General features: G+C 34.2%; 2 protein-coding genes across 2 annotated transcripts; both read right to left on the reverse strand.

Annotated features, from left to right (window-relative positions):
• Nucleotides 1-18,510: 18,510 nt before the first annotated feature.
• On the reverse strand, nt 18,511-34,619 carry LOC131950132 (uncharacterized). The gene is made up of 9 exons (XM_059312175.1): nt 34,502-34,619; nt 31,920-32,104; nt 30,618-30,822; nt 29,071-29,370; nt 28,576-28,689; nt 25,942-26,008; nt 23,022-23,303; nt 22,559-22,673; nt 18,511-21,284 (listed from the first exon to the last, which is right to left on the reverse strand). Exons 1-9 carry the CDS (start codon nt 34,557-34,559, stop codon nt 21,279-21,281), a joined length of 1,332 nt encoding a protein of 443 aa, XP_059168158.1. The 5' UTR covers nt 34,560-34,619; the 3' UTR covers nt 18,511-21,278.
• Nucleotides 34,620-52,530: 17,911 nt separating this feature from the next.
• On the reverse strand, nt 52,531-58,469 carry LOC131950133 (uncharacterized). Its single transcript, XM_059312176.1, has 7 exons — nt 58,289-58,469; nt 57,619-57,687; nt 56,057-56,161; nt 55,895-55,937; nt 55,235-55,263; nt 53,728-53,758; nt 52,531-53,425 (listed from the first exon to the last, which is right to left on the reverse strand). The coding sequence occupies exons 1-7, from the start codon at nt 58,365-58,367 to the stop codon at nt 53,398-53,400; spliced, it is 384 nt and encodes a 127-aa protein (XP_059168159.1). The 5' UTR covers nt 58,368-58,469; the 3' UTR covers nt 52,531-53,397.
• Between the last annotated feature and the right edge of the window lie 13,620 nt (nt 58,470-72,089).

The raw sequence follows: 72,089 nt of genomic DNA on the forward strand, positions 1-72,089 counted from the left end.
AGTAGTAAAAAGTAGTAAAATGTAATTTGTAAAGTTCTTGAGCCTTAGCCTTAAAGTTACCATATCTTAAATGATATATTATCTTAGAACAAAAATCCACCGTAACTGTTAAAGCTCAAGTCAAAATGTAGCTTTATATTGTTATATTTTATATAATAAGAAGCGAGTTTAACAATTCTCTATTAATTGTTTATATATTTCTCTTTGTATGATACAAAAATTAATAATAGCTGTTACAAAATATTTCAACTTCCTGTAAGATTGTGAGAATCTGTGAAAGTTGCAAATTTTAAACAAAGCAACTTACGTTATTGTAATACATCTGTAATTGACACACGCCCCCAGGATAAATTCCAACAGCTTCACAGGTAATGAACACATTTTCATCGTTTACATCGTATGAACAACTTACATTGTCTGACCTTTCTGTAAACAGATCGTGGTGTTTGATAACAGAAAGAATGTGTTGTTTTAATACATTGTATGCAGAAAAATATTATCTTATTCACTTACTGTACTTGAGAAGTTCACAATCATCCAACATTATAATATCACCGCATTTAATTCCAAATGTATCACAATTTTTACGTTCCAGTGGGATGTTCACTAGGATCCCGTCATCTGTTTTGTTACATCTTGATCCTTCAAAGCCTTGCCCTTTATAACAGTACGAAATGTCATTGCACAGAACATTTAATTCAGACAGGTCAACACACTTGGAAACGTTTACATGAAAGTAGTTGACTGTGTTAACTTCTATAGGACACTTTTCAAGCTGATCTGAAAAAAAATATGTTATTTACTTAGTTGCACAATTTTAGTTCAAAAGTAAGAATATTTACTCTCTTGTGAACTGTTACTAAAACAATTTTATTTGAAGAATTATGAATTAACTTTTACGAACGTGATTAAGAGTTAATTTCAAAGGGCGTTGTCGGATGATAGAACTGAAGATTTTTAGATATATAGTCGAATCTCCACTTCGAGACCAGCTTTGGTGTATAACATGCTCAATTTATACGAACCTAAAGCCCAAATGCACTATAATGACCACAATTTACTGGGGTCATTAAGACAGATAAAAATACTTCATACACACACACACACACACATATATATATATATATATATATATATATATATATATATATATATATATATATATATATGAGAGTAAACGATTATTTTAATAAATGTCCCAAACATTGCAATATTGTTTGATGTATCTAATTCACTAGTGATGGTCGTCGTTTGAAACTGGGAAGTATTCACACTCAGGCAGATTTAGTTCTGAGAAAAGAAAAAAAACAGTTAAAGAGACAAAAAGACGACAATCGTGATTAAAAGCCTGTTTGTTGTTTCTTCAATATTAATTTTGATATGAGTCAGAAATAAATTGCCTATACAGTATAGCGTTGGTTATTATTTCATTAATCTCGTATACATGTGTAAATAAAATAGTAAATTTCGTTTCAAGAGTGTCAAGTAATATGTTTTATTTTTCTATACATCAACATTTAGCGTTATAGAATGCCTGTAATCGCTGGTGAAAATTCGTCTTCTATGTCAACACTAGGTGAGCTAAAAATAGCAGTAACTCCAACCTTACGCCTGCTGTTGAGAGGCCAAGTTTCCTGTACTTGGTAGGTTACCTGGCTGAAGGTACACTGCCTTAGTTACCGTCTTAGTAAGGGTGAAGTTGTTCAATGAGCTTACGATCTAATATAATTGTTTATATAATTTAATATAGATATTTATATAACCAACATCTGCAACTTGAAGCAACAAACTATTAGAAACCATTACAATACTTTACACTCTTTTCAAAATATACAATACTTAGTCAGCATAATATATACATATATATATATATAACACTCACACACACATATATATGTATAGGCCAATATTATATATATATATATATATATATATATATATATATATATATATATATATATATATATATATATATATATATATACATATATAAACACGCTTACGCCCACACACACATTCTTATAAATAAAAGCCAATGTGCGAACTTCTCTCTCTTTCTCTCTCTCTCTCTCTGTCCGCAAGTTTTTTTTTGTGATCAGTATGTTCAGCGATAAAACTATGGAAAGAACACAAAACTAATGGCGTTATCTTATAATTTTAGAATATGAAAAAAGAGCTATTTCGTGTACCGAAGGCTTATATATATATATATATATATATATATATATATATATATATATATATATATATATATATATATATATATATATATATATATATATATATATATATATATATATATATATATATATATATATATATATATATATATGCGCCATAGTGCTCACGAGAAAGCCGGGTGTGGGGCAATTCGCCGAGACGTCAAAACTTAAATTTCCCAGTATTCTCAACAACTTCGTTAAGTTTCATGGTGATCTAATGAAGTATTGCACAGGTGACAGGAAGAGCCACATACTTTTCTTTATATGTAGGCCTATATAGATTCATTTTAGCTATATATTTCCTGTTTAAATATTAAATTAAACCAAGGGAGTAGGCCTATAGTTCAGTTTTAAGAAATAATTTAATGCTTGTTTTGTAATTACATAATTTTTGCTTAAAGAAACAAAATGTAGCTCCAATTTATAAGCACACACATAATTATATAGCATCTACAAAATTCAAAATAACATCAAGTATTGAGAAAAAATTTAATGCGATTAACTTACATTTGTATGCATATCTTTATGTGTTGGTACACATAATAAAAAGATACCGACACCCTAAGCTTTTGTTTAAGTTGATAAAAAACGTGTGTCTGTTCTAATCTTAAGTAACAACAACTAACAATGAAGTTAAACAAAGTGTATTTTCTTGTTGTTTAAAATATATAGCTGACATCGTCACAAGTACTATAGGAAACAGGATTTTCCTATACATTAAACATGTCTGTTTAATGAAAGATAGCACAATCAATCATCACGGACTGACAACTTCAAAATTATAAATCACAAATTTTTATACATTTTTAAAGCAATAAAATAACATGCTAAACTGATTGCTGTTTAAGGTATCAGAGTACTAATTTATAGGTTTCAACTCAATTGTTGTGCAATCATTATGTACCTAGTTAATAATATGGAGTCTCTCTTAAGATTGTAAAATGAGTAAAACAGTGTTTATATCGACATTTTTTATGATGGTGAAGTAAGGCGAGTTTACGGTAACGAAATAAAATAAATTGCGCTACTAAATCCTAGATGTCTTTTTTTCAGATTACTGGAATTGTTGCTAATAACGTGCATTTTCTTCAAATCGTAAAGCCAGTATACTTTTAAAAAAAAACATCTAAGTTTGATAATATTTGTTATAATAGTGACTACTCAACATGAAAAGTTAACGACAACTAACTTTTAGTTATACTTAACATAACAATATCGACATGATTGACGAAAAAATTACAAATAAGAATAGTTCTCTGTCAGAAATGTATTAGTCAAAATAATAATCAAATCGTTCTTAGAATAAGAGTAACAATGTGAAACGACACACATGTGAAACTAATTAATGACTATTGTCATTAAGGTGATTTATATTACATCGCATGTATTTGTCTTTAAAATCTTTTATAAAAATAAAACACGCAATATACTTTTGTATCGGTACATGTACTATAGCTTAAACATGAAGTAACTTTAAAAATGTTATTTTATTCTATAAAATCCTCCCGGCATAGACCCTTTCCTCGTTTCCTTCATATTTGACCACATCATAATGTCCTTCGGTCACGGGGAGTGTCTCCAGTATTTCAAGATAAGGAGCTTCATTTTCGTGAAGTGACTCGGGAACAATTTCTCCTGGTGCGTGAGATTGTTGAATGCCAATAGCCTGAATTGCTTCTACAATTTGAAACATATCTTTTGTTTTTCAAAAAAATAATTTTAAAATTACATTATTTGAACGCATTAAAAAAAAGTATTATTTTTACAACGTGTGCATGTGTATAAAACACCCTTTCGAATATTACGATCCATTGGGCAGGTGAAGTATAGTTGATCTGTTTCAGTCACCTCGGCAAAAAATATATAGTGCGGTCAGCATTATTCCCATGCGCCTTTACTTTCCCTAACGCGATTCAGGTATCCACCAGAGCTGGATGGACTCAGAGCAGTAGCGTACGCAGGGGGGGGGGGGGGGAGCAGGGGGAGCGGCCGCTCCCCCTCGGCCATTTTCAGCAAAGTGGCGCCTTTTTGGAAACTTTTTAAACTCACAGTTTTAAACAATGATATTTGTTAAAAAAATATTTTTGGTCGGCACATCTATGTAAATCACAAGATTTCTTTTCATGCAACAATTAAGCATTATTGTACTAGTCTAGTAGTGTCTAGGTTTACAACACGTATTAACAGCTGCATCAGTTTGCCATTCTAAAAAGAACCATTACGATGCATTGCAATGTTTAAAAAACCTCTACGGGTAGTATCACTTGGCAAGAGGGGTGTTAAGTTTAAGGCAACTGTATAATGTATTTGCTTACGAATAATTGAATTAGAAAATGTTATACATAAAACCACACATAATTACTTTATATATACAGTTTGAATCGTGTGATTAATTTTTTTAAAAATTACAATACAGAAACAAATACAACTGATGTGACACCTCTATTTAAATTTACTTATGAGCAAACTGCGTAGTGGTGGGGACATTTTGACAAGATCAACAACGTCATCACGATGAAGTAGTAGTATTCTTACAGTTTGGGCGATAGTGATTACGATTACAAATTATATGAAACAGTTACAACCCCCCTCCCCCATGGACGCCACTGTAAAAAAATATTTAAATCTATTTCTGTTAAATATATTTGTGTAATATATATGTATGTTTAGAACAGTCATCTAAAAACTGATGCTATGTCCACTCTAAGTTGGTTAACTCCCCCCCCCACCCCCCACACCTCACCACCACAATTGTGTAGAGCGACATTAATGTCACACCTAGGTATACACTGGGTTGGATAATTGACCTAAAGTGACCGGACACTGGTGAATGAAGTTGAACCCACCCCCCCCCCAACCCACCCCGAACTGATCTGTTAAGTACATGTAGAAAAATGCGTAATGATGTACCAAAGTACGATGCCGCCAGAAAATTAGCTTTCTAAACGTAAAACTCTGTGAATATTGTTTTTGCAATTACCAGTAAAAAGGCGTGTGATCAATACAGTGATCGAACCCATAGCTATCACTATGTTAAAAAATGATCTTTAAAGAACACAAAGAAGCAGTAGTTAATTAAAAATACATGATCTAATCTAAAAGCCCGACGTTTAGTTAAATGTGGGCTGTTATTCCTGTTTTTCTATTATATCGAAGAGCGTGGTTTTATACCAACTCTGATTTTAAAAACTTTTATTATGCTGTAATACTTTAGCATTCATGATGACGATATATTAAATTCTGATTATAAACAAAAACATTTTGTAAAAACGAATAGTGTTAAACAATTTGATTGCATTCTAAAGTAATTAATTATTTATTTTGACATTTATAATTAAATGTGCAGATATATACATTTTTATATTAAGAGAGTGATTATTTCCCCAATTTCACTTGTCTTAAATAATTTCCCAGGAATTATTATGTAAGAAATTTGTTTACAAGAATTACAAAACAGATTGTATTACGTTCATTGTTTTTGGTTGTAGTGTGTGTAGATTTTGTGTGTGTTTAGATTGATACGATTTTTATTTTGTCGGCCTACATTGTGTGTTTTTTCTTATTTCTTCAGAGTGCTACTTTCAATTTATTTTACATCATAGCGAAGTAATGACAAACAGCTAGTAATTATATATATATATATATATATATATATATATATATATATATATATATATATATATATATATATATATATAATACACATAGATAGAACGGTTTAAAAATTCGGCGCCTTTTTTTGCTCTTTTCGCTCCCCCTACAACGAAAACCTGGATACGCCTCTGACTCAGAGACATCCTATAAACTTGAGTCCAAGATTCAAACTTTAGAATTCTGCATCAGCAGTCGAACGCGCTTCCATAGGACCATGTCACTAATTGTTTGAAAAAGTTAACAGTTTAATGTGCTGATCGAAAATACACCTGAATGATGTTTTGTTTTCAATTTTTTAAGTTGTTTCTACTATGGATATACACGTCAACATTTTATATTTAAAAAAAAATTAAATGTACAATCATTGACTAGAACTAGATTAATTTTTTCTCCTAAGATGCATTACAACTATATGTAATGTGTTGCCCTCCCCATCCCCGGTAATGTTGACTTCAGGCAAATAAAGTATATAACTTTGATAAGCTATTCAGCTAACTGAAAATAGAAGACTTTCCGATTATAATGTTTTACCTTTTGTTCTGGTCACGCCCCTAGCATAGTGCCAACCGCCAATCCCCCCTCCCCTCTCACACCGTTGAGACGCCACTGACTATAGTAAAATATTTTATACAGCAGACAACAATATTGAACCTTCGTTCACGTAGAAAGTTTCATTCCAGTTGAAATAAAAAATGTTGGCTATAGAACATAATGAAGAGGAATGTTTTAACTAAGCTTATTGAAATCTGTCTGTAAGAATATATACACCTGAAGTAATCTATGCATATGTTTTCAGTAGGTACTTTTTATTTTTCAGGAGAAAAAGTAAAAATCTTATGATATGTTAAGTCAATGTTTTTAAACCTTTATTTATTTAGACGAATTTCTGTAATTAATACTATATTAATCAAAGCTTGAGCTAAAGAGTTTTTAGAAATTACGAGTTAAATATGTTTAACTTTTAGCTTTTGTAAAATATTCATTTAATGAAAAATGCTCATTATCAAACAAGAGCATTAAAGTATAGTATGTTTACTGTGCTCTTCAGCTGTCCAGAGATACTTAGTGATTGCCATAATATCAGCTATGAACAAGGAAGTACATTTTTAGCGCAATTTCCATACTGGCAATTGCGTTTAATAACGCGTCATTTCTGGATGGATGGATGGATGTGTGGATGTGTGTCCGCAGCCTTTAAGTCGTATCTCCTCCTCAACGAAGCAATATCGAGGACTAGTTCCGAAAGCAAATATGTTAAGCAAGTTCCAATGATGAACATAGGCCAAAAAAATTCCCGGAGTTTCTTCCTGGATGTCCCGGAAAAGCCAAAAAACCTCGAACAAGTGCAGTTTTTGCTCCATATCTCGACAACCAGACCACTTAGCGACTTGAAACATTTACCAATCGATTCCTGCCATAATTTAGACCAATATTGCCAAAGAAAGTCTGTGAATTCTAAAAAATTAATTAAGGAAATTGCGCTTAAATTGTCACTAGACGTTTTATTAATTTATTTTGTTTGATCGTGCAATAGTGAGTGAAGTGGCTGAATATTCAGTTTTCAAAGTTTTAATATGTTTAAAAGTAAAGACGGAGTGACCTATTTACGAAACATTAAAAAAATATGACGACTCTTGTAACGTGACGAGATTAACGTTAGGTTAAAAAAAATGAAAAATATTTTCAGATTTAGAAAGCATAATATGCTCTCAGGCGTCTGTAATGACTGCACATATTTTACACAAATTATACCGCATACATGCGCGCACATACATACACACACACTTAGTCACACGCAGGGTAATCTCTACACTTAATCAATTCAAGTTTAAAATTCCTCTTTCTACATTGTGCTATTATTTAAGACATCGATGATTAAGAAATGAAATTTAAAAACTTGTTTGACATGAGGTCAAAGAATCCAATTAAAAAGCACTATCAGGTTTAAACATTTTGTTTCATTTTTATCAAAAATTTACAAACTTCCGTAACATTTAAATTTTCATTCGCAGTTTTTAATTTTTAAAAGATTAACATGACTCACTAATTGTTTCTGAGTTTCTTTCATTCATCTATGTATAAGCTATTCTGTTGAGAATAGAAGGTGCTAATGAAAAATAAGTACATTTAAAAATCAATAAAAACGTTCTTATTATTTTATTTGTAAAGTTATAAATGCATTTAAATCGTTATTTCATTATGTTCTACATAAACTAAGACGACTAAAGCATATTAATTCTATTTCACCAGCCCCAAGAACAGTATGAATCAAAAGTGTTCTTTCATTTTTGTTTTAGCCACTGATAACAGGGAATATATAATAAACGATAACACAAAATGTGATGGCATACCGTGGTGAAATATAGCAGTTATAACGGTGCTTTTATTTTCAAGATGAAGTTGATTGAGAATAAACGTAATAAAATATTCATCCCCAGCTTTGCACCAGTTGTAAAGACGTCGTCAATTCTCACATAGGGATCGTAAGTGCTAAAGAAATATTAAAAAATAACAACCAAAATATTTTAAAATGTCGACAGAACATTTAGCTTTTTCGTGTATTGTAGTTGCACAAAATTTGAAATCGACATTTTAACAAATCTCAACAGAAGAGCTTAGTTTTGCAATTTTGTTTCTGTATTTCTGTCGGGTGTCTGCTTGCCTGTGAGTTCGATACTGTTTCAATTATTATTTATGTTGATTCAATTTCACATACGAGAATTATATCCAATTTGTAGCTTTGTATCAACTTTTGAGCGCTTTCTGATAGCCGGAGGGGGTTCTTACTCCATTTCTAAAAATGAATCATTTTTTTTTTCATAAAGCACTAGTTTTTCTTTTTATAATAAACACATTGTTTTTGGTCATTAGGGTCATCCATAAATGACGTCACGCTTTTTTGGACGATTGTTACCTCCCCCCTCCCCTCAGTCACACGTCGGCACAAAAAAACAGACCCCCCCCCTAAAATGACGTTACACCTCAGCCTACAACCTCCCTCAAAAATGCAGTTGAATGTTTTTTTAAACATCGATATGTTTCTAAAATCTTGTCTGAACTCTGTCAAAATTGAGTATTTTAATTAATTCCTATTACAATTTATTAAAACAGTTTTCTAAAACGCGAAATAACGTCTAAAATTCGTTTTCTAACATTGCTTTTTTATAATGCAAAAGTGTGACGTCGCACCATCTGAAACCCCCACCCCCCTCATCACAGACCGTCACAAAATTACGCCCCCCCCCCTCCCCCCTACGAGTGTGACCTCATTTATGGACGACCCCATTTGGATCGCAGTTCTTATTTTTATGTGATTCTATTCTATTTTTAGAAAATGCATTAAAAAGGTTTTAATGACAAGTTTTTATGTAATGCACTCAAAGGGAGAAAATAAATCATTAGTAAAGTTACCTATTAGATAATAAAGAGGCCTTCGCTTTTGTTTATAGTTATTTAAATTGTAGGAGAAGGTGGGACTAAAAGTTACACGAACAAGTAGACACAAGTGGCCTGCGCCAATATTTTGATCACTTAACTAAAATTCAAAACTATTTTTAAGACCCTTAAATGAAAGCAAACATTTAATGGTAAAATGAAGCGACTCGTACATTTTATTCTTCATCAACTTCAAATTCGAATTTTCAAAGTGGGTTTTATAATAGATTGACGATAGAAGCATGTGGTTGTATATAAAACGTTTATTGGGTCTAACTACATGATGGTACCACACGGAGAGAGGAAGGAAGTACAATGCACAAGGGACATCACTCAAGATAACAATATAAATATAATACTAATACAGAAGAGTGAGTTCCCTTGACCTCACAATTATCTCAATCTATTACATCCCTTTACCCTTAGAACACAATAACACATCTTTCAATAGAACAATTGATAGTATCCTAAAATCACCAACTATATTGTAACATGAACATTATGGTAGATTACATCCTTACAAACAATGCACAATATGTTACAACATAATTAAAATACAAAACAATAATGTCAAAGTCCTCTTGACCTTTAAAATCATAGGTCTAACTTATTTGGGACTTTGATTGTCCTGCTTGACCTTCTCAGTGGCTTTTGATTTGGTGACTCAAGATTCTGACCATCTGGATTCTCTATCTCAGGAGGTCTAGGATTTAAATCATTAACTCCAGAATTTACATTTTCTGACTCCAGACAACTTGGTTCACTCATATCAACAGAACTTGGTTGTGGAACAAACTGAGTTGGTGTGAACTGTTCAGATTTGGTGGGATTGACAGATTCACACTTATTATCTGCACAACTTATTTTTAACTGGTCTGCATGTCTACGGACAATAAGTCCATCATTTGTTTTTACTTTATAAGATACAGGTCCTGTACATTGAACAATTTGACCTGGTATCCATTTTTCCTTTCTCCCATAATTTCTTAGATACACATTATCATTAACTGCAAATTCTCTTTCAATGGATGATTTGTCATGATTTACTTTTTGTGTATGTTGATGTTGGGAAACAGACCTTTGAACAGTTGGATGTAGTAGGTCAAGATGAGTTTTAATTTTCCTACCACATAGCAATTCACATGGTGCAACATCTGTTGTTATATGAGGCGTTGTGCGGTACTTGTCTAATAACCTGTTTACTCTTTCATTGTCACATTTAGCTTCTTCTGTTTGATGTTACCCTTTTAGTTTCTGTAAGTGCTAATGATGTTAGCAAAGTTGTTTGATGATCACATTCCTTCTTACTAATGTATTCTCTTTAAAACATTTGAAATTGCCATATCACCATAATCATTTATTAAGTTACAAATACTTTGTTTAGGCAACTCTGACTTATAATGGACTGCATCTTCTCCATCTTTTATATTATCTTCACAAAGGGTTTTAATTTCTTATTTTATATGGCCTTAAGTCATCATTCACAGACTCTTCAGGCCAACTATTCTTACAGTACTCATATACTTTTATTAAGCACTCATCTTTTTGTGTTTCTCTTTTAATATCATTCACATTTATATTGGAGTTATCCATGATAGTGAAGAGAACAAATACATCTTCTGGTACATAGCTCAGGCTCTGGTTTTTTAAAGGTAATCTACTAAGACTATCTGCACTATTCTCAGATCCAGGTTTGTATTTCAATTCATAATTGTATGCAGTTAGTGTGATAGCCCATCTTTGAATTCTTGGAGAGGCATACTCAGGTAGGGTTTTGTTTTCTCCAAATAAACCTAGCAATGGTTTATGATCTGTAAAGATGGTGAACTTCCTACCAAACAGAAACTTATGAAATTTCTTAACACCAAAAATGATGCCTAAGCCTTCCCTATCTAACTGAGAATAATTTTTCTCAGCCTGGTTCAAAGATCTACTGGCAAAAGCAATGGGTCTGTCACCCTTCTCATCCATGTGGGACAAGACTGCTCCTACACCATCTGGTGAAGCATCACATGTTAATATAAGTCTTTTCCCTGGGTCATAGTGAGTTAGTAAGGTGTCAGAAGACAAAGCCTCTTTTGCTGTATTAAAAGCAGTATCTTGTTGTTTACCCCAGTGCCAAGTTGCATTTTTCTGTAGCAGCTTGTACAGTGGTGATAGTTTACCAGACAGATTTCCTATGAACTTTGCATAGTAATTTATTAAGCCCAAAAAAGCTCTTAGTTGTTGGGTATTTTCAGGTTTGGGTGCTTCTTTAATGGCTTTTGTTTTCTCAGGTTGAGGTCTGATGCCTTGCTTGCTTAATATATAACCAAGAAAACTAATTTCTGTCGACATGAATTGACATTTATCTTTGTTTATCTTTAAACCTTTTTCACCAACAATTTTCAATACTTTATCAAGTGTTTTAAGATGTTCAGTGTCATTCTTACCAGTTATGTACACATTGTCAAAGTACACACAAACATTTGGAATGTCCTTAAAAATACTGTCCATGACAGCTTGGAAAATTCCAGGGCTAGATGATATGCCAAAACATAGTCTTTCATATTGGTAGAGTCCTTTATGTGTGTTTATTGTCGTATAGACTTTTGAATCTGGATGCAGTTCTAGTTGAGTGTAAGCATGACTAAAGTCTAATTCAGTGAATTTGTCTCCTCCTGCCAAATTCAAAGAAATTTCCTCAATGTTAGGTATAGGGTACCTATTTAGCTCTATTTGCTTATTCAGTGTAGTTTTATAATCTCCACAAATTCTTATAGAACCATCCTTCTTTAACACTGGCACAATGGGCGACGCCCAATCGGAATAGTCTACCTTCTTTATGATGCCATTAGATTCCAATCTACTTAGCTCATTTTCAATTTTATTCCTCATTGCATAAGGTGGAACTCTAGCTTTGCAGTATCTTGGATTTGTGTCTTTAATGCTTAACTTCACTGTTCTATCATTTAGTAATCCAGAGTTACCAAAAACACATTTATTTTCAGATATAACTCTATCTAGTGAAGTAAGACTAGATTCTTTTACATTCTTCAATGAACAAATACTCTCCCAATTTAACTTAAGATCACTTAACCAGTTCCTACCTAGTAATGGTGGTCCATTTCCTTCAACCACAAGAAGAGGAAGTTTAACACTTTGACCATTATAACTTACATGAACCATACACTCTCCTATTACCGGAACATTGTCACCAGTGTATGTTGTTAGACACTTGTGACATGGCTGTAGATACACTGATCCTCCTGTGACAGCGTCAAAATCTTTCTTTGTTATGACTGTTAGAGATGCTCCAGAGTCAAGTTGGAAGCTGATGCTCTTACCGTTGATATAAACTGGTACATTGATGGGAGCATGACTTATTGATTTCACAGAGAATAGGTTGAAATCCGGCTGCGAATCAGTTTGAGCATTTTCACAGGTAGAGTGGTTCATTGGTTGGGTTAGGTAGTCTTGGTGAGAGTTAACATAGTGATGCCTTTGGTTGCGGTACTGTCTTGACTGGCTAGATTTAGCAACAGACGAAGACTTTGCAAAGCAGGCCTTGGCAATGTGACCTTGCTTACTGCACTTATAACAAGTTGCAGACTTGAACTTGCACCGATGAGATGCATGGGGACCTTTGCATCGATGACATTTTTGATAATTATTACTAGATTTAGATCTAGGATTTGAACGAGCAGGCTGTTTAGCATAAGTTGGAATGCTCTGATGGGGTTGATGTTTATTGACTAACCTGCTGTTTACTGCATGGATCTCTGAAGGTGCTAAAGATCTCGCTGCATCAGATGACTGCTGGAATGAAATTGCAAGTTGTATTGCTTTTTCTAATGTTAGATCTGACTCGAGCAGCAACTTTCTTTGAATATCAGGGCTGTTTACACCTGTCACAAACTTTTCACATAATCTGTCAGACAGCGTGTCTCCAAATTCACAAAATTCACTTAAATGACGTAAAGCAGCAACATATTCTGATATTGACTCGTTTGGTTGACGAGTCCTACTGTCAAATCTAGCTCGACATAGAAACTTTGATGGTACAGGCGCATGGTGGTCTGTTAGAAATTTGCTCAGCTCGTTAAAGCTCTTGGTAGTTAGACTAGCTGGTGCGCATAAGTCTTTTAGTAGCCTAAATTGTTGAGGCCCTATGACTGTTAACAAAATAGCTCTCTTTTTGGCTTCTATCGTCACGTTGTTTGCTTCAAGGTAAAAGCTTAACCTATCTAGGTAATCCTGAATGATTTCATCATTCGAATCAAATTGTTTTATTTGGCCATACAGCGCCATTATTCTAGAAATAATTAGCCAATAAGCTCTAGCAAACCTCTTTTTTGCGTAAGTAGGTGCTCTTTCTAGTAGATTTTCATCCTCGTCGCTAGATATAATAGATTGACGATAGAAGCATGTGGTTGTATATAAAACGTTTATTGGGTCTAACTACATGATGGTACCACACGGAGAGAGGAAGGAAGTACAATGCACAAGGGACATCACTCAAGATAACAATATAAATATAATACTAATACAGAAGAGTGAGTTCCCTTGACCTCACAATTATCTCAATCTATTACAGGTTTTGAATTTTTAAAATTTTGATTAGAAAGCATATATTTTATGAAAATATTTTTTATAATGTTGTCCTGTATGCAGCCTTACCGATTGGTTACATACCAGCAACATTCTTTTTCTTAAGTCACCTTTTAATTAAATTTATGAAAAAGAATCAGTCAAAAGTTGCTATGGGACAAGTTCATACACTGAATGAGGTAAGAAGTCACATTGTGATGCTAGGCAACATGTTTTTTTTTTAATCCGTCCAGTAGCTTGTGATCTCTAAAACTAGGTAATCTACCCCTAATTAGTTCGTGAAGTGAAAATAGTTTATCCTCAACGGCCCCCTAATCAAGCGATCGCTTGAATTTTTTAATGTTGTTATCTCCACTTTAATCAAATAGTATAGTACTTTTTTAATATTAAATTTTAAAGAATAATTAGCAATGTGATAGGATTAAATTTCGATATTATTGCAATGCCATCGAAGAACTACCGCTATGCTAAATTTCAGCTCAATCGGACAATAAGAAGTGGGTTAATTTAATATTTTCAGAATTAGCAGAGCTACACAAAGTTCTTACGCATACTGAGCGAACTAAATAAAACCCTTCAAAAAAGAATAATAGAAATCGATTGCATGTTTAGGAATATCATTGGTGATAAAATTATTAAAACAAACAAACCTTTTATCATTAGCACAATAAAGACCAAAGTTTTAGAGTTAGAGATAAGTGCAGTGAGATAGATTAAGAATTACACAACGGAGACAGAAGCCCTTAACATGTAAACAGCTTTTATTGTTAACCGGCCAGACGGAAGTGACGAGAGACACAAGTAAGGGACATCACTCAAGATAACAATATAAATATAATACCAATACAATTATCTCAATCTATTACATCCCTTTACCCTTAGAACACAATAACACATCTCTCAATAGAACAATTGATAGTATCCTAAAATCACCAATTATATTGTAACATGAACACTATGGTAGATTACATCCTTACAAACAATGCACAATATGCTACAACATAATCAAAATACAAAACAATAATGTCAAAGTCCTTTTGACCTTTAGAATCATAGGTCTAACTTATTTGGGACTTTGATTGTCCTGTTTGACCTTCTCAGTGGCTTCTGATTTGGTGACTCAAGATTCTGACCATCTGGATTCTCTATCTCAGGAGGTCTAGGATTTAAATCATTAACTCCAGAATTTACATTTTCTGACTCCAGACAACTTGGTTCACTCATATCAACAGAACTTGGTTGTGAAACAACTGAGTTGGTGTGAACTGTTCAGATTTGGTGGGATTGACAGATTCACACTTATTATCTGCACAAGTTATTTTTAACTTTATAAGACACAGGTCCTGTACCTTGAACAATTTGACCTGGTATCCATTTTTCCTTTCTCCCATAGTTTCTTAGATACACATTATCATTAACTGCAAATTTTCTTTCAATGAATGTTTGTCATGATTTAATGGAACTATTTTTGAATTGGCATCTGAAAGTATTATGCTGTTATTCAGATCCTTGACTGACATAGATTTCTTTGATTGATCAATTTCCTCAGGTAATCTGATAGTGCTTTTTGGTAACCAAAAATACTGTTTATGAGTAATATTCTGGACCATATCACTTTGCAACTGTGATCCAGTATTTGAAGTGGGTGTATTAAATGGCAAAAATCTTTTTTTTTTTTTCTTTTGATGTTACCCTTTTATTTTCTTTTAGTTTCTGTAAGTGCTAATGATGTTAGCAAAGTTGTTTGATGATCACATTCCTTCTTACTAATGTATTTTCTTTAAAACATTTGAAATTGCCATATCACCATAATCATTTATGAAGTTACAAATACTTTGTTTAGGTAGCTCTGACTGATAATGGACTGTATCTTCTCCATCTTTTATATTATCTTCACAAAGGTTTTTATTTCTTATTTAATATGGCCTTAAGTCATCATTCACAGACTCTTCAGGCCAACCATTCTTACCAGTTATGTACACATTGTCAAAGTACACACAAACATTTGGAATATCCTTAAAAATACTGTCCATGACAGCTTGGAAAATTCCAGGGCTAGATGATATGCCAAAACATAGTCTTTCATATTGGTAGAGTCCTTTATGTGTGTTTATTGTCGTATAGACTTTTGAATCTGGATGCAGTTCTAGTTGAGTGTAAGCATGACTAAAGTCTAATTCAGTGAATTTGTCTCCTCCTGCCAAATTCAAAGAAATTTCCTCAATGTTAGGTATAGGGTACCTATTTAGCTCTATTTGCTTATTCAGTGTAGTTTTGTAGTCTCCACAAATTCTTATAGAACCATCCTTCTTTAACACTGGCACAATGGGTGTCGCCCAATCGGAATAGTCTACCTTCTTTATGATGCCATTAGATTCCAATCTACTTAGCTCATTTTCAATTTTATTCCTCATTACATAAGGTGGAACTCTAGCTTTGCAGTATCTTGGATTTGTATCTTTAATGCTTAACTTCACTGTTCTATCATTTAGTAATCCAGAGTTACCAAAAACACATTTATTTTCAGATATAACTTTATCTAGTGAAGTAAGACTAGATTCTTTTACATTCTTCAATGAACAAATACTCTCCCAATTTAACTTAAGATCACTTAACCAGTTCCTACCTAGTAATGGCGGTCCATTTCCTTCAACCACAAGAAGAGGAAGTTTAACACTTTGACCATTATAACTTACATGAACCATACACTCTCCTATTACCGGAACATTGTCACCAGTGTATGTTGTTAGACACTTGTGACATGGCTGTAGAGGCACTGATCCTCCAGTGATAGCGTCAAAATCTTTCTTTGTTATGACTGTTAGAGATGCTCCAGTGTCAAGTTGGAAGCTGATGCTCTTACCGTTGATATTAACTTGTACATTGATGGGAGCATGACTTATTGATTTAACAGAGAACAGGCTGAAATCCGGTTGCGAATCAGTTTGAGCATTTTTACAGGTAGAGTGGTTCATTGGTTGGGTTAGGTAGTCTTGGTGAGAGTTAACATAGTGCTGCTTTTGGTTGCGGTACTGTCTTGACTGGCTAGATTTAGCAACAGACGAAGACTTTGCAAAGCAGGCCTTAGCCATGTGACCTTGCTCACTGCACTTATAACAAGTTGCAGACTTGAACTTGCACCGATGAGATGCATGGGGACCTTTGCATCGATAACATTTTTGATAATTATTACTAGATTTAGATCTAGGATTTGAACGAGCAGGCTGTTTAGCATAAGTTGGAATGCTCTGATGGGGTTGATGTTTATTGACTAACCTGCTGTTTACTGCATGGATCCCTGAAGGCGTAAGAGATTTCGCCGCATCTGATGACTGCTGGAATGAGGTTGCAAGTTGTATTGCTTTTTCCAATTTTAAATCTGACTCGAGCAGCAACTTTCTTTGAATATCAGGGCTGTTTACACCTGTCACAAACTTTTCACACAGTCTGTCAGACAGCGTTTCGCCGAATTCACAAAATCTACTTAAATGACGTAAAGCAGCAACATATTCTGATATTGACTCGTTTGGTTGACGAGTCCTACTGTCAAATCTAGCTCTACATAAAAACTTTGATGGGGTAGGCGCATGGTGGTCTGTTAGCAATTTGCTCAGCTCGTTAAAGCTCTTGGTATTTAGACTAGCTGGAGCGCATAAGTCCTTTAGTAGCCTAAATTGTTGAGGCCCTATGACTGTTAACAAAACAGCTCTCTTTTTGGCTTCTATCGTCACGTTGTTAGCTTCTAGGTAAAAGCTTAACCTCTCTAGGTAATCTTGAATGATTTCATCATTCGCATCAAATTGTTTTATTTGGCCATACAGCGCCATAATTCTAGAAATAATTAGCTAATAAGCTCTAGCAAACCTCTTTTTTGCGTAAGTAGGTGCTCTTTCTAGTAGATGTTTATCCTTCGTCGCCAATGAGATAGATTATGAATACAACGGAGACAGAAGCCATGAGTATGTAAACAGCTTTAATTGTTAACCGGCAAGGACGGAAGTGACGAGAGACACAAGTAAGGGACATCACTCAAGATAACAATATAAATATAATACCAATACAATTATCTCAATCTATTACATGCAGTTGTTTTTCTGTCTATGTATTAAGAGAAACGTAACTATTATTAACTGCAGTAACAGTAACAAAAACAAGCTGAAAATTCTCAGTGTATTTGCTGGGATATTTATTGACTCCAGATACAATACATTTTAAACAACAATAAAAAGCATCAAAATGGTTAAAAGGTGTTTCTGATTTAATTATGGCCACAAAAAACATTTAAATAAAAAAAATTAATATGACTTCTTGTTTTATTGATTTTAAAATGTGTAGATTTAAATTTACAATTATATATATATATATATATATATATATATATATATATATATATATATATATAAATATATTTGTACAAAAATGTTTATTAGAATAAACAGGAATTTAATAAATGAAAAAAAAATACATTATATTTTAACAGGAACATAAAAAACTTTTATATAACTTTAACTGTAATAAGCCACATATAATTAGAAATCTCCATTTACCTAAATTAATGTAGAGCACAAAAAGCTACTTTTAATATTATTAAAAACTTAAAAAAAAAAATACTAAAAGTTTTTAATCACCATAATCATAAAACTCAGTAATAATTAATAATTAACCTGACAGTATAAAACTCGAAGGTAAAGATAATTTTAGATTCCTTCATACATTGATTTTAATTTTAAACAAACATTTTACTAAAGCATGTATTGAAAGTTGAAAATAAAACTATGTCAACATATTCATTCTTTTTTTTAACTGCTTTGACCTACAAGATGTGTTTTTGCCAAACTAAAAAAAAAATCTTTATTAACACTCAAAACCTAATATGTATTTAAAGCATAAAGCATATTAAAAAAGCATATTGAAAGTGTTGTCATACAGTTATCAGAAATACAGAGAAATAGGATGAATCAATAACACTAAAGTGTCATTTGGTGTTCTACATTATTCATTAGTAGAATCAAAACCTTTTAAAAGTATAATTTAGTTGCCCTAGCAACAAGTGTTTTGCCACACTGCAATGTTAAAAGGTATTCAAACTCAAAACCTAATATATACATTTAACTCACACAAATTACTTAAAGCATGAATTAATACATTCAAAGCAATATTTATTGTAGCTTACTACACCATTCATACGTAGGGCTTTGATTTATTGCAAAAATTAAGTTTCCCTTTTTAACCTGACAGTCCATGGAACAGATGCAGTAGAGCTCATCTGTTTCTAGAGTTCAGTAAATGTTTGTTTCATTTTTTTTCAAAGAGTTCTTTAACCCATTATAATTTAATTTAAAAGAAATTAATACTGTATGTAAAATTAGTTTAATCGTTACAAATTATAATATCTGCTGGTCATAGTTAAACCTAGTTTATTTACATTACTGTAAGGCTAAGTTTTTAAAATTATTTTTACAAGCTATATTTTATTATTTAAAAAAGTGCTAACAAATAATACAGTAATCAGTAGAAAATTTATACATAAGACCACTATAAAATTTTATAATGCACATGTTTTAATAATACTACGCTTTAAGTTTGAATATGCAATTTCCTATGGGAGAGCTTTTGGAGCTAAAAATAAGTGCATAAATTGTATTAAAAGTTCCTAAAATATGCATAAAATCAAATTTTAATTACTCATGTAATTAAAACAATAAAGCAATTGTTTTTCAATATTCATAAACAAGCTTCATGACATAACTTGATTTTTTTTATTCCAATATATTCATTATTAGATATTGCACTTAAAAGCAAGTAATTTATTTGTAAATTAACCAAACAAGGCACATTAATATTGAAGCAAAATGGTGTCCAGAAAAATGTGCAATAAGAATTTGCAAATAAAAACAGCTTAGAAAAACAAAGTGTGCAAGGGATGTATTAAAAAAAATGTATAATGTAAAGACTTTAGCAATGAATGAACACATGCACAATGAAGCATAATAAAACCTTTTTTTACAAAATTTGACCAGTAAAAAAGTTAGTATGTGCAAGTTTTTCTGTTTGCTAATTTTTTTTTGGGAATGAATAAAAACATTATTTTAAGGATTGATAGAAAATGTTTAAAAAAATAACAGAGAATTAGATAATATACAAAGCGAATTAGACACTTCATTAAAAATATCTGACTTTCAAACTCTTAACAGTGTTGGCACAGTAATTGCATTGAATAACAAAAGTTGACTTTTATATGTTCTTCAAAGTTTAAGAAGTCAGTTATACAATGAACCTTTTACTGAAGGTACTAATTTTAGTCCAAGTTATTAATCATTGTAAATTATACTAAAGACTGGATACTTATTTCATGAGCAAATTATGAAAAATAAGGTATCTGTTTTACATAATGATTGGTTAAAATTTATTATTCAAAATTTGTTTTTGAATTTAAATCAGATCTATCTTTTAAACATGATTAAAATATATATTAAATATATATTCATAATATTACATACAATTTGACTTAGAGACCTAAAATAAAAAAGTTATAAGGTTTAATAACATATTGTGTACATTCATGCAAGCATGCATAAACAGCTCAATTTTTTGTTTTACTATGTTTTACTTACACAGACACAAGAAAGATGGCCACTAGTGACAACTCTGAGTGAGACATTCTATTGCATCAAGATAGACATTGGACTTCTAGACGTTTGGGTTACAACAATGTCAACAACATTGTCTGTTTTATTGAACACAGATTCAAAATTGTAAAATTAAATTGCTGCTAGATTCTGGTAATCTATTAAATAGTTGCTCTATTCTAACTTCTAAATTTTCAGACCAAAACAACAAAAGCCTGATCATTTGTAAAGGAAAAAGGTACACAATATTGTGACACAACATGTGCTTGAGTGGAAACCCAGGGAAGGGGAAAGAAAAAGTGCCCAAGAATAACATAGTCTTCTCTATGAACTAAAGACTACAGGGAAACAAAGTAAAGATTACTGTTTAGGCCGTATGCTCCTCAAAGATTAAAGAGGACTAAGTCAAGTATGTCTGTAAGAAAATCTGAAGAAAAGTAAAGTATATTATCTATTTAATACCTTTACTCCAATTTATTTAGCAACCTACACTTTCTTAATAGTTATTTGATTAGTGGTGCATATATTTAAAGAAGATCATTTATTTCTGCTTCTTACTGCATAATCAAATAATTTTTTATTGCATGTCCACTTAAACATTTAATCTTTTACAATATTTTTTATCATGCCTATTTTTAAACTTCTCTGAGATAGTTATTTTCATCTGGTTGACTCTGATCATCAGGTCTGTTTGCATTGACATTTTGTTGTTGTAGAGTTGAATCAGTCAGTCTCTCAGAACTGTCTTTCAATTCTAATTGAAAAAAAAGAATACTAAATAAAAAGTGTTCATGTATAAACTAATATAGCATTTTTGTTATTTGATAGAATATATTCCTCCTTAAATTTTAACTACATATTTTAAAAAAATCATTTACTTAGAGACACATCTTATTACAAAATATATCCATGTTTGGTCAAGCACTCAAAGTTGTGCAGGTACCATTTTTAAAACTAAAATTAATAATATACATATATATATATATATATATATATATATATATATATATATATATATATATATATATATATATATATATATATATATATATATATATATATATATATATATATATATATATATATATATATATATATATATATATATATATATACATCACTATTTATTAAATTAGTAAATAGGTTTTTTACAACATTTCCAGACTGTTTTTATTAAGGATTTTTTAATATAGTATTCACAAAGAATTTAAAGTAACCATTAACTCAAATAAGTAATAACAAAACATTATTGTTGAGTTGATTGAACAATGCTAGCATTCTTTTAAATGGGGAACAGGGACAGAGTTAAATGAAAAAGGGGTAATCAATCTAAGGTGTAATATCAGGAGGTTAATTAACTGGAAGAGGTTAATTAACAATAATTAGCTTTCTCAAGGTTTCAACTTTTTACATGTGATTCAATTAATAATTGTTATATGCTTATTGCTATTTTAGAATAGTCAGTAAAGTTCCCTTTTCAAACCTGACGGTCTATGGGGCAAGTGAAGTAGAGTTCACTTGTTTCTGTGACCTCTGCATATAAAGAGATAGTGTGGTCAGCACTACGCCCAGCCACCTATACTTGACGTGAGTTAGGTACCCATCAGAGTTGGGTGGACTCAGGGACGGTCTACTGATTTGAACCCAGATTCGAACTCGAGACTTACGGGTTAGCAGTCCAGCTCTCTGATGCTAGACCACTCCGTCCCTTCTATTTTAGAATAAACTCTGCATAAGGTGAGAAATAAATTTGTTTAGCCAGGTCTAGAAAAATAGCTAATACAGATTTCAGCTTTATGATAACATATGATTTCATTTGAATGTTTTAAACATCGAATAATAAACCTTTTTCTTTTAAAAAATGTGGTTTCTCAATTTTTAAAAAAAAACAACATACTTATTTGACAGTCGGAACCAAGAAATTTTTAGTTTAGTAAATTTGAATATTTCAGGAAAAGGATTGAACAAAGAAGGGAATAAATTTTTGTATATAATCACTTAAACGATTAAAAGAAAAACAACACTAACCTTTTTGGATAGGATGTCTGTAACCTCCTTTTCTAGATGATCGAGTTGCTCCTCCGTGAGCATCTCGTGCGTCGCCTTATGAACAGCTGCCATTAGTGCGTTGACCTGAATAGTCCTGTTAAAACATTTGAATCATTACAGCAGTGCCAGGCCAAATGTTTATTAGAAAGGTGAAGAATCAAAATTAGTTTCCATATTAAAATTAAACAATGTTTAGATAGTTTAATGTTTTTACGCCAATCTGAAGTACTTGACATAATGGCTCTGACTAGTCCTCTCACTAGCCTAGACATGATAGCAGAGATGAAAAGACTGCAGGTGGTAACAAAAACAAAGATAGGCCATTGACCCAATACTATACATTTTAATAAATTCCTCTGCAAATTACAAAGTGCAGTAACTGTAGGGTTTTTAATTTACTACTTAGTTAAAGAAAACATTAATTTTGTCAACAGATTCAAACCCCATGCTTTGGCATCCGCTATCCAATGCTGATGAACTGGCGTTTCCCTGCTGCTGTTTCCGTTGCCATTCAGCTTTCCTCGGGCAGTCATGGAAAAAGTGCTCCTCGGACCCGCACCTGTAGCAGGCTTTTCTCAATGACTGTTGTTTCTGGGTTAGGATGTCTACAAACTCCTCTTCTAGACAATCAAGTTCCTTCTTCGTGAGCTTTGTGTGCGTCACCTTACGAACAGCTGCCATTAGTCTGTCGACTAGGGACTTAGCTTCCAGGATGTCCTCTGTCCTTCAATCAAACAACACTTATTAAACTTAAACTTAAGACATTTGAATCATTACAGCAGTGCTAGGCCAAATGTTTATTAGAAAGATGAAGAATCAAAATTAGTTTCCATATTAAAATTATAACACGTTTAGATAGTTTAATGTTTTTATGCCAATCTGAAGTACTTGACATAATGGCTCTGACAAGTCCTCTCACTAGCCTAGTCATGATAGCAGAGATGAAAAGACTGCAAATGGTAACAAAAACACTAGATAGGCCATTGACCCAATACTATACATTTTAATAAAATTCTCTGCAAATTAAAGTACAGTAACTGTAGGGTTTAAATCTCACAGTTTTTATTATATTTGGAAGCAGTTTATGATTCATAGAGGGATAGTAAGGATAATATTGTGTAATGTTGTGTGTTATGTTTAACAAAATTATGTGCACAGCACAGCTATTTTCAAGTTGTCAATAAAACATTTTTGGTACTATATTTGATTTTAAATATTTAAAAGATTATTCTTATATATGCAGATCTTCTTTTCATTGTAATTTTAGTTTTTATTTTATATTTCTGTTGAATTTTCAAAAACAAATACAACCATACAACCATAAAGTAAAAAAAAATGGAACAAGTAAAGTAGAGTTTACTTGTTTCTGTGACTTCTGGCATTTGAAGGGAAAGTGTGGTCAGCGCTATGTCCTGCTAACTTTATTTTCCCTTTAGTTTAATAGGTAGCTAAATGAAAATTTTTAAAATGGTTTATGAAGCCATTAAAGCCACCAAACTAGGCTATTCAAAAATAATTATTTTATTTAAAAATAAAAAAAAATATTATTTCTTACAATATATTTTACATATATACAAATGTTGGCTGTTAATCTATTGTTTATTCTAACGTAAAATAGTAAGTGACTAGGTGCTAGTTGCAAAAACCCAAAGGTTAATCTAAGATTAGCAGGCCAGGGAAAATCTAAAATTTAATTAAATGTTATCAGCACTAGTTTATGGTTAAAGGCTACGAGCTCTATGCAGGTGCATGCATGACACATAGCGATGGGAAGGCGCCCGAGGTGACTTATGTTTGGGTCTTTAGATAATTTAGATAGCCTTATGTTTTTTGTGTCAATGAAGTGGCTTGGACTTATCCTCTCACTAGCCTAGTCATGATGGCTGAGATGACTTGGCTGCAAATGGCACCAAAATCACCAGATAGGCCACTGACACAATACTATACATTTTCATACAGTTCTCTGTAAGTGAAGGTGCAGTTACTGTAGGGTTTAAATATTACAGTTCATACTACATTTATAACCAGTGTATAATGCATATAGTAGGGAAATAAAGAAAATATTATGTAGTGTATTGTATTCTGTTAAGAAAATTGTGTTCATAGCACAGCTGTAGTCAAGTAGTCATATTTCTGCTACTAGGTTTGATTTTCTATATTGTATAGATTTTCTTTAAATACATTGATCATATTTTTCATTTTTACTTTCTCGTATATACGAAGTATAGAGAAAGTATTGTAATCGTGCACAAAAATCACTTGAAATTTTAACAATTTTCACCGTATTACACCTCAGTCCTTCATCACATCCGAAGAATAGAGGACTTATTTTAATCGGGCAAAAATTATCAATCCAGATTTATCAAATTTAAGAGGTTTTATGCGTAATCCAGTCTGAAAAACTGGACTTTGCAATTCTGTCCGTATGTCTGTCTGTCTGTCCGTGTGTAAACACGATAACTTGAGTACCGTTAAAGCTAGGTTGATGAAATTTCATATATAAGTATTTTATCAAAATCGTAGATCCGTATCAACTTTTGAGCGATTTCCGATAACCGGAAGTGGTATTTTTTCTACTTTGAATTTTTCAAAAGCCTATAACTTGAGTACTATTTCAGATAGATAAATGAAATATCACATGTATGTAAAAGATCTAATTCTCTACCTTCTGTTAAATTTTGAGTAATTTCCGTTGACCGGAAGTAGTAATTTACGCTACTTCCGATTTCTCAAAAAACTAATGTAAATTTTTAAAGTACTAATAATATTGCGCACTATTATGCACTTTTTGATTTGGCGTTAACTTGATGTGCAATTCTTTTGTCTACTAGATTTTATTCTATTTTTAAAACTTTAAGTATTCAAAATGGATTAAAAATCATGTCTATAGCCCGGGTTCCCATCCCCTGTTGTTTTATATAAGAATATTCGAGAAAGTTTAGGGGAGATCACTCCCGGTTTATTTTCTGTTAGTTTTTATTATTGTACTATTTCCTTTGCATATGGATGAATAAACATAACTATACTAAAAGTAAGTAAAGTTCCCTTTCAAAACCTTAGAGTCAATGAGGAAAATAGAATTCACCAGTTAAAGTTAATGTGACTTTTGGCACTAGATGGGATAACGTGGTCAACACTATGCCTTTCTGCCTAGACTTTAAATTTACTATAATGGTAGCTAAATGAAAAAATTTTAAATGTTTCATACAGCCGTTAAAGTCAACAAACTATTCTACACTTAGATAATTATTTCATTTATATATTTTTTAAATACTACTTTGTTAAAGAAAACATTAAACTAGTCAAAATCACTATGTTTATATTATGTTTATATATGTTAATATGACTGTTCTTACACCTACTTGAGTGGTTTTCTTTCATGAAGTGCATCTTGATTTTGAATGGGATGCTTCTTCTTCTTAAAACAGCCTTTTAATTTTACATGAATAAAAAAAAAGTTAATAAAATTTTAATTTAAAATTTACTAAAAAAATTTCACAGGTCAGTCAACATAGAGTATACTGATACATTTGAAAAACAATGATTAACAAAAATACCATTTTAAAATGCAAAGTAACAGTTAAAATTCAGATTACAACATTCCCTTTTAATAATATAAAAGTGTGAGAAACCCTTTTCTGAAACTCCGACATCCCCCTTATCACACATAAACACACAAGTTCAAATTCTCCCTTTCCCTTATCAAGAGTGTTATATCCTTTATGGACAATATTTTGAACTACATGTTTACCAAGTAAATCACTAAAAGCTTTCTCTTTTCTATTATTAAGCAGCACTTCTGTTTTTTTAAAGGCTATTTATTTGCTAACTTCCAAATATTTTTTGTTCTTGAGACAAACTAAGTTTAAGTAAAGCAAAAACTATGATATTTGTCCCAAGTTAAATCTTAGTTAACATAAAGGAAGATCTACAATGAATGTGAATTCTTTCAATAAAGAAAATTTCTCTTACTAGAAAGTTAAACTTTGTTCTGTTCTATAGGTTCTATATTAATATCAAAACCTAGCTAACAAAAAAGACTGTTTCAAAAACATAACTCACTTTGCATTTGCTTAACATAATTATTTTTAAAATTATATACATGATGTGTAAAGGATATATTTTAAATAAAAAGAAAAGTAGAATACAATTATAGAACACTAGCCATGGGTACCCGTTTTACGTGATTTATAGTCCTATATCTTTTTAGTGTTGTACTTATTTGGAGAAAATAATTTATAAAACAGTTATTTGTCAAAACGCTATGTGCTTTACTACACGTTGAATGATATTAAGGACAAAATAAAGAAATAACTAAATAGCTAGAAATCTGAAACATTTAAAATAACATAGGCTACTAATACCTATTAGAAAAATTAAAATCAAATCATATACATTATTAGTTAACACAACATATTAAATGCACATACTGATTAAGAAACATAAATGATTCAGTTAAAAATCTGGTTGTTCAATGGTCATTGTGTTGCTTTTTAAAGTAATTTGTATTAGTTTGACAAATAAAATTGTCTACATTTCATAGCCTACGTCTTGATAAGTAGATTCATAGCACATGTCTTGATAAGCAGATTTATAGAATCTAGATTTAAATCAAATATGACTAAAAAAGTTAATTTCTTCATATTCTAAAATTGGAAAATGACCCCGTTAGTGTTGTATCTGTAGTTTAAACATGTGGCAGGTGATGTCATTATTTATTGCATTCACTACTATAAACACTTTACCAGTTGCATAATTAAAAATGTGTTTCTACACTCGAATATTGCTTTGTTTTTATTTTCTTTCTTTAAATAAAAAATAGTTTATACATTTAAAACATCCAACATATTATTTTCAATAAAAATCTGTATCTTTAAGTTCTCCATATATCGCTGAACATACTGATCTCTTAGGCTCGGGACATGCAGACAGAGAAGTTTGCACATGGGCTTTTATATATTAGGATATGTTATTTAACTATGCAGCATTTAGAAAATTAAAATTATTGAAATGGTAGTTAGAAAAATAGATGTGGAGTACAAATAAAAAAACAATTAGACTCTTTTTATGTTTAATTTAACATATTAATTCAGAGATTTTGTAAGGTAAATAGCTAAATTAAAAAACTGTATAAAATGCACCACTATAATAGTTATGCTATTCTGTCTGTCTGTCTGTGTGAACGCTCTAGAGAAAACACAAGGAAAATAAAAACTTGCATAGACAAGCAAAAAACTAAACTTCCGTTGAACATGAAGCCACATGGAACAAATAGGGAATTTTCAAAACAAAACAAAATTCCACATAAATAATGATCTAATTGATTGGTGATAATTACCGCCTTATTTATTTGTCTAATCCTAGAATATCTGCTGCGTCCATCATCCCCCGAACTAAATATAATTTATATAGAAAATATTTACTTTTACCAGCGTCCCCCATCTCCAACGAACAAATTATAATTTATAAAGAAAATACATAATTTTACCATTGTCCACTCCCACCCCCAAAGAATAAAATATAGAATTTAAAATGGCAAGCCGAAAATGATGCACGATAATAGTAAGGTAATTGATAATAGAGACAAAAAAAAATGTCCAATTTTAGAAATTTATGCAGATATATAATAAATTACCCAAAAAGTTCAGGTTATAATGTCGGTTTCGAATAAAATTCTGTCTCCAGTTAAATTTAGAACCTGTTAAGGTTCCTATTTCAGTTAAATTTCAGGTTGTGGTTAAAGTTGTGGTTAAATTTCTATTTGAGTCAAATTTCGTCTCTGGATACAGTACTGTATTAAACTAAATTTCATTACTGGTTAAATGTGAGTTTCCAGAACGTCAGTTCCAAATAAACTTCCGTTGTGGTAAAATTAGGTAAGGTTAAGTATTTAAATTTCGGTATCTGGCTAAATTTTCAGATCCCGTAAAAGTGCTGATTCTGAATGAAGTTCACGTGTGCATACATCTGTGTAACTAATATTAGTTTCAACTCACCTTCCCACAAAGTTTTGATCTTTTTTCTGAATATGAATATGATTATTATTATTATTATTGTGCCTGTTGGTACAAGCACACCAACTATGATCCGAGTTGTATAATCTGTTGGCCCTGTTAAACAAAAATGTAGTTTTAAATTAAACACACTATAAAATGAAATTCACACCAATGTGTTGTATAGAAGTAAACGTTAAATATTTCCAAGTGTATGTTCAGTTAATTGGTAGTTGGCTGTAAAACAAGCCAATCTCAAACAATGTAAAATGATTTTAGTTAGTTCAGATAATTAATGCTCACGTATATACAAATAATCTATTGCCATCATTCCTTAGAAGTGACTTAAGAAAAAGTTTTAATATCGGAAACAAATACCAACCTAATTTGAGACTTGTGCTTTTTGGAGGAATCATAAGCAATAAAGAATAGAAATAATTGGTAGGCCTACATATTGAGTAATACTATTGCTTGTAATTTATGCAATAAACAGTTTACCATTATCTTTAGCAGTTTTTCCTTCTATCTTACAGGAATGAATGGCTGTCTGGAGCACTTCACCACAAATTTCAAGTTCAAAGGTCAGATTTGCAATTTCAGAAGAAATCAGCCCAACATCAGTGCAGCTGCCACCACTAGACTTTACACCATTCTTATATATGACAGAAGTGCAAGGCTCATTACCAGAGCGACAACACAATCTAATTTCAGATGCTGTCAATGTTGAATTTGGCCAGCAGTTTTCATGTGTTAATATTTTGCCATCTGCTGACAGTGTGCTTGTAGTTTTATCTAAAGCTGAAAAATAAGAATTTGAATGGTAATTTAACCAATATTATACACATTTAAAAATATCATACAATCGAACTTTACTAAAGAATACAGATGCTATTAAAAATTAATTTTGTTTTAACCATGAAATTTTTGAAAAATTGCATAACCCAATCAGTTTGAATGAGCTTTATATAGAAACAATATGTATCAAATATTACAATAAAGAAAACCAAATGAAGGGATAGCTTTGAAGAAAACCATTAATAAATCTAGTTAAAAATATTAAAATGTGCATTATAAAATAGAGGTACTTTATGAATTTGTGACTGAATATATTCTGTACCTGTGTCTACCTTTAGCATTGAATGAACACTTTTTGTCAATAATGCTATGTGAGTATCAAATACCTCCTTCCATGTATTCCCATTGTATTTTAAATTGACTTTAAAAATTGAATATTAGTCTTCTCTGAAGACAAGTCACAAACTTGGAGGAGTTATAGATGGATGCTTTTAAGGGAAATTATAATTTATATATTCAATTGTAGATAAAAATAGAGGTAAAAAATAAAGTAGTTAAAACTATTTTTTTACTTCAATACCTAAAAAAGTAGTAATAACAGCCAAGGCTTGACTGTATAAAAATAAATGATTTGATGATGTTCATATTGAAGCTAATTCACGTGATACCTCATTACTGAGGTAAACAGTGAAGGTCTAGGGAAAGCCTCTCTGGATTTTATTTCAGTCATTTAAATTATTAGCCACTTAGAAGCACTTTTTTTCCTCCCAGCATATTAATGAAAGCAGGTGTTAAATTGTAACAATATCCGCTTTAAACGATGATATTCTTTAGTAATTATACATCAGTTGTGTATAAACAATAAAACCTAAATATATTATTGACAATAATAAGTTGGTAAATTATATGAGATTAAATGAATGCATGATACAATAGTTTATTGCAATACAAGCACAGAAATAAATGTATTGTTTTTAAGGGCATTGGCGGGTGATGAAAACCAAAATAACCAAAATGCTAATTTCTAAACAGAATGCTATAATATTTAGCATAAGGTTATCATAGTTAGCATATGGCTGCCATCACCAAGGCAACTGCAGAAATTGTTGGCCAGCTTTTTATTTTTAGACTTAACTTTTATTTATAACTATATGCTAGATATGATAGCATTAGGTTTATAAATATGCATTTTGGTTACTTTGGTTTTTATCACCCGCCCATGCCCTTAAGAGTAATGGCAGCAAACTTACAAATCATTTCTGGTAAATTTTTAATAGTGTTTTTGTTGAGACCACCATCTGAAGACTGAATTATAACTTTTATTTCAGCTTTACTGTACTGCATTCCTGCAGTTCTGTTGATTGTGAAATGTTTAATGTCACCTGAACAGTCGTTGCAGTAGCAGCTATCAGGTGTGACCTTATTTTCCGTGGCAGATGTAGAAATAAGGCAAATCTGCAGTAAGAATATTTTAAAAGATCATCTTCTTAAGTAATTATATAAACTGTGTTAATGGATATTTAAATACATATTTTAATATTTGCTAATAATAAATGTGTTAATATTAGGCCTATATTGTTTATTATGAAAGTAGTAATGCCAGGCTTAAATTATTTACACATTCAATGTGACAGAAAAACTAGTAGGTTTTCCTGCATTAAAAGTGATCAGTAATGTATGATAAGCCTACAGTATGAATTTATTTAAAACAAAGTATACTATAATTAGAGCTGAAATACAATACATAATACATAAATAACTACAAATGTAAGCTTCCAGTACACAAATACAAACAAGGATTCAGTAACATTAATCTAAGATGATTGTATTTATTTAAAATACACATATTTTAATAAAGTAGAACCTTTGCATTTTATTTTATGCATCACCAGTCAATACTGATTTGTTGTTTTGTTTAATTTTACACAACATAGTATATATTACAAAGTGTAGTAAAGTATGCTACTCTTTGAGACAGGGTGAGCCACAGCAATTATGAAGTAGTATGTTCCAAATTAGTAAAAGGTGAACTAAGGTAAATCTGATATGCTTAAACCTGAATTCCTATAATTAAATATAATTGTGTTTGTGTTGTCTTATCTCATCAATGTGTCTGTGCCTGCTACAGTTTTTAACTATGAACAATCTCCCCTTCATGTGTTCAACCGGTTCCATGACAAATGATCTCAGGGCAAATTATTACACAGAGAAATGATATCAAGATAAAATATATCATGACAAATTGTGTTATGGATAAATGATCTAAGACAAAATATCTCACACAAAATATTTATAGTATTTGTGATTATTTTAGTCAATTTTACCATTTTTTTTTGTCAGATGGATTTTAATTGCTTTTTTCTTACACATGATAATTGAGAGATTTAAACATAACTTTTTTTAAAAATTGTTACATAAAATGTATAAGCCTTGTACATTCTTTTAATTTACAAAATAAAATCAGTGATTTTTATTTTAAAATGTTTTTTAAAAAAAGAATTCAATGCCTGTGTGCTACATATCTCGCACATATAAATATCATTTTTATTTACCTCTTTAAAATCATTTGTGCTTGAGTTTCGGGTTTGTACAGTTACTGTTTTATCCCATGAGCTACCAGCATCTGAGAAATCCACTGATCCTTTCATGACAAAATAATCTTTGTTTATAATGAGCGAGCTCTTGCATTTTGTGTTGCTGTACTGCTTGTTATATTCATCAAGATTTATATTGACACCTTGTTTGTAGAAAGTAAAATAAAAATAAAAAAAGGTAATTATAGTCACTAATTTTATTTTAAATTTAGGATTATTCAAAGGGTGACTGTTGTAAATTAACAAAGTAAACAACAGGTATAGGCCTATAATAAATCATTGATAAATCAAAGTGCATCAAAATGACAAATGCATATTCAAATCCATAATAAATCTATATGATATGTACCAGTTATGATTTTAACTAATATATCTTTATTATCTCAGTTGAAGGTTAAATCTGTGTTGTGAATAAAACAAATTATCATAATTAGTATGTAGGTACTATAATTTATAGAAATGAGTTAATTAGTCCCTAGCGAGCTGCAGGGTAGATCTTTCACCACTAGTTGTGAGCGTGGGGGAACAACAGCAACCACCAAATGTGAGAGTGGGGGTGATGAATATGATGAAAAGATCCAACACACACAAGTTCATGTCCAAGTCAAAATATAATGTTCTTTATTACAGAATCAACTTCCTACCTAACTAGCCTATCCTATACTATCTACTACTACTACTAGCTACGCACACCCATGACCAATCCTAACTGTTCCCTAGCTCTACATATTATGACCGTCTATAATCGCTACCTAACACTAACACCTCTAATCTAACTACTGACCCACGCTTCAGTGGTCAGCTGACTGTCCCACATGATGGGTCAGCTCCTGAACTTTCATTGGTCTCTCTAACCAACTCGCTATAGTCTGTTTCTGCTAACCTCTATCTGATTGACCTATCCTAGCATCAACACAGTAGGTATTCATATGCCTCAAGCACATAAGGTAGTATTCCTATGGGTCATGCACCTGTTATAGTGAAGGATTGGCAATTTTATTATGAATTTGGCTCTCTTGATTCACCTTATACCTGGCCATATCCCTAAATTATTATTTATTGATTTTCAAAAGGTTTTTCTAGCTTATTCACTTATTCTTTGTGCTTAATGATTATTACTTTTTGCTTCGTAATAAATTGCAAGCGAAATTTTGACCACTGTGACTGGATTGATTTCTTTCAAACTTTACACTTACTTAAAGAGTAAATGGCAATGCAACATAAAATTTGACTTAATTGGAGCTTTAATTAAATTTTAAATTAATTAGTTTCCTGTATTTAATTTTCTGAGCTTTTATACACTTTTTATTTGGTAAGCCAATATTTTTAGCTGGGCGATTGTAGTAAAATTTTACAAAACATTATTTGAAAAATAAAATAATAGAAAACTTTTGTGGTAAAAGCCTTTATAAAATTATACACTAGGAAGAAGGGACAATTTTATTTGTTAAACAATTACAATATAATGCTCACTATACTTTACATTTTTATTTCGATCAATATTTTTATTATTCCAATAGCTTACATGGGCAAAGTGCAGACCACACTATCCCTTCATATACCAAAGTCACAAAACAGGTGAACTCTACTTCACTTGCCCAATGGACCATTATGTTAAAAAAAAGGACTTTACTAATAGCCTACAGTTATGAACTATGATAGGCCGATAACTAGATCTACATCCTTGCCAAAATGTAGTTATTTTTTATACAAAAAGCTATCATGCAAAAATTAAGGCATGATAGAATCTAGTAATCATTTTAAAATCACAACATTTTTATACTAGCTTACTGACTGAGAGCATTGTGTCATGGACTTGTGTAAAGGGTGGGGGTGATGGATAGGACAATTCTTTGAAATGAAGTGTGAGCAGTGTTTCTTCCGAGGGGCACTTGAAATTTTTGGAAGGGCGGTGGACTTTCTTCGGGGGGGCGGACACTGTTAAAAGTATATATTTTCTTATATAAATTATAATTATATAAATTTCATTTCGTTCAGGGGGGGAAGGGTAGAATTTTTTGGGGGGGGGGGGGGGGGGGGGGGGGGGGGCTTTTGAGTGTAAAAGTTCTTGTATCAACTAAAGTTTCTTCCAGGCATCACTTTGGGGGGGGGGGGGGGCTCTGAAATTTATATAGAAAATATATACATTTAACAGTGTCGCCCCCCCCCCCCCAAAGAAAGTCTACCTCCCCCCCCCCCCCCCCCCCCCACCCACCCCCCCCCGAAAATTTCAAGTGCCCCCTCCCTCCCTCCCGGAGAAAAAAGTCTGGAAGAAACACTGATATTTTTCTTTAGTAATATTAGCCTATCTAGCTCTATATGGAATCTTCGTTTAAATAAATAATTAAATAGCTAGACTAGCTAGACAGTGGGAGTGGATTCGATACAAAATATTGCAAATATGACATGAGGGCTAGAATCTAGATCTAGATCTAGAATCTATCTATTATAATTCTATAAAGCATTCTTTTAGAATTTAGTTTTTTTTTATTAAAAATATTTAGAATTTAGATCTAGATCTATAAGGAAAAGGAACTTACAGTTTATGATTAAAATTTGTAATAGTAGTACATCAAGTAATAGAAATACAGTGTCCATTTCTGAGTCTAAATCTAGACTAGTCTAGGCCTAGATTAGCGTTTCCGATTATACCGCATTTACACTTACGATATGTATACTATACTTGACCTACTAAAGTGTATACTAAACATGTTACGAGTATATGGAACATCTTCTGAGTCGCAGGGCACAAAACAACGCCCCTTTTTATGTTCTGGGTCAAGTTTTTGTCTACGCTCGCTGAGCGAAAACATAGTACATGTTCCGAATTTTCAGTTGAGTGCGCATGCGTCGAAAAGTAGTAAGCGCATCCATGGCCCTAGGTCTCAGCTGATTGCAAAATAAATAGGCTATACTGATCTTGAGTTTTTTAGCCCACGATTTCATAATTTATAACTTCTCTAGGCCCTACTAAAAATTACATTTTTATAATTACTTATTATTTCTTTGATTAAATCCCAAACAAGTTTTAATTTTAAAAAAAATGTAATGTCAAAGACATTACAATTTTGCTTTAAATCCAGTTTAGGTATTAATTACGAAAATAATAATTAGGGCCTAATAAAAAAATATAATTTTACCAAATGTAACTTCAATTTTTCCTTAACCAATATTTTGTTTTAAGTGTATCAACATATTTTTCAGTTTCCGACTGACATGAATAAATCTTTAGGCCCACCAGAATGTACCGTGCTCGTGAGATCACACATAAGTCATAATCAACTGACTATAAAAACAGGCAGATAAAAAAGTAAAGGCTAATTATTTAGGTTTAGAATAGGACAAAATTAAAGAAAGGAAGGGGGAGGGGGAATGAGTGTCACATAGGCCCTACTCTAAAAACTAGATCTACTTTTTTCTTAATAATAGACTCAGTAAAAAAGGCGATCTCAATACGTTTAATGAACTTGGCAGATCCAAGTTTTCGAAGAAATAGAGCCTTTCAACAAACAAATATTCAGCCCTGTTCATCCGAAGCTGTTTCTGAAGGATATAGACAAGCAAAGAAGCTGGGGAAAAGGCTACCATGACGTTGGGGTGGGAAGGGGTGATTGTACTGCGGGATGGTAGGGAGGGGTAATAACATATGGGCAATGTCTACGACCCGTGGTATTATACACAGCATTATATTTATAAAAACTGTCTAGCTCCATTTTCTGGCACTCGAATAAAATTTATAAAATCTTGCATGTTCTCTAATTTTTCATTAATTCATTGTTGAATCGCAAGCACCGTGGCTACACCATTTTCCTTTTAAAAAAATAAAGCTGTTAGCCTACTATCTACGTGTTGTTTTTTTTACTCTGATTACTCTTTATTTTAATTGTCTGGGCCTCTGGGCCTATATAACAGACGCTCTGGGTCAAAGGTCATGCTTGTTTTATAAAATGCTCTATAACATGTTCTGTAAGTGTGAACGCTAAAGTATACATGTTCTGTGGACACAATTGTTCCAGATAAAAATAACTTTTGGTGGGCTTTGTGTTCTAGAAATGTATAGTATAGCCTACATGTCGTAAGTGTAAACGCGGTATAAAAGTTTCTCTACAGTAAGTGTAGGTCTAGATCTAGGAATCTAAGCTATTGAGTCATTGACGATCTATTTTTAGAGGAAATGGAATTCTCATAAATCTTTGAAATTGGGTTGGATAATGGTTTTGAAACCAAAGGGTTAGATATCTAGGTAACTGTGATCGAGCTGATATAATGCGAAAGGTTACAATGTTATTACGAAGTTTACAGGGTAAGTTACCCTCTGGCTATCATACAGGTAAATATTCATAAATACCACACAAACTACGAGCAGTTAGGTATAAGCTACATGGCTATTTTTACTGAGCACTAAAAATAGATTTCGGGAATTCACAGAATTGTCTGGACTCTCCGTTTACGTTAATGTGTGTGTGCACAAAATATGTTGTGTGCGCGGTACTAACAATGACTTGGGCAAGTTAATATGTATGTTTAGTCTTGCAATTAAGCATAATAATAAAGGCATGCATTTTGATAAATTAATAGTATAATGTGTGACTAATGAAACGTATGCAATTAAATGGAGATACGAATACCACCAAAATAAAACAATAAAAACTTTCAGAGTTATACTTAGACGGTTGCCCAGGGAAGGTTTTGGGGTTGGTTTGAGTTATCCAGACAAGAATTAATGCAATCAAGTAAAAGTACCTGATCTCTCACGTTGAAGTTGACAGAATCGTAAGATTTTTACAAATAACTAGTCGCGTCATTTCTTAACAAAACTGAGTGGTGAAATCGTACATTAAGCCTTAATACAATTTGTTTTTTTTTTCTAAATTACGCTTTGGTTCAATAAGTTTCTTTTCTAAGTGATAACGGTTAGGTAATCCAGTGTTATTTTTTTTTTGCAATTTTAGTCTTCAAAAAAGCGTCAGTCCCCCTCCCCCCCCCCCCCCACATCTAGGCAAGCTTAAAAGCGCTTTTTTCCCCCGGTGTATATGTTTTACAGTTGCAAAATGAAGGTAAAAAACAGTTTAATCAGTTTGCAAATGCTCGTAGCCGTTATATTTCTTAACTTTGACTATTTATAATTAAAAACTGCAGCTTACAATGAGTTTTACATTTTTTCTACCCATATGGCGGCCCCTAGAGTTGGCGCCCGGGGCGGGCCCCCCCCCCCCCCGCCCCCCCAGCTACGCCTCTGGCATCCAGTACCTTAGATTCAAACGCATAGTTACAATACCCAAGTAACTGGAAAATTACCTACCCAACCCCATAGACCAACACCTCCCTTCCAACTGTCAGCCCTCCCCGAAATTCCATCGAACTAAACATCCATGATTACAGTAGAGCCATTTTTTTGGATAACAGACGTTACACTGTTTTCAAAACAAGCTATGTCCAATTTTCAATGTTCTTTTCTGCTTGTTTAATTTTTAATCACATTTTATTTGTTAATCTAATTTATCTTTAACTGTGGCGCTACTTGCAGTGTTTTTTTTTTTAAGTAAGACATTTTTTCTCTGAAACTAACTCCTTTTAAAGTTTTCTGCCATTATTTTTTTAATTCCGGATGGCGGCGCCCCGGCGGTAATCCTGTGCTGTTAGCTTTTACCAGCTTTTACCCTGTGGCACCTGTGGTTCGTTAATTGGGCGTCCTGCACAGCGGGTCAGATATATTACTTGATTCAACGGTCAATCTGCTCAGGTGCATCAGCCGGCTCCACTGCGTTCATGTGACCCTATGCGCCCCTGGCTCCCTTTTGAGCACTACGGCGCATACATTTTTTAAATGAGCCTCATACACCATTGATACGAAGGGATACTAAATATAACTGATGACTAAATCAGCTGAGTGCATGCGATTCGTTGATTCAGCGTCCTGCAGGGTAATGGCCATTACTTATTCAAAGGTCAAACTTCAGCATAGGAGGTCTAAGGCACCCCTTGGCGACGGATGTCATTGAGCACTAAGGCACGACATTTGTTTTAAAGAGCACCCTCACACAGGACACTGTGGGCCTCTACATTCGATGATTAAACCGAACCAGGAGTTGCACACTGCTCCCTGCACTAGTGTAACCGGTCACTCACGCGGCGCCACTATCACTAACATCGCCGATGGGTATTCAACCTCACTTCGGAGGGTAATTAACATACAATCAAGACTTTCATACAGAACGCCCTGGGATGTATAAGCGGTGGTTTTAGCAAACCCGCGCCTTAGCAACAAATGTCCCGAGAAATATAGAGCCGTTGTCGTTTACATTTTACTATGCCCCTATCTCAGTTTTAGAAAACAAGGCCACACTTCTAAAAATACACAATCGGTAACGCGTTTATGAAACCCTTGTTTAATTTTTTCGTCACCCTAGTATGTACGAGTAGGCTGCAGCAGCGTGTACGGGTACGCTAGCTTCATATACAAATTCTTGCATTCCATTGTGAACGAGAAAGAGATTTTGGTGTCTATGATGTAATTTTTAATCTCATTATTTGCTCATAACGATGATGTTATGAAACAAATTGTAGATACGCCTTTGGAGAAGTAATTTGACCATCCTAATTATCTAAAATAGATCTCAACTAGCTTATTGATCAATTTGAAAACTTAAAAGCAAGAAAAAAAAAATTAAAATCTAAATAGATCACGATAAACTTAAAAAAAAAATTCTGTTAAGTTAGTGGCGTCACAAGGTGGGGTGTCATCCTGCAAGTTTACTGAGGGTGTCGCCTCACCCCTTCCAACAATTTAGCATTTTCGGTGTAATCTCACCCCTCTCTCCATACTTACTTTACTTACTTAATCCTCATCACTCCCTATGGAGTATAGGGCAGCATCAAATCTCCGCCATTCCACCCTGTCCTGGGCGAGCCACTTTAGTTCATGCCAGGTTTTGCCAGTAGCCTGTACTTCTTCTTCCATCTCCCTCCTCCATGTTCCCAGTGGTCTTCCTCTATTTCTCTTTCCGGGTGGGTTCCACTTCAGCGCCATGTTGGGGAGTCTTTTTTTGCTCATGCGTAGGACATGGCCCAGCCATCTCCATCTCCTCGTTCGAACTTCTGGGACAATGTCGTTTAATCCTGTCCTTCGCCATATTTCCTTGTTCGGGACTTTGTCGTCCCACTTTATCCTGAGGATGCGTTGGAGGGATCTTCTTTCAAAGCTTCTGAGTCGGCTCTCTCCTTTCTTGTTTAGTTTCCATGACTCTGCAGCATAGAGGAGTACAGTACGTACATTTGACTTATAGATCCTTATTTTAGTTCTCTGCTGCAGTAAGGATGATTTCCAGATCTTAGCGAGTCTGTTGAAAGCCATTGCTATTCTGGTGGCAATTTCTTTCTCCATGCTGCCATTTGCTGATATATAGCTGCCGAGGTACTTAAAGTCTTCGACCTCTTCTAGCTCTGCTCCATTCGCAAAGGTCTTGAGAGCACTTTTGGTTTTTATTTTCATTAGCTTGGTTTTTCCGGAGTTTATCTTTAGCCCAACGCTTTTGGCAATTTGCTCTATTCTTGTGGTTTTTGCTTGGATGTCTTTCTGGGCATGTGAAAGTAAAGCCAAGTCATCAGCAAAGTCACAGTCCTCTAGGTGGTTGGTAAGTTCCCAAACAATTCCTCTTGGCTTATCCTCAGTGGCTCTTCTCATAATCCAGTCTATTACCACCAAAAAGATGACAGGTGAGATGAAACAGCCCTGTCTGACTCCTGTTTTTACCTTGAACCATTCACTTTGCTGATTTTCGTGTCGCACACAGCATTGGTTATCATAGTACATGTCCTTAAGTATGTTTATGACTTTTCCTGGAAAGCTATACAGCTCTGGCTTACCCCTCTCTCCATAATGTATTATTATTTTAACTGGATAACACATTATTTTACAGTAAATTTTACTTTTATTTTGTGATGGTGTCACGACTAAATTGTGTCACCACCTTCCCCGCTTTGTGACTGTGTTTGGTTACTTATATGTTACTAGCTTACAGTTAATTGGGTTCTTAAAAAAATATAGTGATATAAAATCAAGTATATTTTACGTTATGGGGTAATCTAATATATAAAGCTCAATTCTGTATGTAACATGATTGTAATAAAATTGTTTGTCGTGGATACTTCGATGGATTTAAGTGTTAGATTATTACACTGCTCACGGTCTAAATTTATGAGTAAAAAAATTACTATTGAAAGTCTTTAAAAACAATTTTCATTTTATATAGGCCTACTTAGAATAATAATTTTCAATTATGAACATTACATAACATTTTAAAAAGTGTATCAACGTTTATAAAATTTCTAAAATTGTGTCTGAAATGTATTGGCTGCACAGTTACTTCCCTTTAAAAAATAATTAAATCGGGGGAAGAAAGAATTTACTTTTTATTACTTTGTTTTGGTGTTAAGAAAGAAAATAATTACATAATTAGCGGGGATCGATTAAGTGCAATGTCGTTGGTATTTTTAATACTGCCTTTTATTTATTCTATACACTGAACATACTGTTCAATAATTAATTATTTAAATCAATAACATGTAATAAGCCAGGTCCTACAAATCCTATATGTTTATTTCTTTCCATTTACGGATAAGCTTGGAATATTATCATTTTGTTCACTAAATTGAAACAGGCTCGTCCGCCGGCGCCCCTGCACGGTTCGATTTGGCACCCTGGGCTATCATGTGAGCGCTATGCTGCATAATTTTGTTTTAAACAGTGTGATAGACTATGGATAAGAAATGTTACTATAGTCTTTAAGTCAGGGGTCGGCAACCTTTTGAGACCGAAGAGCCAAAAGTTACAATTTATAAAATGTCCCAGTTTTTAAAGAGCCGCCAACATTTTTTTTAAATATTATATATATGTAACTAGGGGAAGTTACCAAGAGACATAACGTGTTACAGTCTGACGTCACAGTGCAGGTGTTGGCTGATGCCAAGGCGTAATATCTCGGGAAGCGATACGAAAGACGGTCTGTCAACTTTGATGTGACAGGATGCAGGTGGCTTATTAAAATCGGACTGTACGACAGAAGCGGCGTAATTAACAGTCTGATGTAACGATTAGAATCGATTACAATTACGATTATGATAGGACCGAATATGAGTACGATTATGAAGGGGATATAAGGAAGGCGACGGCTGAGCTCGAGGTCTCTCAGAAAGTCGGTCTCTCAGAAAGTCGGTCTCTCAGAAAGTCGGTCTCAGAAGGTCTGTCAGTCAGTCCGTCAGTCTCTCTCTCTCAGTGAGTCTGTGTGGCAGTATCAAGTTGGTTATATTGTATTAAGAAGGACGTTAGACATGTGTATTCAGTTAGATGAAGCCTAGTGAGGACTGTTGGGGGTCCGTTGATTCAGACTATTATTGTGAAACATCTCTCTTGATTCATTATATTATTGTGAAGCATTCTTTGATTCATGTAATAAAAGGATCAATAATGAACCTGCATCTTCGAGTATCTATGCTGTGGTCAATGTTGTGTGGAATGAGTGGTTAGACTCGGGAAGGTCACATTTGGCGTTGTCGGCAGGGTAGCCAGAGACTCGTTACATTTGGCGTTGTCGGCAGGATAGACTCGGGGACTCGTTACATTTGGCTCTGCGAGCAGGATAAGTCTCGTTACATTTGGCGCTGCGACCAGGATGAATTCAACGAGACTTGCCGCGTTAGGCACCCATAGTCAACCTAGTTCATAACTGTTTAGTGTGTGTGTGAATTCGGACATTCAGGAACAGTGAAAATTGAGGAACGAGGAAAATTTTTTCATACACACACGGTAAGAAAGAACTCTTTTTTTTTTTACTAAAGGAATAAAATGTCTACTCTGGACGAGAAGCAGACCCATATTGTGGTCCTGCCCAGAGAGTCCCACATTAACAAATTTTACGGGGACGGTGATCCAACTTTAACCAACAGGTTCAGTGAGGAGGTCAAAGCGGCCTGGGCCTCGAGAAACATGTCACCAGAGGAAAGATTAAGACTGCTGATGGGCAGTATAGGAGAGACGGTTAGGGCAGAGGTCAAATGCCACGATAAAACCGTCCAATCAGATCCAGATAAGGTGTTGGATCTAATTATGGAGACCTTTGGGGAGAGACGGTCGGGATCGCAACTGCTAACGGGGTTCGTAGGCTTAAAGCAGAGAATGGCGGAGAGTGTGATGGAGTATTCACACCGAATAAACAGGGCCTTTGATTCGGTAAAGGGCAAAACACCTGACATTGATGTACGCCTACTGAGGGACCAGTTCATCGAGGGGCCAGCAACCCCGATCTTACGAAGAGTGTTGAAGGAAGAGGTCTACAAAGACCCACAGTTGACCTTCCTTCAGGTCAGGAACTCAGCGATCCGCAGGTCCGAGGATGAGGACCAATCGAACTGTTCGGTGGACAAAGTCTCTGTGCCGGAACAGAAACAATCCCCACCCACGGGAACCGGCACGGTGGAAACCATGATGGCTCAACTGTTGGCCCACCTGGATAAGGTTGACCAAAGATTGGAGAGGTTAGAAAGCAGGTCAACAGCTGAGAATCAGGAAAAGAGCGGGACAAAACAGAGACAGGTTGGACGGCCGCGACCCGCCGGTCCATCACTCCGGTGGACGGCCGACGGTCGACCAATTTGCTTGTCCTGTTCACAACCCGGACATATGGCACGGTACTGCCAGGGAAACGGTCGTCCTCTGTAAGGCAGGGCCAGGCTACAGAGGGGCGAGGTTATGGCCCAAGAAGCAAAATGATGGGAGTCTGTCCCGAAATGGTGATTACGATTGGGGACATCGCGGTGAAGGCAATTGTGGATACAGGCTCCCAGGTGACGACAATCACGGAAAATTTTTACACCAAATGGATGAAAGGAAAAGACCATAGGTTGAGGCCTGACACATGCATGCGCCTGACGGCAGCTAATGGACTAACCATTCCTTACTGTGGTTATTTTCTGGCGGATGTCGTGGTGGCGGGACATAGGTTGAAGCAGGTTGGGGTGTTCGTTACGAAACACAACCTAGAGACAAATGTGTCAAATATACCTTGCCTGTTGGGCATGAATATTCTTGGCCAGTTGCCAGAATTTCTTACAAATATTGTCGGATCGACCACACCAGGTCGGGGATCCAAGTTGGCCAGGTTTGCCAACACCAGAGGAAGGATATCAGTCCCGGCAAACACGGTCAAGGCAATCACATTACAAATTGGTGATAGAAGCGTGAATGGTGATGTGATGATAGAACCATGTGGCGCCGCACTGAGGGCAGGCGTCGTGTTACTGCGGACATACACATCAGCGGAAAATGGACTAGTTCAAGGATTAGTGGCAAATGTTTTGGATGAGGAAATTTTTATACCGCCTAATACTCTGGTAGGAGTACCACAGAACGTCGAGGTACAAAGGTCGGCACAGTGCATCGAACTGAGCAATACCAGCAGTAATGAAGTAACAATTAGGTCGGTCAATGTGACGGCCGAGGCGAAGAAAGAGGATGGCCGATCATATACATTCCCGGAAACTGAGGACCCAAAACTAAATGAATTGTTGAATAAGTACAGGGATATATTTGCCTCGTACGAGGGTGATTTGGGTTACACGGAAGTAATAAAACACCAGATACCCTTACTACAAGACAAGCCGGTGGCGCAACCTTATCGAAGATTACCACCGAGTCACTACTCTGCGGTGAAGGCACACCTGAACGATCTACTAAAAAAGGGAATTATTACAACCAGCACGAGCCCGTATGCGGCACCGATAGTAGTGGTAAAAAAGAAGTCAGGGGAGATAAGACTGTGTTGTGATTACCGGAAATTGAACAATATCACAAGAAGGGATGCATTCCCCTTGCCTCGTATTGATGAATGTCTTGATGCGTTGGGGGGAGCAAGATTTTTTTCTACCTTGGATTTGGCCAGTGGCTACCACCAAGTGGCCATGCACCCCAACGATCAACATAAGACTGCATTTATTTCTCCACTGGGACTGTACGAGTGGACCCGTATGCCGTTTGGTCTAACTAATGCACCTGCTACATTCCAGCGAGTAATGCAGAGTGCTATGAGTGACTTTCTATTTCAAATAATGTTGGTGTACTTGGATGATATACTGGTTTACTCAAAAACTTGGGAGGACCATCTAGAAAGATTAGAACAAGTGTTTCTCCGTCTTAGGGAGATAGGAGTAAAGCTGAACCCAGACAAATGCTGCTTCGGTCTGAAATCGGTACATTTTTTGGGTTACGTGATTTCGTCGGATGGCATCGCCACTGACCCAGATAAAATTGCAGCTGTTAAAGAATGGAAACAGCCAACAACTACAGTAGAGGTCAGATCATTCTTGGGCTTTGCTTCCTATTATAGAAAATTTGTGCCTGGTTTTGCAAAAATTGCCGCACCATTGCATGACTTGGTAAACAAAATGACAAAGAAACACAGTAAGGAGAAAAAGAAAGGTAAAACACAACTGATAGGTGAATTATGGACTGAGGAATGCCTGAACTCGTTTAAGCTATTGAAAAAGGCTTTGACAGAGGCGCCGATATTAGGATACGCAGACTTTGACAAACCATTTCGGCTAGAAATTGACGCCAGCTCTAAAGGTCTGGGAGCTGTGCTATCACAACAACAAAAGCAAGGTTTCAGGGTTATTGCTTATGCCAGTCGAGCTCTGAAGGAATCAGAGAAGAACATGACAAATTACAGCGCCATGAAACTAGAACTTTTGACATTAAAATGGGCTGTGACGGAAAAATTCAGGGACTATCTATTAGGTGCTAAATGTGTGGTATACACTGACAATAACCCCTTGAGTCACCTAAAGACAGCAAAGTTGGGATCCATCGAACAGCGATGGGCAGCAGAATTGGCACTCTTTGACCTAGAGATAAAATATCGCCCGGGGCGGTCCAATGGCAATGCGGACGCCTTATCAAGGAATCCTTACGAGAGACCGGGCGATGAGGAAGAAACGCTGACAGGAATATGTGAGGTCAGAGCGTCAACAGATATCCCTCACGGGGTGCAAGTGAGGCAGAACGGACAGACCGGGGTGGAGCACATTTCCACAGAGCCCGGACATATGGACATTGGTGATTTTAATTGCCTTAATCACAAAGAGATAAGAGATGCCCAGAGAACGGATAGTGGCTTACAGCCGCTGTTGAAACACGTCCAGGAACAAAAATTCCCAGGAAGAAGGGAAAGAGAACAATTTGGTCGAGAAACAAAGAAAATACTGAGTCAGTGGGACCGTCTCAGTATACAGGATGGTGTTCTCATGCGGAGAATTCATGACCAAATTGATGGGACAATACACCAGGTGGTGGTGCCTGGACAATTACGAGAAGAAGTGCTAAGGTTGGCACATGACAGGGCAGGACACCAGGGTCAGGACAGGACGCACAAAATATTACGACGAAGGTGTTACTGGCCCAATATGGAAATGGAGGTCAAACGCCATTGTGAGGCTTGTGTGAGGTGTCAGCATGCGAAAATGCTAGTTGTCAAAATGAGACAGCCATCGGGACACCTATTAGCGACAAAACCACTAGAGATTGTGGCTATGGACTTTACGTCGTTGGAGCAATCATCGGATGGGACGGAACATGTGTTGGTAATGACTGATGTTTTCACCAAATGGACTGTGGCGGTGCCCACACGAGATCAGACTGCCAAAACAGTGGCAAAGGTCTTAATAGAACATTGGTTCATCAAATATGGCATACCAAGACAATTACACTCTGACCAAGGAAGGGCCTTCGAGTCAGAAGTAATTAACCAACTGTGCAGCCACTACGGGATTAACAAATCTAGAACAACCACATTTAATCCGAAAGGAAACGGACAGTGCGAGCGGTTCAACCGCAGCATGCATGATTTGCTGCGTACTCTAGAACCTGAACAGAAAAAACGTTGGCCTGATTTTCTCCCAGAGTTGGTATATCTATACAACTGCACACCCCATGCCACAACCGGCTTTTCGCCATACATGTTGCTGTTCGGACGGGAGGCTCGACTCCCCCTTGACTTGTTCCTAGGAAAAAAGGAGAGTATGACTGGCTCATACACTGCACTGGAATATGTGAATGAACATATGAGACGAATTAGAGAAATGTACAGGGTAGTACAGGAAAGACTAGAACATGAAGCACGGCGAAGGGAACCGCCGGTACAGACAAAGGACCCGCCACTCAAACTGAACGACAGGGTATTACTGCGTAGCCACCCGTTAGGCAGAAACAAAATCCACGATCTCTGGGGACAGGAGATATGGCAAGTCGTGGAGATGCCTAAAGTAGCAGGTGGCCCCTTTAAGATAAGACCCATCGATCACACCAAACCGGATCGGTGGGCGAATATTGCTCAATTAAAGAAATATTGTCATAGTCAAGGAGAGCAGTTACACACAAGGAAACCCAAGACAATTAGGGAACCGGAAACTATAACGGAAATTCTCATACCCATCCCGGAACCATGTCACCATCAACAGAACAACAGCGACACACAAGGGGAGGATACCGGCAACAAGGAGGATCCCGGTCCCTCCAAAAGCAGAGAGACAGTAGACCATCAGATAAGTGGTCCGCGGAGAAGTTTGAGAAACAGAAAGAATACGAAATTTTTTGTCAGCAACCATCAATTCTTTCATGGTCGCGCTGGTATGAAAACAGACTGTTCAAAAAGTCATAAAAGTGAACTGGTGAAGGCACCAAACGAAAAAAGGTGGATGTGAATTCTAGAACTGTTTTGTGTCTGAGGAAGATGATGTAGACACATTGGATATGTGAAATAGGGATAACTGTCAATCTTATACGAATGTGACGACATTGACAGTGAGTGGAACAATGGATTTTTTTTTTACGGTGGTGCGATGGACTTTGAAGGACTACACCTGCCAAGCGTTGTTTGTGGTTGATAACACACAAAAAAAGGCAGGGGTGGATGTAACTAGGGGAAGTTACCAAGAGACATAACGTGTTACAGTCTGACGTCACAGTGCAGGTGTTGGCTGATGCCAAGGCGTAATATCTCGGGAAGCGATACGAAAGACGGTCTGTCAACTTTGATGTGACAGGATGCAGGTGGCTTATTAAAATCGGACTGTACGACAGAAGCGGCGTAATTAACAGTCTGATGTAACGATTAGAATCGATTACAATTACGATTATGATAGGACCGAATATGAGTACGATTATGAAGGGGATATAAGGAAGGCGACGGCTGAGCTCGAGGTCTCTCAGAAAGTCGGTCTCTCAGAAAGTCGGTCTCTCAGAAAGTCGGTCTCAGAAGGTCTGTCAGTCAGTCCGTCAGTCTCTCTCTCTCAGTGAGTCTGTGTGGCAGTATCAAGTTGGTTATATTGTGTTAAGAAGGACGTTAGACATGTGTATTCAGTTAGATGAAGCCTAGTGAGGACTGTTGGGGGTCCGTTGTTTCAGACTATTATTGTGAAACATCTCTCTTGATTCATTATATTATTGTGAAGCATTCTTTGATTCATGTAATAAAAGGATCAATAATGAACCTGCATCTTCGAGTATCTATGCTGTGGTCAATGTTGTGTGGAATGAGTGGTTAGACTCGGGAAGGTCACATTTGGCGTTGTCGGCAGGGTAGCCAGAGACTCGTTACATTTGGCGTTGTCGGCAGGATAGACTCGGGGACTCGTTACATATATATATATATATATATATATATATATATATATATATATATATATATATATATATATATATATATATATATATATATATATATATATATATATATATATCAATGTTTGTGTGTGTGTGTGTCTGTTTTTCTTTTATGCATTACTACACCTTTTATCCGATTGCCATGAAACTTTGGGAAGTTTCTAAGTATGCTCATGGAAAGGTTTCTGCGAAAAAAGATGTTCAAACTCGCAGGATTGCCCCCCCCCCCCGGCAGCGCGCTATTCGATTCTTCTCTATATACTGTATATAAAAGTAAAATCGATTGCGGTTCAACACCGTTCATCCGATCGTCATGAAACCTTCCGAAGTTGACTAAAACACTCCAGGGGAGGTTTGTACACACACAAAAAAAAATCATTTATATTTTTTTATGGGCGGCGCCCGGGTGGTGTATTTTTTGTCAATACACCTTTTGACGCCCAGAGTTCCCGAGCGGCTATGTTAGTACTTGGCATCCGTTAATCGGGCGTTCTGCATAGCGGGTAAGGGGTTCTACTATATTTAGCAACAAAACTGCAACAGGCGCAACCACCGGCGCCTCGTCTATTGCGCGACCGGGTTCCCCTGCGAGTACTATGGCGCCTACGTTCATTTTTAAAAATAGGCTATACACTGTAGACACGCGTTGATTTAGTCGCTTACTAAATCGAATCAGGCGCATCCTCCGGCTTCTCTGCAGGGTGCGATTTGGCGCCCAGGGCTATTCCGCGAGCACTAAGCGCCTATCTTAGTTTCAAGGAGCACCCTACAATACGACATACGATGATTAAACCGAGCTAGGGGCCGTACGCATCGCCACTGCGGTAGTGTAATTGGGTTCACGAGAGAGCCAGTTTCCGTCCTCGACAAGTAGGCGAGTGATTAACTTACACTCAAGTCTTTCATAGAGCACGCCATGGTGGTGGGCTGTAGTGTAGGTAACCAGTGCCTCGATAAATATGATCCAAACACAGGCATTGTTTAAACTTAAATAACTCAGCTTTAGAAAACAAGGAAGTACATTGAAATAGGGAGTAAGTAAATATTCTAATAGAATAGCGAGTGTTTATTGCTTATATTCGTTATTATATCGTTCATTACCGAGTGCTGCAGACTAATACTTTTATGAGTTTTAAAAATAAAATAAAACAATTATTAATATTTTTGCACCGAGCTGAAGAGCCGCACCTTGACACCAAAAGAGCCGCATGCGGCTCGCGAGCCGCATGTTGCCGACCCCTGCTTTAAGTGAATCCAATCCGGGCGTCCTCCGGCACCCAGACAGGTATTATTTGGCGCCCCGGGCCTTCCCGTATACGCTATGGTACCCTCGTTTGCGTGAGTTCAAAAGACTATGAATAAGTTATGTACTATAGTCGTTTACTAAGTTGAATCAGACGGTTACCTCATGGTGCGTCCTCTGGCGCCCAGACAGGGTGCTATTTGGGGCCCCGGGCCTCCCGTGTTCGGTTTGGCCGCTACGTTCGTTAAAGTGAGTGCAAAAGACTATGAATAAGTTGGGGTACTATAGTCGTTTATTAAGCTGAAACATGCGATTCCGCCCCGGGCTAGACTGTGAGCACTTTGCGTTTATGTTCGCGTTAGTGTTTTCTTTGTGTTTAGGTTGGGTTTGCGTTAGGGGTTGCGTTTTGATTTGGTTCGTTTTTGTTCTTTCTTTTTTCGTTTTCGTTTCTGTTTTTTTCTTTGGGTTTGTGTTTGTATTTGTGTTTGTGGTTGGTTTTGCGTTTGGATTTGGTTTGTTTTCGTTTGCTTTTTCGTTTGTGTTTTTTTCTTTGGGTTTGTGTTTGTGGTTGGTTTTGCGTTTGGGTTTGGTTTGTTTTCGTTTGTTTTTTCGTTTTTTTTTCTTTGTGTTCGTATTGGTGTTTGTGGTTGTGGTTGGGTTTGTTGTTAGGTTTTTGTTTTCGTCTGTATTTGTAATTGTGTTAGCGTTATGTTTGCGTTTTGTTGTTTTGGTTTTGGTTGGTTGTGGTTTGGGTGGGCAATGCCGGGTTTATGATGATTACTAATCACACAGGTAATGGTCTTTAACAGAAAGGTTTTTCACATAAGCCAGAGCAGGGCCTGGCCGGGACGGCTAGTAAATAATTATAATAGTTAAAGTATACAACCAGGAAGTATAAAATTAAAAATAAAATCTTCATTTTTTATGCTATTTAAAACCCCTCCGTAGTAAGAAGCAGTCAATTTCTTCGCTGTCTATGTTTAACTCCATTTCAGCCTAACCGCTGACTAAGGAGCCTACTGGTAATTTTTCATAAGGGCCCGAAAATCCTAGCTACGCCAATGGTTTAGACTAAGTTTTATTCCATTCTATTCTATTCTCCCCCAAGTTATACCATGCCAATCCATGGCATTGCATAACATTCCATTCCGTTTTAATTCCATTCCGTTCTATTCGGTTCTATTCCACTCAGTTCCACTCCGTTCCGTTCTTTTCCATTCTATTCCGTTCCGTTCCACTCCGTTCCACTCCGTTCCGCTCTGTTTCTTTCTGTTCCGTTCTAGTCCGTTCTACTGTGATCTATTCTGTTCTATTCCTTTACGTTCGGTTCAGTTTCATTCAATTCTGTTTTTTATATTTTATTTTATTCTATTTTATTCTTATATTAATCTAAGTTGTATTCCATTATATTTTATTCGTCTCTTGTACTCATTTGTATTCTAATATAATTAATAAGCTCCACTCTATTTTAATATCTTGTATTTAATGTACCCTATTCTAATTTGTTCTAGTTAGTTCTACAACAATTTTCTGTTTTCTTCAACAGTCTAATGTATTCTACTGGTATTTAAAAGATTTTTATTTTACCGAATTCTACTACGTTTTACTACCATAGCTCTACTACAAGTGGGGGAGTTGTGTGTATGGTGAGGTATAAATCATTGGGTATACCTTTTCTGGTACCTTGATGATGATGTGTGTGGGTTAAGCTGTGTGGGGTGTGGGTCGAGGGGCTGTACTTTAACATAATGGTTACAATGTGGGTATGTGGTGTGTTGTTGAGTGCGGCATTGTTTTGGGTGAGGTTTGATTCGGTGCTCTGTTGACTGTGTCGTGCAGTTTGCGTTGCAGTGTTGCATCCTTTCTGTTTTTCGCTCCCTTTAATTGGTTTTTATACTATATTATGTGAAATTAAAATCAATATACAATAATTCAAAAACGATGTTTTGTATTTTGTGCATTTTGTTCGAGGTTTCAAAAGAAAATTGAACATATGTCTTATATTATGTTACTGGCAATACAGCTATCAATGAAATCCACATTTAAGGGAATATATTATATCAGTGAGTGTCCAGGTTTTTATGTATAGTCATACCAGCATACAGCTTTAGTAAGGTTTCTCCAAACTCTATTTATTTGTGGATATAAGAAAAGCCTTTTTGCCTTAAATTGTTTTTTGTGTGAATTATTTATAACTCCGTTTAAGTACACACAATTCAACTTATTTTAAAATACGTGGTAGTGCTAATGTTTAGGTCGCCAAAAAAAAAGTAATAAAATGATGGGAAACAAATTGAAATTTTGATTTAAACAAATCGAATGTCGAGATAAACGTTGGTTTGAGCAACATTTGAATCAAACAACAAATATTCATAATAGGGGGTTTGTATAATTGTTTAATCTCTAACGTGGTATAATTGGAGTATCATTGGCGAAAAGGCTGCTCTGAGTTTATTTTAGACATATCACTGCCCTCCCCCCTCCCCAAGCACGACCACCACCCACAGAATATTTTAATTTGTCCCCATCGGATGTTTCAAGTGCCCCCCCCCCCACTCATAGAATTTTTTTTGAAAGAAACCCTGGTCCTTCTGTCTGCCGTGGTCATTTTCAATCCACCTACATTTCTTTAATGTGACAATTTTTCAAGGTTTAGAAGTCAAAGATTGAGAAGATGTTTATTTATTTCGGCGCCTTGATTTAGCTTCGCCCATATGAGGAAGTATAAATCTACTTCGTGCAAATTTGTTAGCAGATTATCTAGCCTATATATTAACTCGGGATTATATATGTATATACAAGCAATTAATTATTTAACTAGCAAGTCATAAATATTGTAATACAATTATGAACACTCGAAAATTTAAATCTTAAAATGACACAGTAATGAATTGAATTGTAGTCCTTTCAAAATAAACCGTTAGTGACCTCCCCTAAAATATCTCGAATTTTCTTCTATGAAACAACAGGAAATGGCAACTCGTGATATAGGCATGATTTTTAATCCATTTTAAATATAGAATTGTAGAAAATCTCGTAGAAAAAAAGAATTGCACACCAAAAAAAAAACCGCCAATTAAAATGTGCATAATAGTGCGGAATCTTATTATAGTACTTTATAAATTCACATGCGTTTTTGAGAAATCGGAAATAGCAAAAATTACTACTTCCGGTCAATGCAAATTACTCAAAAATTTGACAAAAGGCAGAGAATTAGATCTTTTATTTACATGTGAAATGTCATTTATCCATCTGAAATAGTAATCAAGTTATAGGCTTTTGAAAAATTCAAAGTAGAAAAAGTTCCACTTCCGGTTATCGGAAATCGCTCAAAAGTTAATACGGATCTGCGATTTTATATAATACTTATATATGAAATTTCATCAACCTAGCTGTAACGGTACTCAAGTTATCATGCTTACACACATATATACACACACAAGACATACGGACAAGATTACAAAACTATGTTTTTCCGACTCAGGGAGGTGTAAAACGTCGGGATTTGGAAAAATCTCGATTTTTTTTGCACGATTACAAGACTTTCTCTATAGGCCTACTTCGTATATACGAGAAAGTAAAAACAAACACTTATCGTTCAAGTTTCACGAGCTAGTACGTGGTTTATTGATTAGATAACGATCAACTGTTATTATTACTTATGCCAAATATATCACATTATTACTAACCAAGATTTATAAAAAAATAATTGGAATCCAGAAGATATTGGCCGAGCTCAAAGTGATTTTAGCTCAAGCTCTACTGAACGTTTTTCTTTACTTGTGACACAGTAAGCTTATGGTGCTTGAAATCCTTGCGAACGTTTATTTAACTTGTGTGATTAAACTACATATAAGATGTAAAATAGGTGCGATCAATTATAATATAATTGATTTGTTATCCAATATATATTTGTTGGAAACTGTGATCATAAATCCAAACATAAACAACAACGTAAACCTGACCGTGAACCGAAACAGAAACACCAACAAAAACCTATACCGTTACCAGAACCTTAACCGTAACCTTAAATCATTATTACCAAGCTTCCGTTCCATTACTTACTCAATGCGAGCTGTCACAAATTAATAATATATAGTTTAGCACACCAAACAATACCGAAATCGTTTTTACACGCTAACAAATAGAAATTTTATCTGTCATGTTTTATACAGTTTCGTTCATATACAGATTAAACTAAAAACAACAACAAAAACACACATTTAAAAAAAAATTTTTTTTGTCTATTTTAATAAAAATATTAGATACATTAAAAATTACTTAATACTACAGTTGTAAGTTGGATGTAATTAGAGTTATATCTGTTTCAGCGCTACGTACAGTAGAAGCATTATATTTGTTTAGCACATGGATTCACATCTGAAATTGATGATCTATTATTTTGGATCATTAATATTTTAATAAGAAATAAGTTTTATGACTTATTTACACAATATTAATTAAATTATAAATAGGACGGTCTAAATTTCAATGCACTTTGCCGAGTTTCTGAAAGAAAATACACAAATGATTAATTTAAACAAAGATTGAACTTTATTGCAGTATGAGGTAAACGTGTTTAACAAGAAATATAGATGTAATGAAAACAAGAAGTGTTTGAGAGAGAGAGAGAGAGAGAGAGAAAGAGAAAGAGAGAGAGAGAGAGAAACAAGAGGAGAATAAGAGATAAAGACAGAAAAGCAAAAGATTGAGAGCGAGAGTGAATGAAGGATACATAGAGAGAAAGAGTAAGTAACTACAATTACTAAATCTATGTTCGAACAAAGTTGTGCAATTTGCAGTCTACTTACAAATTGAAAATGTCATCATTGTCAATATGAACTGAAACAAAGATAAGAAAATACGTCAACTTTGTACAGACTTTATCTACTGCTATTAAGCAATGATCGTATATCTTTTGTTTCGTTGTTGGGGTCAACTTTGTTCAGAATTTATCTGCAGCTATTAAGCAATGATCGTATATCTTTTCTTTCGTTGATGGGGGTCATTCATTATTATATTTGAGTTATCCATAACTGGTATCGATTGTTAAGAGATAGGGTGCTAGGTCGTACCGATGTGAATGTTCTTTAAAGCTTGTCTTTTAGCTATTTCGATTACATTAAAGTATTATATAGTATTCATTAAAACTATTTGTACATTTTAGCTACAATTATTAGGACCTTTTTTTAAGTTAAAAAAATAAAGAAATACGTTGATCAAACAATAAAAAAAAATGTATTTTTTGTGCTCGAAATTAAATGTCCAATGTACTTGTTTATTTTTTTTTTCACCTAACTAGTTTAATGTATCACCACGTTAACACACAAGACACACCGTTTGATTCTATAACTTCTTTATACAAACTGTTATATTACTATATTCGAACACTTGATGCCGGTTTTTAAGGCAATAACACTATGTTAATACTTTAAATATGTGTTTTACTTCATCCTATTTTACTTTCTCGTATACAGAGTATACAGGAAGTATATTAATCGGGCACACTTTTCCCGAATCAATGACGCGTAAAAAGCCGAGATTTTGACAAATCTGAATTTAGAATTTTTGTCCGATTAAAATAAGTTCCCTGTACTCCGTATATGATGACGTACTGAGGTGTAAAACGGTGAAAAGTGTACAAATGTAATGTGATTTTTGTGCAGGATTACAATACTCCCCATCTTAAACTCTGCATAGGAGAAAGTAAAAATGTAAAAAAAAATCAATAAATACATTTCTATATCCGGACTGCATGAAAGTTCCATTCCCTTGTTATACAAGAATATAAGGGAACGTTTAGGGGAGGTTACTCCCACTTTCTTTCATAAGCGAGGCTGCTTTTAACTTTAGAAAGGTGTATTTTTCCAAGATGGCCACCGTTGCCATGTCAATCATGCATAATAAGGTCCTTAGAATGTGGAATTTTTACTTACAGTTGCTAACTATCTAATATTTACTTATTTAGTTACTTGTTTACAATTTTGTTTTAAAGGGTGTAGTGGCCCCTTAAACAATGTTATAAACATCAGGACATAAGAGAGCGCGACTGCTAACCAACAATCTCGTGTTCGAATCCCTAGATTGAGCTCGAAATTTATCCCTGAGTCCACCCACTCTGATGGATATCTGATTAATGTGAGACTAATGACGGCTGAGTAAGGCGCTGGCACGACAAAAAAAGCGATAAGCTCTACTTCATATACCCCAGGTACAAAAGGATAAAAATTAATTAAATTTACTTTTATAAATACTAGATACAATAAATTAATAACTACACTATACTAGAGTAATTGTTTGTGTTGCAAAAGTGTTTACCTTCATATTTTTTTCTTTTCTTGCTGTTACTGCATTTGATAAACATAAAATGCATTACTTGTTTTATTTAAAAGATACATTATATATATATATATATATATATATATATATATATATATATATATATATATATATATATATATATATATATATGTGTGTGTGTGTGTGTAATATGGGTCAATCCAGTTTTATAACTCGGTAAGTTAAATAAGTACATTATATTACATTCGCCTCTTTAACTACCTAACAGTTTGCCGCTAAACACTCTGAATCTTTTATCTTCCTGCTTGTTTTAATCTTGTCTTAATGAAGTTTATCGTCTTTATTCTCATTTTTTTTAATAGCAATAATAGACGTTAACAATACTGATTTCCAGAGAATATAAACTTTTAAAAACAATCAGTTGATTATTTTACATTCTACTTTATTATAAATTGCATTTTATATAATTTAAATGGAGAATATTAAATTGAGATACAAACAATATAATTTGACATATGAGCATTTTACTGAACGAATTAATTTCGTATTTTGGGGTACAGCTGCATAGATATTCTCTATATAATATATTACCGCTAAAAATCTATCTCTTTGCATAGAAGACACATACAAATCGCAGTCAATTTTATACTGGTTAATGTTTCTATACTAAAGATTTACCTTTGATAGGCTCGCAACTTTCTATACTTTCGGTAGGTGAATTCTATGAGTAATGAAAAAACCGTATTCAATTTTAAATTTCATGACATTATATATTACCGAAATTATCATTTACTTGTTTTAAAATCAATGATGTATCTTTGAAGAAAAAATCAGTCTTACTATTGTGTTTTGCAACCAACAGGACGATGACGAAACACATTAACACAACTACGGTCACAGGCACAATAATCCAATAGATGTCAAGTTGATTCTCAGTTTCGTCCCCTAAAGAATATTACACATATGCTTTCTGTAGCTTTTATCGTTCAATCATGTAACCGAAACTTAAAACAAATTGTAGTTTTACTAAAGCGTAATAATTTTCAACGTATTTTTACACTTAATTATCCTAATATTTAAAAGCCCATGTGCGCACTTCTCTCTCTCTCTCTCTCTGTCCGCAAAATATTTTCGCCGGATATCACGTCAGAATCTGCAGCGATATATAAAGAACTTGATACGAACTTTTGTTGAAAAAAATATGGTAGATGTTTTAAATTTATAACCAACATTTTATTTAAAGAAGAAAATAAAATAAAAGGCGTATTCGAATGTAGAAAAACAGTTATAATTATGCAACAGGAAAAGCGTTTATAGTTGTGAAAAAGAACGCATAAAACTGTGACGTCACTAATGTTTATACATTAACTAATGACGTCATCTGCCGTGCTTAGAATAAAAAGAAATGAACTATTTCATTCAAATTTGATTCAGATCTACTTACGCTATGAAATGAATATAGATCTAATACAATTTTTCCGGCCTAAACTTATAAAATTTATTTTATCTATTTGGATTCTAGATCTATAGATTCTAGATCTAGACTAGAACTAAATCTACGCAAAAACTAGACGTAGACGCTAAGTCGCTAAGATCTAGATTTCGACTCTATCTACCCTAGAATCTATTCCAAAAATAAATTTCTATATTAGGCCTAAACTATTTCAGGCCTTAATTATTTTATACAAAATCTTTGTTTGTTTAGCTATGGAACTGGCTAGTTTGGGATAAAAAAATTAATTTGAAAGAATAGGCATATTCGCGTAAGTTGTTTTTTAAAATACGTCTTTCATACTCCATGTTTTATAAGGTGCTTAAATAGCTGAGATGATAGTGTGGTGGTGCGGGATCGAGACACGCCAAGTCAAACTTAGTTTTGTTTTCTTTTTTTTAAATATGTGAATCTTCCGATTTTAGACTATAAAGAAAGGAACTACTTCATTCAAATTTGATTTAGATCTAGATCTGTAGATCTACTCATCAAGACGTCCCTATGAAATATATACAATTTTATCGGTAAAACTAATTGAATAGCCAGATTTTTAACGGAATCATTTAAGTCACTTAATCAGTGTGTGCCTGTGTTATGTTAAATGTGTCGGATTTTCAGCTAATTAGTTATTTTTTTTTGCTTTATAACTAATATCGTTCAGCGTGTAGTAAAGCACATTGCGTTTTGACCAATAACTATTTCATAAATTATTTTTCTCAAACAAGTACAACATTTTAAAATATATAGGCCTATAATTCACGTGAAACGGGTACCGATGGCTAGTAGTTAATAGATTAAAGAGAAAATTAGTTCAGTTAAATATAGAGAGATTTTAAAACCACTTAATTGGATTGTTAACTGCTGTTACATAAATCTAAACAATATTTAAATACATAATGAATATAAATACCTTTTAAAGTAGCTGAATAAGTCACATTGTTACTAGATATGTTATATTTTCTTGCCATACAATAGTAGTCTGAAAATAGATTTTGTAGGGTATATATATATATATATATATATATATATATATATATATATATATATATATATATATATATATATATATAAATATATATATATATATATATATATATATATATATATATATATATATATATATATATATATATATATATATATATACATATATATATATATATATGTATATATATATATATATATATGATTTCTTTAAGGTTATTTTTGCCATTTTACCCTTACTACATATATATAAATCAAACAATCACATCTTGATTCTTATAAAATACGTGTTTATGTAACATTGTCAAGTGCAGTATAAATTAAGGTTGTTTATCCTTTCAACCGTAAGTCATTCTTTATATATGTTTTGAGTAAAATCCATTTTTGTGATTTATAATTAAGTCTTTAACAGAAAGCGAAAGCCTAGTCAAGTCAATTCATTTGATTAAAAACTCTTTTAAGACTCTAAACCTATAAATGTGTCGAAATTAAATCAATTTACCTGTGCTTCATCGTGTACCGATTAATTGTGTGTTTTTTTAAACATGAAGCAAAAATTGCAGTTTTAAGCTATATTCTTCGGTACACCCAATTACCTTGGCTTATATCAAATGCCGTTATAGACAAAGTTGGAGATCCATTAAACTGTACATCATGACTTCTGTTGTACCACATTGGTTGAGCTGTTATTTGAGAATCGTCTGATCTCACACACGTACAGTTGATAGTTTCATTGACATGAGTGTACTCACGAGGGCAGTGGGATATTGACACAGACAAATCTAGGAGAAATTTAAATACTTTAAGAGACACACTTTATAAGAAAAAAAGTGTTATTTTATTATGTAATTGTACATGATTTTAAAAATAATTTTCTATAAAAAATAAATATAAAATATATTCATACCTAAAGATATTTTTAAAGAATCATTTATTCCATGCTGTATACCGGTGACATTCGGATATACAGAAATATTGATAACATTATTGCTTTTGTCGTAATGTGATATCGGATAGGAGAAATTACATGAAGCATCAGATAAGTTTCCGTTGATTTTAAGTGTTGCATCTATATTAGTTGGAGAATTTTCTTTCTGCAAAATATAAAATATGCTTTTATATAGTATTAGAATATTATAACATAAGAGAGTTCAAATAGACACAATTCTTGTATAAATGATACAAATATTTTTGATTAATAAAGTAATTTAAAAAAAAAAAAACCAACGTTTAAATCTAAACTGGATAACATCTAGTAAAATATAATAACTAATAAGGCCTGAGCCTTAGACCCAAAGCTACCCCATCTTACATAATGTATTGTCTGAGAACAGAAATCCACTGTAACTGTGAAAGCTCAAGTCAAAATGTAGCTGTATATTGTTATATTTTATATAATAAACAAAGAGTGTGGCAATACACACATAAATGTTTATGTATTCCTCTTTGTAAGACACGACAATACATAAATAACATAGATAACAAAAAGTTCTAGCTTTATGTAAAGTAAGGAGAATTCAGAAAGGATGCAGATTTTAAACAAAACAACTCACGTTATTAAAATACAAAGCATCTATCTACTTGCAAGTTATAGAAAATATAATAACGCTGCATCATTAAAAAAAAAGCAACTTACTTTATTGGAATACAGCTGGAATTGACATTTACCACCAGGATAAATTTCAACAGCTTCACAGGTAATGAATACGTTTTCATTGTTTACATCGTAAGTACAACGTACATTGTCTGGTCTTTCTGAAGAAACAAGCAGATGTTTGATTACCGGAACCTTACAATAGAATCGTGTATTTTGTTTTTTAGAAAAAGGATATTGTACTTACTGTACTTAAGAAGTTTACAATCCAACTGTAAATAATCAACACATTTGATTTCCAACTTATCACAATTTTTACGTTCTAGTGGGATGTTCACGTTGACCCCGTTCTTTGTTTTGTTACACCTATCTCCACCAAAACCTTCCACTTTATAACAGTACATGATGCCATTACACAGAACCTTTAATTCAGACAGATCACCACACTCGGCAGCATTCACAAGAAAGTAGTTGTTTCGGTTGACTTCTATGGGACATGCTTCAAGTTGCCCTGAAAAACATTTACGTTATTTAACTAATGACTTGTGTTTAGTTCAAAGGTACGAACATTCTCTCTGATGTTACTGTTACTGTAAGAATGTTGTACAAAAAAAAACTTCAACGAGCGTGGTTGAAAATTACTTTCAAAGGGTGTTATTGGATGATAGAACTACGATCTCTCAGATAGGAGCCTAGAGTCGGTTCCATAATTCAAGTCCTACTCTGATGAGTCATATGTTAGGCACAACTAAAGCTACTATGCATAATAATGACCACATTATCTTTTTCATATGCTGGAGTCATTAAGACAGATATATATATATATATATATATATATATATATATATATATATATATATATATATAGTATGATATTTACGCATATATATGCATATATATATATATATATATTTATTTATATATATATATATATATATATATATATATATATATATATATATGTTATTACGGGACAAATGATCTCAGACAAAATATCTCACGGACAAATTATCTCAGGATAAATGATCTAAAGATAAATTATCTTAAGGAAAAATGATCCCACGAACAAAAGATACCAGAGCAGAATGTATCAGGACAAATTATATATATATATATATATATATATATATATATATATATATATATATATATATATATATATATATACGTATGTGTGTATGAATACATTACCTGACAGTTCTAAACATCCAAATAAAACGATAATTTCAATACATTTCCTAAACATTTCAATATTTGTGGATGTATCTATTTTACTTGTGAAAGTCGTTGTTTGAAACTGGGAAGAATTCACACTCAAAGGAGAGGTTTAGTTCTGAGGGAAGGAACAACTGTTAAAGAGACGAAAAGACAATAACTTGTCATTAATAAGTAGAGTATGTTTGTTGCTTTTGTTATGAGATATAATTAAATTGCCTATAAATTATAGCGTTGGTTATTATTTTGCTGATCTCAAATACATTGTAAATAAAATTAACCTTCTGTTCCTTAATTAACCGCGTGAAGTAATATTTTGTTTTACTCGACAATACTTCCCAATAGAGAAATTAAGAATGAGTGGAAAGTGCCTGTGAAAAAAAGTCTTGTCTCTCTCTCTCTCTCTATACGGAAACCGGCTCAGAAGTATGACTTCCATTATCCAGGCAAGCCTCAGTGTAGCAAACTCCGACACATGGTGGTAGTAGCAAGTCGTTTAGTGGCGGTTTGATCGCTACACGTCGGTCGCTTCTCCGTCGGCTCTCACCTGGCTTTCCTTCCCCACCCACCAGACGCGGGACGTTGTCCTACCGCCTGGTACCCAGCTTGATCGTGGGTTCGGCCAGATCAAAAACCTCTAGCTGCTGTTGGCTACCACTAGCCATTCCGCACCCACTAGGGGGGTGATGAGCTTGGTCCGACTAATGGCACTCTTCCGAGGCCACGTGAAGGCCGCAGCTTAAATTCAAAATATCTGGTTAGGGTCGAGAGCAAACCTTTCTTGGTTCCCGGCAGTCTTGCACCTCATCTCCCCCACGCTATAATGTAGGGGACTTGGGAGTCCGACATACCAGGCTCTTGTCTCTCAACACTAGTTAAGCTTTAACTTAATATCAACTCCCACCATCCGACTATTGTTGAGCGGCCTAGTTTCCTGTACTCAGTAGGTCACGTGGTCTTGCTGCAGGCTGTACTGCCATGGAAGCCGTCTTAGCTAGAGCGATTTTGTTTTATGAGCTAAGTTACAAGCGAAGTTTCTATCAACGATCTATTTTAATTGTTTACATAGCTTAATATAGATATTTATATACCCAACATCTAACACATTATTAGCAACCATTACAATACTCTACACTCTATTCTAAATATACTACACTCAGTAAGCAAAATATAAGTATTTGAAATTTTTAACTCTAAATGTTTAACTGTTTTAAGGGGCGGCGTGGTCGAACGTTCGGCCACTGGTCCGGAGAACACCAGTTCCGTTCTCGGTCCTTCAGTGTACTTAGCTCTCATGGGTTTCTGACTCACGTTGGGCAAATTGAAGTTAAAGAAGCACGAACTCTACTTCATCTGCTCTATAGAAAGGAAATATTTATTTTACTGTTACACTAGATCAGTGGCGTAGCGAGGTCGGGTGTCATCAGAGGCGTAGCGAGGGGGGTACATATATCCCTGGGCGCCGACCTTAGGGGGCACCGAAATGGGTTGGAAAAACAAATTAAAATGTTATTTTAGCTGCATTTTTGCATTATAAATAGTTTGAGGGGGAGGGGGTGCAAATTGAAAGTTTGAGGCTGGGGCGTTCGTCGATATTTTGACGGTGGAGGGGGGGGGGGTGGCAAAGGTGCAAATGGAAACTTTGCTCCCGAGAGGGGCGCCAAATAGAATGTTTGTCCCCGGGCGCCAGGAAGTGTTGCAACTGAACTTCATTTGCGCCATAAGACCGCCAGGTTTGAAAAAGGGAACTTTAATTTTTACTGATGTAGCTTTCAGTTGAACTCAGGGGATGTCAGTATTTTTTATTTCAGCAAACTCTCGATTCATACCATTGTAAACACATGAGCCCCAAGCCTTCGATTTACACAGCCGTCTCGCGATATAAAATACTACAATTTGACAAATTAACACTTGACGTCATAGCTGGGTGTTGATTATAACATCATCTCGTCAATTGCGGGCTCGGGGTTTTTGGCGTCAATGTCAATGTCAATGTTTTGTTTTTGTATCAAGCTAGCTGGCTTTGCCAACAAAATGTGAGCGCTGTTGTGTTTTGTACTTTTTTAAAATCCCTGACGTTTTTGCAGTTAATGCAAAAAGTAGACTAGATCCCTGTGAGTTGGTTCACGGTGGGAAATCTCAGCAGACATCGCTGCTTAGGCATACTGAGTACTCATACTGTTGTAATGGAGCATTGTCGAACGATTCAAATGATTTAGATCTCACCATATATATATATATATATATATATATATATATATATATATATATATATATATATATATATATAAGTAGGTCTGCTGTCCCTGTAGTAAGTTTACGCGTGTTTTACCTTTAGAAATGCGTGTCCCAGTTGATAAACTAAGTTTAGATATTTGCTAAAAAAACATTATAGTATTACTTTTTAACTTAGTTTACGTTTGATTGTCAACTTCATAAAACAAGTTGGACAATCGTTTAAACAATTTTGCTAATTACACATTGAATCACTACGAGGAAGAGAATTATAATATTTCCCTACACTTGAAAATAAATTGGCATTTTAATTTCTAGGCATACGTAGTTGCTGTTGCAGAAGTGAAAACAACATAAATTGTGCTTGTACTTAGCATATGTTGCCGTGAGTAAATATGTGCAAAAACACTGACTGAAGAAACGATGCCCCCAATGCCGTTTACCCAAATGATGTGTTTGAAGATTTATCGGAGAGCAAGAATGAATGAGTCCCATTTGCATTGTCTAAATATATTTTTTTTAATTATAGATATTGGTACAATGTAGCAAAGTGCTAAATTGGACAAACTTTAGAATGTCTTCTCAAACACTGAAGTGATTTAAAATATCGTCAATATTTCTAAAACATATGAAAGCAGAAAATGATTTTTATTTGTTTATTTAAAAAGCCACTAGGGGATCATTGGAGGAGGACAATGGGTTGTTCCCCTTTCAAGATACATACATTGTATTGCTAATTACTGAATATTTTGCTTTTCTTTTGTGGTCAAAAGTTTTCGATCCGCTTTACGAGTCTCTGTGTAAGGGCGTTGAGTAGATTACGGGGAGGCGCAAAAAGGTTAATAGTAATTTACCATTAGAAAATATACAAATACAACTACATTTTTCTTAACTAAACTGTAACTATTTGTTAGAAACATACTAATTTGTCGAATATTTTAATCAGTTTGCTGGTTGATGAGGTAGGGATTTCTAGATTTAAAAATGCCTGCGTGGGAGCAATTCGTGGACATGATTGAGTTTGTGACGTAGGCTATTCAGACACACCGTTAGTCGAAAGGTTTTAGTCTTTTAACAATTATTTTCTTGCAGTGTATCGCAATCTTAATACGAAAGTAAGTGCCATAGTGCTGAAGGGTAAGCTAATCGAACTTTGCCAAGGTGTCGTCTGTTCAAAATTTAAATATTCTCAAAAGCTTTCCCAAATTTCATGGCGATCGAATGAAAGGTATAGTAATTCATAGAGGACAGATAGAGAGACAGACCCACGTACTTTTAGTTATTTGCTTATATTATATGAATTTCAGCAAATAATTTCCTGTTTGAAAATTAAATTAAACCATGGGAAACGGCCTACATTTCAGTTCTAAAAAACTATGTAATATTAGTTATGTAATTAAATATTAATATTCAATACCTCGTAAGACTATTTATCTTATAACTATGTTTCACATATTATAAAATTATTATTCGACTTTATTTTTGAAAGAAAACTGTAAGCCCAAGACTGTTTCGTTCGTTCACAGCTTCTTGTAAGTGGGGATACGTATATTTTTGTACTAACGACTATTTGAACGGTTACTGCTGAAACATCGTGGAAACTAGACGACTCGAAAAAGCAAACAAAAACACATCCACTCCTTTGATAATTTTGTGGAGAAAGCAAAACATTAGATAGGTAGATTACGGACCAGTTAAGAAACAAACATGATAAAAGGAGACATAAATATGTTTTTATTATAACATTTAAAATGTAGCTTCTATCTATAAGCACATATATAATCATTTAACATCTATAAAATTCGAAATAAACATCAAGTATTAAGAAAGAATTAATGTTTTTAACTTACATTTATATTCACATCAGTATGTGCTGGTCTACATAATAAAAACGTATCTACACCCAGTTTTTGTTTAAGTAGATAAAACACTTGCGTCTATTCTAATCTTGAGTGGACACGACTAACAAGGAAGTTAAACAGAAGCTTTATTTCCTGATTGTGTAAAATATAGAGCTGACATTGTAACGAGTATTATAGGAAACAGGATTTTACTCAACAATAAACATGTCTGTTAAAGGAAAGATAGCACTATCAACCATCACTCACTGAAAATGTTAAAATTAAAAATTACTTATTATTATAGATTTTTAAAACAATTAAAATTACATGCTGAACTAGTTATTGTTTAACAAGTAATCTATAAGTTTCATCTCGATGGTTGTGCAATCATACAGTACTTAATCAGTACTAAAATTTCCCGGGGGGGGGGGGGGCGGACACTGGTAAAAGTATATATTTTCTATTTATAATTCTATTTCGTTCGTGGGGTGGGGGGGGTAGAGGAGGCGGTAGACATTTTTTTGTGGGGGAGGGGCTGAGCCTCCGGAAGAGTTGCCTGGAAGAACCTCTGCACTGAATGATAAAGGGTCTTCCAAAAATTGTAAAATGAGTAAATACTATTTTAATATCGCCATATTTGAAGATATTGAAATAAGGATTAATTGTGGTAAAGGAATATAATAAGTAGCGCTACTAATTCCTAGAGTTCTTTTTTTCAGATTGCTGGATCAATGTTAATACCGTGCCTTTATTTCAAATCTCAGAGCCAGTATACTTTTTCAAAATACCATCTGAGTTTGATAACAGTTGTTGCATAATCTCACATCGATGTGACTACTCAACATGAAACGTTAACGAAAACTAACATATAAAAAGTTAACTTTAGCCTCTCATACATAATTTTTTATAATATCAACATGATTGACGAAACGAATATAAATAAGAATATTTCTCAGTCAAAAATCGATTAGTCGAAATAAGATTCAAATCGATCTTATGATAAGAGTAACAATGTGTATAGCCATGCACATGTGAAGCAAAGTATTTTGATTATAATTTAGTTGTTGAATATTATATTACATCGCATGCAATTGTTTAAAAAATCTTTAATTAAAACAAACATGAATTGTTTACAAAGAATATACTTTTTTAACAGTACTTATGCAATAGATTAAACCAGAGGCGTAGCGAGGGGGGGGGGGGAGGGGGGGCTGGGGTGCGGACCGGGTGGCACCATTTAGGGGGGTGACACCAAGGCAAAAAATAGCAAAATATATAGAGAAAAAATTGAGGGGGGGGATGCAAAACGAAAGTTTGAGGGGGGATGCAAATCGAAAGTTTGAGGGGGGGGTGCAAATCGAAAGTTTGAGGGGGGCGGGGTGCAAATCGAAAGTTTGTCCCCGGGAAGAGTTGCTACGCCCCTGGGGGGGGGTGACACCATAAAGTGCCGCACCGGGTGACACCCGACCTCGCTACGCCACTGGATTAAACATGAAGTAGCTTTTAAATGTCCTTTTTATTCTATAAAAAATCTCCCGGCATAGACTCTTTCCTCGTTTCTTTCATATTTGACCACATCATACGGTCCTTCGGTCACGGGGAGTGTCTCCAGTATTTCAAGATAAGGAGCTTCATTTTCGTGAGGTGATTCGGGAATAATTTCTCCTGGTGCGTGAGATTGTTGAAAGTCAACAGCTTGAATAGCTTCTAAAATTTGAAATATAACGAACATTTTCGAAAAAAAAATTTGATTTGAATGTTATATGAATGTATCGCTAAAAGTATTATTTCACCTACGTTTTTATGTGTGTAAAGTACCCTTTCGAATAATAATATCCATGTGGCGAATGAAGATTGAGTGTAGTCAGCACTATTCCCATGCAGCTTTACTCTTCCTACTGCGAGTCAGGTACTCATCAGAGCTGGATCAGTGTTTTTTCAATGCATCTCTTCGAAGGAGGGGGGTGGGATTTCAGAGCCCCCCCAACGTAGAAATTCTACCGACAATTTCAAGTGCCCCCCCCCCCCCCCTCTAGTAAATAAAAGTCTGGAAGAAACACTGAGCTGGATCGACTGGGAGACGTACTATCAACCCAAGCCGGTGATTTGAACTTTAGAATCTCGGGTTAGCAGTCGAACGCGCTACTATTCGACCATGTCACGATTTGTTAGAGATAGTTTAAATTTAAATGTGCGACTCGAAAATACCCCTGAATGAAGGTTTTTTTAAAATTGTGTAACTATTTCTACTATGGATATACACGTAATCATAATATATTGTTAAAATCTATAATTAATTAATCTATTAAAAATAGATACAATCTATAATGTAGAAAACATGGCTTGGTAAAATTATTTTCGTAGACAGTGGCGCCAATAGATCGCATGACACCCGGTGCTGAAACGCAGAGTGTCATACTCTTGTCCATCCATTACCAAGAACTATAGTTATATTTTAAACTACCTTCTCGAAAGATACATTACAGCTATAAATAATGTATTGTCCTCTCCTTTCCCATCTCCAGTGATGTTCCCCTCAGCTTATGAAGTATATATCTAATTATAACTTTCTACTATTCGTTCTTGTGTCACCCCTTAGCATAGTGCCAACCAATGCCAACGCCCCCCTCCCCTCCTTTTACTTCTCGTTGGGACGACACCGTCTTAAAATAATGTAATAGTAAAATATCTAATACATCAAACAAATAAAATCTAACCTTCGTTCACGTAGAAAGTTTCATTCCTGTTGAAATAAAAATGGTGTGGTTATAGAACAGGCTCACAATAAATCACGTTTGATACATTCAGCATCTCAGGGGCTAAACTACAATGCTACTTAACAACCCATTTGAAGGGGTGGGGTGCGAGGATTCAGTTATAATTATTGGACCTATGACGACCATAAATGAAATAATAAATGCAATTTTAACTTCACGAAATGCATTAAACTGTTTCAATTTTTTTTCTGTTCTCAATGTAAGATACAAGTAGACTCTGAAATAAAACCGATAAAATGTCTAAACTGAGAAATGACAACAAGATGTTCTAAATCTTGAAATATTAATACGTTTTTTATAGTGCTAGTAGGAATTGGGTTAGATATGCTGAGTACGGGTAGGCCTATATAGTTTTATATTTCTTTTAGAGATATACGGAAAAATATGCACCCGAGCTAAAGTTACGTAATTTGACAATCTTCACATGTATGGTGGTTATATTTAATTCGACTATTGAAACTAAATATTTTGCTACCAGCAATTCAACAATAACCAATAGCTCTATACTTATCAACAATAACATATATACATATACATATGAGTCAGAAAAAAATATTCTGTCACATAACCTGTTACTTTGGTTACAACAAATAACCAATGTTTGAATGAACGGACGAGAAAGATAATTATTTCATTTACTTACTGTCCATCGTTCTTTTTTTCGAAAATGGTTGGCTTTTTACATGCTGTAAAATTAAAAAAAAAAATACATATTTGATCAAATGTTGTAATAGATTTATATTTTCCCCAGCCATCCACATAAATAATTACATTAATCATAATTATTAAATACATTACCACTTAAGAATTGTAGCTATTGGGGCAGTATTTTTTCCAAACTTTTTTCTCCGGGAAGGGGAGTGGGGGTGGGGCGGAGTGAGCATTTCAAATTTTCGGGGGGGGGGGGGGGCGGAATAAAATTTCCGGAGGGGAGGGGGACATACACACTAGTAAAAGTATAATTTCTATAAAAATTCTTTTTTGTTCGAGGGGGTGGGGGGAAGGGGGGGGGGCGAAGTATATCCTGAAAGAATCTCTTATATTGGCCAAGTGTGGCGGCTGGAAGCGGTTATAAATATGAAATTGTTATTGAACCTTACTTGGATAAGTCACAACAGTATTGTACACGTTACCTTTACAATAGACACCAGCCATAACAGCAACAATGGTAAGCAAAACAAGAATGACTATGCCCATAAGGATCAGGTATGTAGTGCAGTGTTCCAACATGTTTTCACCGGATGAAACTGTTACATCTTCCACAAAATCTTATAGCAAAATATAATTATCGAAGAAGAAAAAAAAAATGGTGACTTGACTTAAAAATTACACAAAGGTAAAAAAAAGGGCTATGCTATTTTTTAAAGTTGTTTTATCGCACACACCTACAGCCTACAATTGATAGTTTTATTAACCTAAGTTTCCTCACGAGGGCAGTTGGATATTGACACTGACAAATCTAGGTCACATTAAAATTATCGCATAGGCACAACTGTTTTTAAGCGTTCGTCCGTGGATTAAAAAGACAAAAAAAAAAAAAACAATTTAATCCCTACACAATGTGGCCAAACTTCAGCCTTCCGCCACATGGTCACCCCCCATCCCCCCCCCCCTCACCCGGTAGTCAGACTGCAATACTAATCATGTCACTGCCACTGTATATTAACATTGAACTATACAACATGTCAATTTAATATTAAGAAAGAAGGTTTTTAAACAAAAATTACAAAAAAAATGTATTCATACATAAACATATTTTTAAGAAAAAATCTAAACAATATTTAAAAAATAAAGTGTTGTGAAAAGAATAAAAGTACCTTTTAAAACAGCTGTATACGTCACAATTTTACTGGATATATTATATTTCCTTGCAACACAATAGTAGCCTGAAAGTTGAATATATGACTATATGACTAAAAAACTATAGGACTATTGGACTAAAGGATTATAGGGCTATAGGACTATAGGACTATAGGACTAAAGGACTACATGACTATAGGACTATAGGACTATAGGACAATATGACTATAGGACTATAGGACTATAGGACTCTAGGACTAAAGAATTTTAGGACAATAGGAATATAGGATTGTATGACTGTATGACGAATATGACTATGTGACTTAATGAACTGTATATATATATATATATATATATATATATATATATATATATATATATATATATATATATATACACACACACACACACATATATATATATATATATATATATATATATATATATATATATATATATATATATATATATATATATATATATATATATATATATATATAATCTGCCATCCGGTGTTAGATCCTTGTCGTGGCTTGGCAGCTTGTGTATCGTGACCACCCCTAGAGCTACACCAGCGGGAGTGTAAACTCCTGGTAGGTTCAACCAAACTGGGAAGGTCTGCGCGGGTAGTGATCAGACCAAAGCTAGCACCCTGGTCCTCCAGGTTGGGGGTTGAAACATAAGGCCAGCAACCTTATCTCGTAAAAAAATATACCGCTACAGAAACTGCAAGTACACAAATAACATCGCAAAACATGCATTGGACTGGAATCCCCAGGGGAAAAAAGGGTGGGCCGGCCAAGGAAAACATGGAAGAGAACGGTTGAGGAAGAGGCAAAAACAGCTGGGCTCTAATGGGCACAGATTGGAAGAGCAGCCCAAAACCGAGTCCGCTGGAGATGTGTGGTTGCAGCCCTTTGCTCCCCAGGGGCCACAATATATATATATATATATATTTTATATATATATATATATATATATATATATATATATATTAACTAAAAGCCAAAAAATAAATATACTCTATTCTTTTATTTGATTAACGCTGTTTTATGGCAGTCGACATTTTAGCTAGTCCAAATTAAATTCGATAGAACTGTTCTGCATCGTGTGTTGCTTGATGGTGTAAGTGTTTTATAAACAGAAACCAAAAATAAATATCAGTTTTTAACCATATTCTCTGGTACACCCAGTTACCTTGGTTTACATCAAAGGCTTTTATGAACAAGGTAGGGGATCCATTAAACTGTACTTCATGACGTCTGTTGTACCACAATGGTTGAGCTATTATTTGAGAATCGTCTGATCTCACACACGTACAGTAGATGGTTTCATTGACACGAGTGTACTCACGTAGGCATTGGGATATTGACACGGATAAATCTAGGAGAAATTTAACTACAATAACCGACACATATTATAAGAAGTTGTTTAACTAAATTATTTATTGCATTAATTAACCATACATGATTTTTAAAATAATTTCTCTTAAAAAAATAGATATCAATTATATTCATACCTAAAGATATTTTCAATGAAACATTATGTCCATGCCGTATATCGGTGACATTCGGATACACAGAAATATCGATAACATTATTGCTTTTGTCGTAATGTGTTATCGGATAGGAGAAATTACATGAAGCATCATATAGGTTTCCATTGATTTTGTGTGTTGCATTTATATTAGTTGGAGAATTTTCTTTCTGCAAAATATAAAATATGTTTTCATTTAGTATTCCAATTTACAATAGGGTTTTAATAAACGAAATTTTACTTATCAGACAATATATATTTTTAACATATATATTTGTTAGCTAATAATTTATGGGACTTAGCCACTAACATACCTCCTTTGTCGTAGTGTGTTATTTTAGAATAAGAACCTAACTGCAAATGCTCAAGTCAAATGTAGCTGTATATTGTTATATTTTATGTTATACGCAACGCGTGTAGCAATACACACAATAATAGTTTATATAAATAAGCAATATACAAAACAAAAGTTATAGCTTTATGTAAGTTAAAGAGAATTTGTGAAAAATTCAAATTTTATCAAAGCAGCTTACTTTATTGGAATGCATCTGGAATTGACATTTACCCCCAGGATAAATTCCAATAGCTTCACAGGTAATGAACACGTTTTCATTGTTTACATCGTAAGTACAACGTACATTGTCTGGTCTTTCTGTAGATACAAGCAGATGTTTGATTACCGGAACCTTACAATAGAATCGTGTATTTTGTTTTTAGAAACATGATATTGTACTTACTGTACTTAAGAAGTTCACAATTCAACAGTATAATTTCACCACATCTGATTTCTAACTTATCACAATTTTTACGTTCTACTGGGATGTTCACTAGGACACCGTCGTTTGTTTTGTTACACCTATCTTCACCAAAACCTTCCCCTTTATAACAGTACGCGCCGTAATTACACAGAACTCTTAATTCGTCCAGGTTATCACAATTTACGGGAAAGTAGTTGACTCGGTTGACTTCTATGGGACATGTTTCAAGTTGCTCTGAAAAACATTTACTTCAATGGTAAGAACATTCTCTCTGATGTTACTGTTATTCTAATATTGTACAAAAAAAACTTCAACGAGCGTGGCTGAAAATTGCTATCAAATGGTGTTATTAGACGATAGAACTACGATTTCTAAGATAGGAGCCTAGAGTCGGATCCAGAATTCAAGTCCTACTCTGATGAGTAATATGCTCAAGTTAGGCATAACCAAAGCCACTATGCATAATAATAACCCACATTATATTTTTCATATGCTAGAGTCATTAAGACAGATCAAGAATACTTCATGTTTAATTGTGTATATATATATATATATATATATATATATATATATATATATATATATATATATATATATATATATATATATATATATACAAACATGATAGCTTACTTGTTCAA

Source organism: Physella acuta, unplaced genomic scaffold, assembly GCF_028476545.2.
Source record: "Physella acuta isolate Inbredline_101_S28 unplaced genomic scaffold, ASM2847654v3 ptg000738l, whole genome shotgun sequence".
In the NCBI taxonomy this organism is placed as follows: Eukaryota; Metazoa; Mollusca; class Gastropoda; family Physidae; genus Physella; species Physella acuta.

What these genes read in the sequence shown, in the direction of transcription:
- LOC131950132 (XM_059312175.1), bottom strand. Translation starts at nt 34,559, where the DNA reads ATGGACACTGTATTTCTATTACTTGATGTACTACTATTACAAATTTTA. An exon ending in AAAAACTGCTAAAGATAATG is followed by an intron (nt 28,690 to 29,070) that starts GTAAACTGTTTA and finishes TTTGTTTAACAG; the next exon opens with GGCCAACAGATTATACAACT. An exon ending in GATCAAAACTTTGTGGGAAG is followed by an intron (nt 26,009 to 28,575) that starts GTGAGTTGAAAC and finishes TAAAATTAAAAG; the next exon opens with GCTGTTTTAAGAAGAAGAAG.
- LOC131950133 (XM_059312176.1), bottom strand. Translation starts at nt 58,367, where the DNA reads ATGTGGTACAACAGAAGTCATGATGTACAGTTTAATGGATCTCCAACT. An exon ending in GGCATTTGATATAAGCCAAG is followed by an intron (nt 57,688 to 58,288) that starts GTAATTGGGTGT and finishes ATCTATTTTCAG; the next exon opens with ACTACTATTGTATGGCAAGA. An exon ending in GTTGGTTGCAAAACACAATA is followed by an intron (nt 55,938 to 56,056) that starts GTAAGACTGATT and finishes CATTACTCATAG; the next exon opens with AATTCACCTACCGAAAGTAT.